At 41.7% G+C, this 72,089-nt stretch overlaps 2 protein-coding genes and 1 long non-coding RNA gene across 4 annotated transcripts in view; 2 read left to right on the top strand and 1 right to left on the bottom strand.

The window, feature by feature from the left end:
* Positions 1-27,045, bottom strand: part of nipal2 (NIPA like domain containing 2) — a 30,255-nt gene extending 3,210 nt beyond the window's left edge. Inside the window, exons 1-8 of the mRNA XM_086219130.1 lie at positions 26,837-27,045; positions 11,744-11,812; positions 10,237-10,405; positions 5,192-5,251; positions 3,147-3,268; positions 678-774; positions 298-433; positions 17-105 (exon numbers count right to left, since the gene is read on the bottom strand). Coding sequence (XP_086075256.1) covers positions 17-105; positions 298-433; positions 678-774; positions 3,147-3,268; positions 5,192-5,251; positions 10,237-10,405; positions 11,744-11,812; positions 26,837-26,923 — 829 coding nt within the window. The 5' untranslated portion in view covers positions 26,924-27,045. The remainder of the gene's footprint in view (positions 1-16; positions 106-297; positions 434-677; positions 775-3,146; positions 3,269-5,191; positions 5,252-10,236; positions 10,406-11,743; positions 11,813-26,836) is intronic.
* Positions 27,046-34,047: 7,002 nt separating this feature from the next.
* kcns2 (potassium voltage-gated channel modifier subfamily S member 2) lies at positions 34,048-36,747 on the top strand. 2 transcript variants are annotated; one of them, XM_086217398.1, is made up of 3 exons: positions 34,048-34,493; positions 34,768-35,934; positions 36,030-36,218. In XM_086217398.1, the coding sequence occupies exons 2-3, from the start codon at positions 34,770-34,772 to the stop codon at positions 36,071-36,073; spliced, it is 1,209 nt and encodes a 402-aa protein (XP_086073524.1). In that variant the 5' UTR covers positions 34,048-34,493; positions 34,768-34,769; the 3' UTR covers positions 36,074-36,218. The 2 variants fall into 2 exon arrangements, with proteins under 2 accessions (XP_086073524.1, XP_086073523.1); XM_086217397.1 differs by having other exon boundaries at positions 34,768-36,747.
* Positions 36,748-38,127: 1,380 nt separating this feature from the next.
* LOC147253820 (uncharacterized) lies at positions 38,128-63,424 on the top strand. The gene is made up of 3 exons (XR_015118442.1): positions 38,128-38,142; positions 45,879-45,919; positions 63,322-63,424. It is a non-coding gene; the product is annotated as an uncharacterized LOC147253820 (long non-coding RNA).
* Positions 63,425-72,089: the final 8,665 nt, after the last annotated feature.

Here is a 72,089-nt window from a genome sequence, read left to right as displayed (position 1 = left end):
TGTATGGTTAGCATACCTGCAAGAATGGCACTTGCAGTGAAAAACACGAAGTTGATAGGGACCACCTCTGTGGCATCAAACATTTTCATTGCTTGATTGAGAAATCTGCGGTGAAAGAAAGAAGATTTGAAGCTTGCAGTGAACACGATGACCTTTGTTACAGTGGCAATGTGTAGTAGACTTTTCATCCATCATAATAACACACTCATTTCTTCAAGACCTGGGAAGGCAAAATTGCATGTAGTCTGCAAATAGATTGAGCATGTGGACAGAGAAGAGATATAAAAAATCACTAACTTGATCTGGAAGGCACAGGAGGCGACCATGATTACAAGCATGACGTAGAAGATGGGGTAGATGAGCTGCAGCTGCCCCTTTATTGACTCCGTGATCATCCCTGAAACAGCTTTGACTGAGATGACTGTCAGAGACGCTGCAGCAACACAGAGGCAACAGATCGTTTCAGCACTGAGTCGTACAACTTCTAGCTTTCCCAGAGGTTCACACTGGTGTGTAGTCTGCTATTGAGTTACAGGCACTTCACAGATCTTTACAGAGATGATAACAGGGCACGGGTCCATTTTTGGTAGCCAGGCAACAAAACAAATCTGGCTACCTAAACTGGTTTAATCCATAACCTGTGTGCCCTTACTCAGACAGCATCTATTTGTTCATACCAAGCAGGGCCACCAGCAGCATCACAACGACAACATGCTTCATGTTCCTCATCTTGTACAGATAGAGCAGGATGAAAAATAGGATGGCCTCTATAAACTGTTGAGAGAGAGAGAGAGAGAGAGAGAGAGAGAGAGAGAGGGAGGACAGGGGAAGGTTAATTCATGCAGGATCCATTTCCTCAAACTTTGCACAGAAAATGAAAATCAGAAGTACCCTGGAACTGTGCTGACCACTTTATCTGTGTAACAGAGTGCTGTTTGTACGCAGTGAGTGTCACATTTTAATTAAAACAAATGACGGCGGCAAAAAAAATGAAATGAATTCCTGGTCTTTAATGAGAAGTGCCCAGGGCTGTCCTTGTGAGTCCAGTAGCATTCAACTGTTCAAGGACCTTTGCTGAAACACCACAGAGCCCTAATGGTTAGAATAAGAAAAAAATACCAAATAGAATTGAGGAAATACAGGCAAGCTGACCTTTAGATGTCTCTGAAAACATACCTGTGCCTCCTTTATTAACAGGCTCTGTCATTAGTCTTCTGGCCATATCAAAATGAATTTAAAAAGGCATTTGTTATTGACTTATTATTACACATTCACATTTGCACATACACACACGCGCGCGCACAATCACACTCACACACACACACACACACACACAATGAATGTGAATGACACAAAGTCGTTTAACAGTCTGAGTCCTTCCAGATGAAATCACTGCTTTACAATATGACCTTAGCAAAAATAATGAGAATACAGTGATGGATATTTCATTTTCCTCTGATTAATGACCATCCACAGTTAATTACTTACTGGAGGTTGTTTCAATGCAGGCTGACGGGTATTCACATCACAATGCATTGGCTCGAATGAAAAACAGCAACCCTTTTATACACCATCAGTCATTGCAGCCAGAGGCAGCTTGACTATCTCAGTTTGAAAACATCTATCCATCCATCTGTATGCCCCTAAATTAAAAAAGGATATCTTATGAAACATGAAAGATAAATGTTTGAGTGTGTGCTTGAATCAGTTTGAAAACTGCTAATTCAGGGGTTTAGTGAGAAATATGATTGAGAAAAATACTGCTTCCTTCCTTCACATTCTGTTTCCATCACTAGCTGACACTTCTGGAAAACTATGAGATGTTTACTGCTTATTTCCACCTGTGCACAAGTAATTAGTTGTCACACAAACTGTGAAGGGATTTAAATTAAATGAAACCTCTTTTCCTAATATTTAGGATTTAGTTTTGGTGTGATTTGATGCATTTATAGGTCGCCACACCAATGATAGCGGTGTGTTTTCAGGTGTCTCGTCCATCCATCTGTCCCACTGCTGTTAACACAATATCTCAGGAAACCCTACAGAGAATTTCGTCAAATTTGCCACAAACGTCCACTGGGATTTGAGGATGACCTGAAAAAAATTGTTGGTGGTCAAAGGTCAAAGGGCATGAGGACAGGCGTACATCATGGTGGTATACAACCATGATGTGGTATTCTTTAAGTGTTTATTACACCCACAGAAAAAACACATTTCTAATTGTCTCAACAAGCTCTCCAAAAATATGACTTTACATGAAGTTATTGGAGGAAATAGTGGATCATATAGTATGTGTGTGTGAGCAGAAATGAAATAGGAGCTGCATGGTCTTCAACTTTTTGTTTCCTGAATAACAGATCACAGGTGTCACACTTTCTAGTACCGAGCAGTGCTTCTCTTCACTCTTCACTCTTGAGTTACACAGAGGGCTGTACTTCTGCTGCTTTTTAGGTTTAACCTAAAAGGTGGAAAACACAGAGCTCCCGCACTGTTGACAGCTTTGGGATCAACTGAAAAACATCAGGATGTGACTTTTGTTGCAGATTTCTTGCTTTAAAAACATCTAAGGTGTGTTTTTCCGCCGCGTTTGGATCAAACATTTACATTTTTGTTGCGAGTTTTGGAGAAAAGCAGTTTTTTTTTTCTCCTCAGTACCGCATCAATCACTATGGTAACGGCTATGTTTATGCCATCCATGCCTAAGGTGAAAATAAAGTAGGAGAGCACACTGATGACTGTAAATGTACCTCCAGATGGTGAGGTGAATATTTTTTGAAAAAGGATTTGTTTACTTCGTCACAGACACGACCCAAGTGTGCAGGGCAGAACTGAGGACTCTCATGGGAACAGAGAGGTTATCTTCATCCTACCAGGTCACATTTTCAGTCCACTTAAACTCTTTTGGGACAAATTCAATTAACCTCGAAGAGAGGTCTTCATCTCTCTTACTCCCCTCTACAAGGAGATTAAAGGTCACCGTAAGAGAAACTCATGTCAGAACGGCAGTAGACAACGATAGGCTTGTCATTGCTGCGATGTCAACACAAATTTAAGAACCAATTTGGAAATAAAAACAGCAGGAACAGGTGTACAGACTCACACAAAAATACATCGGTGAATATGACGTGTTTTAAAGGGTGACATACAATGTATAGCAGGAAGTGCCAGCTGACAGTATAGTACTGGACCAGATGAGCTGTGATATGTGTGGAAGTGTGAGGGGCAAAGGTCACCAGGAGATATGTTCCCGTTATTGCCAGGGTGCCTCCTGAGGAGAGAGAGGGAGAGAGAGAGAGAGAGAGAGAGAGAGAGAGAGAGAGAGAGAGAGATGAAAATATTTTCACACTGGCTGCGCGCTTCTAGTGTGATTCTTGAAGAAGTAATGCAAACGGTAACCTTAGATGATTTTCTAGTTTGCAAAATTGTTGAATCTGTAATATCTGTAATACATGGACACATAAAAGTGTTTTTAATTGAGGGATGTTTTACAGCAAGATTCATTCAGAAATATGACATTGTTCTAGCAGGAGGGTTTTATTTTTGTAATTACAAATCTTCAGTTTTGATTGTTCTCTTGCTCTGTCTATGGTTGTAAGTCAGAAAGAGCTCCAAACTGAAGCAGCTATACGTAGGGCCAATAACAAATACGATTATTCTACGTAATTATCAGTAGTAATGCTGACGTGATGGCACCATTAATTGCAGAGAATTCCCTTAAATTTTATGATTGTCCATGTAGAGGAGACTGACGCTGGAACAAACCTAACGCCAGTAGGGCTCATGCTTAGATTCAAGGGTCAAAGGACAGAGGGCCCCTGAGGCAAATAAGGGTTTTTGATTTTTGACTTGATACATAAAATTTGACTTGATTTGATAAATGCATTTGAGCATGAGCTTGTTATTCTGTGGCCTTGATCTGATTGAGGATCAGTCTTAAAACTCAGTCCATATTCAAAAGAGTTGTGTATTACCCAAAACTGTAGACGTTTTTTTTTTACATTCATCTTTCTGAAATGTATACAACAATTTATTTCTTAAAGTCGGGAATCGTTTTTCATAAACTGAAACTTAATCTCAAACTTGAAAACAACGAAAACGCAGAAACCAATTAGTGTAGCCCATCTTTTCTGCCTGTCTTTTGGCCCTTTTAACAGCAGCCGTTTTAGGATGTCATGGCGGGGGTAACACAGGCGTAATCAATCAAATGAATTATGTTTCTTTTCATTTTACATCAAAATGGTGGTTGTTTAAAGGTTCTGTGGTTATTTATCTAATCCCTTAGATTGGTGCAGACCCTGTATCACAGTGACATTTGTGTTTTAATTGCTTAGAAATACACAACAATCAGTGCATGTTAAAGAAAAAGATCATCCTTCTCTTAAAAATGTAGAAATATGGAAACAGTCTCCTTTTGTTCAAGGTTTCTTTCAGTCTAAAGTACAAGCCTCTTCTGTATGCACAGGGTGTCTGTTGTGATTTGGAACCATATGAATAAAATGTGCCGTGACTTGGATGCAGCATATTATTGAAATTATAATTCAGAAATCAAACATTCATTAGAGGAGCAATTTCAGAAGGCTCCTCAGTTGCTTCCTTCATGCCCACATGTTGCAATTTTTTCTTGGTTGTCATCTATTTATCTTCTTACACTGTTTCTCATGAAGTAGTCATGTTTTATCATGAACATCCATTGCATCCAGCTTTGTTTTGCAATAGTGAAATGCAGAGTTTACTTCTTTGTATGAATTAACTATTTTAGATTATTTCCAAAATGTGGCTGACAATGTCACTGAACAATTAGGAGAAAAGAAAGTAAACTGGAATGAATGGTAAATTTAAATTATATTAAAACCTGCAGAGCCCCGTGGCATTGATATGAACTCTCTCCCAAGCAGGTGTAATAATCATTATTGTCACAATCACATTGTTATGTCACCCTGCAGCAGAAATTGCTCCGACAAACAATAGCTTTGCAAAAAACAACATGATAGAATAGGCCTGTTGTTGGACTACATCTTTTCTTTCCACTGACAAAATCAGCCAGGTGGAAAATGGGTTTTAATTCACTCTTATAAAATCTGTAGTATGTTTCTGTCTTTGGGTGTTTTCACACTGACATATAGGATGATTTCACACTGACACGTATCCAGGAAGTCAGTTCGATGTAGCTGATCTCTGAGTGTTTGTTTACCAACGACGTCAGAAGCACGCATCGTCTCCTTGAGGAAGATCACAGATATGATGGCGCTGGCTAGAAAGTGAAAAAAATATTCCCGTTAGTCCATCCATTAAAATCATCCATTAAAACTATGCAATGCTTACCAACTCCTGTAACAGATTATCTGAGCTATAATTCTCCACACTCTTAAAACTAATCATACAATGCAGACACCTCCAACTGCAGACTGAACATCAACACCCTCTCTGTTTATTACAATACATTAATTTATCGATGTTTGCCCCTCGATAAAAAACATCATTAAGAGTTTCCATTTCTCATCACCTCATACTCTGGATTGATTTATTTTCAAATGCAACTAGACAGTTTAATTACACACAAGGTCAGACACAGCCCTGGAGTGGCCTTAGAGACAGAAAAAAAAAAACAGTGATTTGAGGCCACAAGACATAAATCATGCCCTCATTTTAATACGTTTTTTTGTTGCATATAACATTTTCATTCAATTTTATTATTTTGAAGCCACAAGATATAGCTTGTTCTTAAAAAAGGAATCAAAGCATTGGAACTAGTTGTCAAAGCATAACTTTGGCTTCAAAATCTAAAATTGCTGGCCAAAGCAGGTTTTATCTATTTTACGGCCATAAAAAAAAAAAAACACTGAGAATGAATTAAAGTATATCTCCTGTCCTGAAAGTGATGAAATTTAAGGAACACATTGCAGCTTGTGGCCTCAAAGTAACACAATTGCAGTCATAAATTAAATAATGAGGGGTTACAGGTTGCCTGAAAATATAATTTTTGTCTGTATGACCATGCTAGGGTTAGACTACATTGATGTGGAGCATGGAAATGAATTGAATGAGAAGTGATCGGGTTTTCTGAGGTAGTTTACAAAGGAAGAATGAGCTGTATCATATTCAGTCATATTCACAAAAGCACTTAGGGTTAGCTTCTATACGAATGCACTATAATACATAAATGCATGTCCAAATAAATATAAATACCTGTTATACAATGCTTGACAGTTTGACTCATATGATCAGGTCTATCAGTATGCTTCAATAAATGGAACTCATTAGCACTTCATAACAGCAGCGTCATATTACAGCAAGTTGCAATTCCATTCCCCACATGTAATGAACCCATTCATCAATATTAGAGTCAAAAACTGCGACACTGAGAAGCAATCAGTTTCACATGAGCTCAGCCTCAACTTTTCTTAATATTTCCCGGGGATATGCGCTGAACCGAGAGCAACAAATAAACACACAACACTGGGCTTTGACAGAGATGGATAGCAAGACAGGCAACGCAGACACACACCTGTCGATAAACAGGCAGGTACACAGATGAATGACCTCACAGGCACGCAGACAGATCTGCAAGCGAAACCGACCTTAGTATAACACACAGTGGCGGCTATGCTTGGGGTCCTCAATGCTTAATAGCGCTACTAAGTCGATAATTTTACATTCATTTCAAGAGTAACATTGTTAAGGATGCCTCCCACTGATATTTCAGCAGAGCCAGGTGTGCGCTGGGAGATTTTTGACACAGCTGCCGTGAGATGTTGCCAACCAAACAGATGGGTGAGCAGGTGACGGTGCACAGACAGAGACCAACTGATTGGGAAAATTGCTTCAAAATGTCATTAAAAGAGACAGGCATGCATTTTATATACAGACTGTGCCACCTTCATAAGGGGATTAGACACAGGGAATAGACAGCTCTCTATGACAGCGATACAGCGTGTCACATGTGGGATTAGCTGTGGTTCCACAGCATGACGGGTCCTTGACATGCATGTTGAACCTTGACTGCACAGCACATTAGTGGTTATTTTTGCAAATGTCACCACCAGAGTGTACATGTTCGATGGGACTACTACTCAATCCATTAACTTCTTCATTATAAGCACAAAATTGAAACATTACAGATGAATTAAAGCAAAGTGGTGGAGACATTACAGTCCAATTGGAAGTATATAAAGACTTTCCTTGGGACTGGGATGAAACTTTTAATTGTTTAATATTTCATGAAACGACTGTGTTTGCATACACATTTAGGATGCCTCCTTTGCCTCTGGGACCAGCTGGATTTAACACGTAACCATAGCAACACCATACAAAGTGAGATTCAGACGGCCTGATAAAATGAGAAATGTGGCATCAGTAGCCTCTGGGGTACACAGTCCTGACACGGTTCCTGTGTGTTTATGGAGGTGTGTGTGTGTGTGTGTGTGTGTGTGTGTGTGTGTGTGTGTGTGTGTGTGCGCGTGCATCAGATCAGTACTGCCCCACTACATGCACCCTCTCAGGAGTAATTGTTACAGTGTGGCACAGTGTATGTTTATGTCACTAAAGATAGTGAGAACACGCAAGAGTGTCAGACTACACAAAAGTGTTGGTTCAATATACTGTAGATACTATACACCAAACACACACCTTAGTCACTACAGCGCAGCAGGTCAGATGTCTCTGAGCAATGCTGATGAGGTTTGTGTTTATTTTCATTTTCCTTTGTGTATAACATGCTTTCTAACTGGGAGAGCTGAAGCTTGACTCCATTCAAGAGTATCTGGAATTATTGTTGTCATTCCTAATAAATCCCCTGGGCACTGTGGATGGGAACAGTAACTGCTTTCCATGTTGTGTCAAGACTGTCAATGCAGACGAATGACAACAGCCTTGTCTCATTCCCAGCCCCTTCCTCCTCTATTTCCAGTGTTCCACTCTGTATGTAAATCTGTCTGCTGTCTTGTTTCATTCTTACCCTCTTAGCAACCAAACCTAATTTCTTCACTTGCCATTCTGTTGTTTACTCACCCAAGGCTTCCCGTTGTCACCCCCCCCCCCCCCCCACTCTAACCCCCATCGCCCTCTGAGCTTGGAAAACTGGCAAAACAACATCACAGGTGGGACGTGAGTTAGCCTAGGGAGCATATCTGGATGACAAAATCCACAAGACCTGGCTATTCACACATGAGTGCAGCTATGCACACATGCCCGTGTGTGTGTGTGTGTTAGTGTGTGTGTGTGTGTGTGTGTGTGTGTGTGTGTGTGTGTGTGTGTGTGTGTGTGTGTGTGTGTGTGTGGGCATCTTTGCTCATTTGTGTGCAGTGTGAGTGAGTATGAGGCGACAGGTAGAGTCACGATGACTGACAGTGGCCTGTAGGTTTCCTCCTGAGCTCCACTTGTTAGTTCCAAAGCTGCAGACACACTTTTCTCTCCTTTCCCGCCTTTGTTTTCACTTTCACCTCATCACCTCTGACTTCATTAATTCCTCAAGATGCTGTTTCACGATGCACATTATCCATCCATACTCTAGCATTTAGCAATCAGTGGTCTTTCATCACATAATGATGATAGTAAAATAGTCACAGAATGTCACAGTAATGTTGCCTTTACACATAGTTAAATAATGACTTAAAGCATTTTAAAAAGTGTTTGCACTCAGAGGCAAGTGCAACAGCATTCCATGCAAAGCTAAAATGAATATTGGGCACAGACTTTTTAACAAGATTTGTGGTTTGTCTCAGTGCTTCAATCCATTCATCCTCTTGTGAGACATGGCTATATAGGAAAATCGTTTGAAGTGTCGGGGTAATAGCTGTCATTAATATCTATGAGTCACCACTATCACCTCCTGCGCTGTGAGTGATGAGTGGCAGGAGGTAAGAAGTGAACCTGTTCAATAATTAACCTGTGTTTGGAGTGTCTGCACTCAGCAGCTGCCAGCTGTAGCAACCTAGCAGGCTATGTTTTGATTGGCTAATGAAACCACCTTAGTTCATAACAGCTTGGTTCACACTCGCTGTACAAATTTGCATTTCTGGAGCTGACTGTTGGATTTATAATGTCAGAAATAATTGGAGTTCCCGAGTCAACAATAAATTTTAAGTAATGGAAATGCGTTCATCTCCTGTGTTGAAGGGTTGATGTAAGCTGGAAATGGAAATTTCTTTAACTGTTGGAGAATTATTGGAACGAGGTGCAGGTGGATGTGTAGTCATAACATCCAGAAGAGTGTACACACTGTCACCACTCAAGAGGTACAGATACTGGTGCATAAAAAAGACTTTAGTAAGAGTACTCAATCAAGCTTCTTATTCAAGTGAAAATAAAAGAAGTACTGGATTTTGAATTACAAGTACAGTACAGAGTACTGAGTCTTTTTCTGCTTTGCCTGCAGGTTTGGATGGTTTATTTTCATTTATGCCATCATTCATGTTGCCACTTCTTCTCCTCTCCTGGCATACTACAGCTGTCACCATCTTCCTACACTAGACTCAGTGTCTCTGTCGTCAACTGCCCCTAATTTGTCTGTGTTATTTTGAACAAGTGAACATGGAAGGTGTGTTCTTCAAGCTTCTTAACCTTTACTTCTTCTATGTTCTGGCATATGGCAACCATCATTTACAAACATGAACATGAAACACATCTGTTTCCCTTATTACATGTTTTATGTCATTTTTTTCTGTTGTGAATCAAAATTAACTAAAAAATTCTGTTTATGCAACCAGAAATTAAAAATATTTGTGCTAAAATGTAGGGATCTGATGGATGGCTGTCATGGTTAAATATACTGTACACTCTGGCTGCCAGACCAATGGGACTGACAGTTTGGTGTTGTTCTAAGTGGACATGGGTTAAAAACCAGGGTAGGGTGATCCCCCTACCACTGCTACAAGGGAGTCAAAATAAAAAAGTTGTTTAAAAAATTTGTGCACAGAAACCTGAAAATGTATTTAAGTACAGTTGACAAATTATTGTACTTTTTTGTCTTCCCATCTCAGGAAGTGGCACAGATACAGCACTATCAAAGCCATCTTGAGCCCCACTATCTTCATAAATCAATATTTTCTTATGCTACTGTTCCAGGAACAGCTAAACATTTTTCTCTTTTCAAAAGTTCAGCCTGAAGAGATCTGTTGATGACAGGATCAAAAGAAAAGACTTCAAGTGGCATCACATACTGTTCTTCTCTGAGGAAACAACATTTCCTCCTGGCTTTCATGCATGGATAATGTATGAGGAGAAAAAGGTTACATTTACCTATGACAGACACAGAGCCTAGTGGTGCTATGAGTGACGCTGGGGCAAAGCCATAGGCAGCAAAGTTCCCCAGTTCCCCGACCCCCATGAGAACCACACCGCACCACCAAAGCAGGGAAGTGTAGTAGGGCTTGGAGCCAAACTGAGACTGACGGATGTGGGCATATTTCTGTTAGGGAGAGAGGGAAGAACAGACTGAGGCCATTGTCATATCAAGTGGATCCAATAACAGGATAGCTGCACCAGATAAACACAGCACACAGATAAATCACAGCCAAATATGTTTACCACCTGAAAAGTAAGGTCAAATTTGAGAGATAATGCACCATTACAAAGGCTGTTACACACCGTAAAAACATTAGCACGATTAGCATTTCATCTCTGAAGATGCTTGACACCAATTAAGCAAATCAATGAGGTAGTAAGTTGTACAAGCAAATGCATAGTTTGCAGTCATTAATAATTTCTTTGTTGACAAGTGTACAGTGCTGAAACAAAAGCGAACTACTAAGCAGCTGGTTTTCAAACTAAGCTGATCATGTAACTGCAATAGACATTATTTTACAGTTATTTGAATCCCCATGTGAAAAAGATGTAAGGTGTAGATTATAGATCTCAGTCACTGACACCTCTCAGTCTGTTAAATGTTGATTGATCTATAAGTGATGAATTTATATATTATCATTTGCTAATGTATTTGCTTAAGTGACCTATGAAGCGCATGCAGAGGTCAAACAAGGTTTCTAAAATGACTTTATGTGCTGTGCCACCCTATTATAATCATGTCCACAAGCAAAGTGAAAAAAAAAATTACTCAGTTTGTATTGATGTGGCACGGTGGTGCAGTGGTCAGCACTGTCGCGTCACAGCAAGAAGGTTCTAGGTCTGAGCCCCAGCTCGAGCACGGGATCTTTCTGTGTGAGTCTCCATGTTCTCCCTGTGCCTGCGTGGGTTCTCTCTGGTACTCCAGCTTCCTCCCACAGTCCAAAGACATCAAGAGGCTGATTGATACTCTAAATTGACCGTAGGTGTGGCTGAGTGTGAATGGTTGTCTGTCTATGTGTTGGCCCTGCGATGGACTGGCGACCTGTCCAGGGTGAACCCCACCTCTCGCCCGTAGCTGCTGGGATAGGCTCCAGCCCCCATGACCCTTAACATGATAAGTGGAAGAAAATGGATGGATGGATGGAATTTGTATTGCTATCACAAAAAAAAAATAATTAGGGTGTTTATACTTCAGCGTGATTAATTTTGGTTCAAATAAACTTTATTGCTATGAAATACAAAGTCATTTCTGATATGAACACATAAGCAGGTTACATATTCTGTGCCTTGTCCATGTAAAGAAAAATCATTTTGAAGAAAACATCCTGGCTGGGAGAGAGAGTGAAAACGCTCACAGGGGAGGCGGTCTTGCAGTACTTAGAAAGAGGAAGAATTAGTCTTCACAAGCACTAAGCATCTGCTGTGTGCTGACAGTAGGGCACAACTGGATTCCAGTTCTTACCTGTATGTTGAGTGAAATGCTGATGAGGACATTCCCACAAATAGAGATGATGATTCCCAGGAGATAGGTCTGTGGAAACAAGCAGTAAACAGTCAGAAGAATAGGTGACGCTCTACTTGTCACACAATAATTCCCATAATAGTTCCTGTAGTCTTCCCTCCAGCTGTCACATCTGTCATTTCCATGACAACAACAGAGAGCCTAGCTCCATTGGTGTTCTGTTCAAAGGCACTTGTTTGTGTGTGTGTGTGTGTGGGCACGTGCGCGTGCGTGTGTGCATGCTCAAATAGATCTGGGTCTCGTTAGGTTTTATAATATCAAACTGTCAGTTCCCACACACTTGCATGCAACATCCCTGACATTAAACACAAGCCCTCATCCCTTTTACTCTCCCATGATACATGACACCTCACAGTTGTGGATGCAGGCTGGTACACACCTTTAGCTATGCAAACACATGGCCATCACATGTGCAAGTCTGCTTGTATATAACTGGATAAACTACAATGGTACAGTAGCGCAGTGATGCATGATACTAACATGCTGATGTTTGAGGTTTGGGGTGATGATGAAGTTTTAGTGTTTGAGTAAAGGTCTATTGTTTGAGGGGCCAGGAGCTATCCAGAATCTTCTGAATCATCTCTGTCCTCCTGTCATTACAAATCCTGCCTGTCAGGCCAGTCTGTAATCCTTCCTGCAATTTACAATCCTGTCATCTGTTGTTCATCCTGACTGCCAATCAGAATCCTGACTATCATCTAAGACAATGATCAAAGAGAAGACAGAGCAACTGACCCATGATGTTCCTGCTGCAGGCTAAGACCCTCTTTGGACACTACAGCCGAAATTGAGAACCACTCACCCAAACGATTTCATGACTCCAAATCCTTTGATAGTAATAAAGGAAGAGCAAACTGACATATAGACAGACATTCCTTGCTTTGATTGATGGATTGATTGCCTGATTGATTTTTTTCATGGAAATGCACAACATGAGTCCAAGGCCTAACGTGTATAAGTGAGAACACTTATTTGCAATAGGGTTCCTTGTGTCATAAATACATGACAGACAATAACACATAATATATGTAACATCCTCAAGACTATATAGTCATAGAAGCCAACAATAATTGAAATGACAATCTTAAAGTGTAAACAGCACACAATAATTCCATCCATGATTTAGTATCTTCCCCTTGCCTATCTTTCCATCCATCCATCCATTTTCTTATTCCTGTTCAGGGTTGCAGGGGGGCTGGAGCCTATCCCAGCAGCCTTCAGGCGAGAGATGAGGTTCACCCTGGACGGGTGGCCAGTCCATCGCAGGGCCAACAAAAATAGACAGACAACCATTCACACTCACAGCCACACCTACGGTCAATTTAGAGTCTGGATTAACCTGGTCCCCTCTTGATGTCTTTGAACTGTGGGAGGAAGCCGGAGTACCAGAGAGAACCCACGCAGGCACAGGGAGAAAAACCAAATTTGCAATATTAAGCTTCTTACTGCCTCACAAAAAACTTGCATTTAAAAAAACTGGCCATAGAAGGCAGTCACTCTGTCAGCTGGAGAAATGAGTGCAGTCAAGGACATCATAGCAATTTATTCAAATTTGCTGTGTGTAATGGGAAATTTCTCACCACTTCATACAATATTTACAAACAATTTTGTACCACTTATAAATGAACAGAAATCATATTACGGGGTGCACATATAACATTTTCTTACTTTTGTATAGGACACACATAGACACAAAAACAAAACAAAAATCCACAGATTACTTCATCCTTCATAGTAAAACAACATCAGATATATGTACCTTGCTGCCTAATGCACATTTCTTTTAAGTTGGGGATGAAATGTCAGATAGTCAAACATGCCTATGTTAATTTTAGCAAGCTAGTAACACTAGAAACATGGGTCTACATGGGGGGCGTGCTGGGGCCTGCCGTGGCAGCTGGGGCATATTTGCCCCCGGACGATGGGAGGAGGGTGGGGAAGGAAGGTTAGGTGGGGTTAGAGAGGGAGGGGGGTCGGGAGGGAGGGAGGGAGGGAGGTAGGGGCTGGAGAGTGAGGTAGAGGTGGACTGCTTGGCGCCTGGGACTTGCTGACCTGGGGCCCTGCTGCTCCCCCGGGGGGGTCGCACCCACATTTGGGAGGGGTTTGCTAGCCTCGGCCCACCCTCGGGCGGGCTGGGCCCTGGCGCGGTGTCCTGGACTGCCGCCACTCCGGACAAAGGGAGGATGCTAGGGGACGTCTGAGGGATGGGGGCTGACCTCCTTCATGCTGATCGAACTGGGGGCCCTGACCACGGGCTGCTGGCTGGGGGTTCCGCTGTGCACTGGGGGCCTGGGCCCTCCCTGCCCTCTGACTGCACGGTGGTGGGCCCTCTGCCCGGATCTCCGGACAGTGCTCCTTGGTGCTCCCATCTGACCCCTGAACCAGGGAGGCTAGACTCCCTGTCAGCTGGTTGCAGTGGTGACGGGGTGGTCAGCGGGGCCAGTCTGGAAGTTGGCCCCCTGCAGGTCTGGCCCATTCCTCAGCCCCTCTCATTGCCTCTCTGTCCCATCACATCACATCTTATGTATCACTAGGCCTTGAGGGGCTGGACCCCCCAATTTTAATCACATCATAGACATTTAGGGCTTGGGGGAGTGCATGAGGATGTACTGGGAGACTCTGCCGTCTGCAACCGGCGGGGCTCCCATGCCCTGGGTGCCTCCGCCAATTTTAACCACATTCGAGTCATCCACATCATCACATCTACATTCCCATGCACAACGCGCACCCTGCACCATGTTGGGATGGGGGGGCAGCTGGGGCAGGGAGTGGGTCCAGTGCTGCCTCCTTTACTAACTGCACCATTGCGGGCCTGGGGGCCTGGCCGGGGCTCTTCGGGGGGGGGGGGGGTGGTCCTCTTCCCGGCAGGGTGGTTGGGCTGGGGTTGGTCACGGGCCCTGCTGTTGTACGGTGGATTGCTCGCTGGTGGTTTCACTAAGTCTGAGGTGCCCTGGACCGTATCAGCATCTATGGTGTTCTCAGCCCCTGTATGGAGGAAGATGAGAGTATGATTGTTTTGTCCGGGGGTGGCGGTCCTGGGCGTGCGTGCCTTCGGCTCACCCCGGCAGGTGGGCTGGACCTTTCCGGGGAGTGGGGGGTCCCGGCTGGCTGGCTGGTGGTGCCCTATAGCCTGAAGCCCTCCTGCTCTGGGGGGAGGGGGAGAACAGGGGATGAGTAGAGGGGATGGGGATCGAGGGTTGGGGGGGGTAGCTCTGTTCGGGGGCGGTGGGCCTGGTTGTTGTGGTGGGCTGTGGCTGCCCCGCCTGGGTGTGGGGTGTGGGTGGGTGTCGGCCTCGCCGCTGGCGGACCCCTTGGGGGGCTCTGGTCGGGGCTCGGGCTGGGGGGGCCCTGTGCCCCTGGGCTCTGCTCATGCTGTGGGGGGGGGGAGTGCCCGGCAGGACCGGGGTCATCTCTGCCCCGTCTCTCTGTGGATTGCTTCCGGGTGGGGGTTGCTGCTCCTATGCTTTCCTATGGGTCCTGGCATGGGTTGGGCCTGTGGCTGTTTCCTGGGGGAGGGTGGCCTGGGGCTCCCCGTGTCCTGGGGGTTTCGGGGTGCTCTGGTGACCTGGTCCTGACCTACCTGCCATCCTGGACTGGGGGTGCGATATCCTGGCCCCCCACATCAGCTACAGCCAGCTACTCACAGCATCCAAGACAAACCGTAGCACACACACATACATGTACACACGTGTATACACACATACACGCATGGAGTGCACAACCGACCCATAAACACACACTCAGACATTTATCTTAAAATTATATTAAACCAAATGGTAAGCCTGCACCGGAAATTCTGCAACCATTGTTTTTTTTTTTCTTTCTTTTTCTTTTGTTGTTGTTACTTTTTCTTTGTTTGTTTATTTGTTTTTTGTTTATTTTTTGTTTGTTTTTCTGTTGTTGTTGTTTTCTGCTATTGCTGTTGTTGTTTTTTTGTCTCCCTCCTCCCCCTTGTCTTCACTGTCCTGTCCCTGTTCTCTCTTCCTGTCCACTCCTGAGCCTCAGTCCAGTAGCTTCATCAATGAACCAACTCCATTCCTAATAAAGTTAAACATAAATGGCAATAGGAGGAGTTTATCAGATTCCTCCTATGTAGAATAAAACTGCTTCAGTACAACAAGGCACCAGGAACACTGATGCTGCTTGCCTCAGCTACTGAACAGGACAGGTAAAAAAAAAAAGAAAAAAAAGAAACATGGGTCTACTGACTGAAACACAAAACAACACTGTAAATTGTCATGTCTACAAATACACAACTGACTTTTCTGCTGCCTCTTTAAGTCCCTTGTTTATAATAGGGATTTTTTGGGGGGGGGATAAGTCTGGATACTGAAAATGCAACATTTGCAGATGGGAATCTGCGCAAAACATGACTGCCACCCATCCCAAATATTGTTGCTATTTTTCAGTTTGGACCAAAGGCAACAAAGATCCTTTCTTTAACCATTAGCATGGCTTAAAATAAGTGAAGCTCTTTGGTCAATCAAAATACAGTATATAGGCATGATAATTTCTATTTCTACACATCATGAATTCCTTAAACTGCAGAAAGATAACAAAGAAATTTCTGAAATCCAACTTTAAAATGCAGAATTGATGTATGAGTGATTGAGGGAGAAACTGGCTCTATTCATTCAGAACATTTCAAGGAGAAACTGGGCCACTTTCCTTTAAACTTGGAAGAGTATTGCTGAGAGAAAATTTAATTTCAAGACAAAAATATACATATGGCTGTGGGCAAACATAGTTTACAAAGGAATGAAAACTTGCAGTGGGGGTGGAAAGTGAGTGATACAGACCCGAAGAAAGCAACTAAATCACTGTTAAGGAAGTAATAGAAGCCAAGCACATCCACGTTTGTATCCCTGCAAGATCTTTGAGAGAGACAGTGATGGAAGAAAGGATATGCTCAGGACAAGGTAAGGAATCGATAGAAGAAAGAGCTGCAAAATGAATGGGAAGCAGAAAAGCATTGTACAGAAACAGTAGAAACTGAAAGAGAGCACCAGTGCTCAGCTGTCCATCCTGTGAGAGGAGAAAGGCACTGGCTTACTGTCAGTAATATCCATCTGAAATTGTTGATAAAGAGATAACACTGCTGTAGTCAAATGATCTCACAGTGAGTGGAGTGCAAATCAATTTCTATGGTCTTCAGTCACAACAGCTGATCACCATCACACGACCTGGAGGTGGTCTATCACTCTGCGAGAGCACATTATTGAACTGTGCAAATGTTAAACAGTCACAACACTGAGGAGGAAGAGTTGTCATCAAAGCTTTCTCTTAAAGGTCTGAGTATGGCAGCAAAACCCTGGGAATATACAGTTGTAAAATTTCCATGGCAATTCCTGAAAATATTTGGGGAGTAAAGTTTGTACCGATTCACACAATTCCCTTTAATTCCCAAGGTAAGTTTCCAACTCATTGCAAAAGAAAAAAAAAGTAAAAATCCCCCAAATTCACAAGTTTAACATACCATGAAAAAAATACTGTTATTATTTTCTGTAAATTTAAAGCTATCTTTACATGCCTTTACATAGCAATAAATGAGACCGTTGCGGAGGGAGTCTGCCTCTGGGACTCAGTTGGTTCATCCTAAATGTAAACTGGCGATGTCCTCACCTCAACTATAAATGGGCCATACAAAGTGTGGTACATATAAAGTACAACTAGGAAAATATTCTTGACCTAATGAAGCAGTGCATTAGTTCATGCAGGACCCAGTGGCCATATGCTCCAGCTGAAATCCGCTGATTAACATTTTTAATCAGTCACACTTCAATCGCAGCCACTTCCTGCTTCACTGATCTCTGCTACGCCTTGGCTGGCACACAATGCTCTAGTAAAGCTTGGCTCCACCTTCCCAACCTCCATCTTCTAGGTTCAGTGTCATATGGCTCAATGGTAATCTGGAATTCGGTGGTGGGTGGAGTGGAGCCATCAGTGCTAAACTAAACGTTTTTTTTTTTCCCATTAGCTGCAATAAGTGCTTTGATCTACCCTCTGACAAGAGTGTTCCTGACTGAAATGAGCAGAACTTGAAGTGTTTTTTAAATGTGGCAACCCCCCCCCCAAAAAAAAACATCGAAAATCTAAGGGGTTGTTACAAAATGTAATTAAATGAATAAGGTGGTGAGAGCAATTTTTTCTCCAGTCTTACCATCAAAGCCTTTGCAGCAGATTTTCATCTTCACTGACAAAAACAAGACGTAGACTGATGAAGGGGTATTTCTTTGAACAGCCAGATTGATAACTACACAGAACAGCCCATTTTGAAGTAGAACTGCCCGATAATTGCAAAAAAAAAACCCCAACAAAACACTACTCTTCTTCTTACAGGCCTGATAAAGAGTCAAGGTGGAGAATTTATGCGTCATTTCAAATTCAAAACCCCCACCTACAGTCCAGTCTCCTATCCACTGCACAGATTGCTTCTATTCTCACTCTGCTGCACATCCACCTTGACACCAAGTCTGATGAGTCCACTGACCTGTACCATTTCTACAGAAAGAGATGAAAAACCCATGGTAAAGTGTGTTTGTGTGTACATGCGAATGTGCGAGGAGGCTGGAGTTTATCAGTGGTGAAACAAGATTTAGGAGGAGGTGAGAGGCAGAAGGGCAGCTAGATAATGAGATAGGGGACTGATATCATATTGAGGTGTTTTTGTGTGTACATGTGCAATGATGAACTCCATTTTCAAATGTCATAACAGGCAGACAGATTGTATGGTGGTGGGCCCACTGTAACCATGAGTGTGGTAATTCATGACCAGGGAGAGAGAGTCATTTATCAGGCTAGCAGCTCTGTTCACTAAACCAGGATCAATAACTCTGTCAACCTTTACAGGACTGTGTATAAGTGGCCCGCTGCTCTGCTGCTACTGACTCACGAGGACAGGGCTGGTTAATAGTCAGAAGGACCAGGGGGCAGATCAAGGAGTGTGTTTGTGTGTGTGTGAGAAAGATAGTACAAGGTGGTGGATTCACAGACTGATGATTTATTCCAGGGAATCATCTCCTTCTTAATAGATTCATTCTTGTCCTCAGAATAAGTTTTTCATGAAGATTGTGGAGGGATGGAGCAGAGTCCAAGGAAGCACACACCAAATTAGATGGGAAATCCTGAATAGCAGTCAGATCAAGTGAATGGCTATACTTTGTAAAAATTCATTTTTGCATCGTGTAAAATTGTCAAAATGTCACGCAGACGATTTGGGCACCTTCACAGAAAATTCTTCAGATTTGCCATAAACATCCAATGGGACTCAAGGAGGAAGCCTGGAGGAAATGTTATATCACAAACATCTACTGGGACTCAGAGAGAGAACACAAGTGCATCTCTCTTTGACGTGGTCAGGAGCTGAGCCCCTTACTCAGGCAGTATGGCCTTCATGCTACAAACCCAGAGAAAGAGAGAAAGAGAGAAAGACAGATAGACAGAGATAAGGAGAGAGTCTGAGAGAGTTTTCCTATCATAGGAAAAACAAATAAAACAGTTAAAGCAGGTGAGGCCATTACACTGGGAGTGCCTTTGACTTGCGGTGTACAAAGTAAACATTACACACTACATCTAGTAGCAGACACCCGATAACACAAAGCTCCCCATGCTCTGCTGTGCCTGTGTTTTTCACCATCTTGTATGCAGGAGTATATTTTTCTGCTGACAAGACTTATTCGCATTTTTCTGACATCAGCAAATCATGAGAACTAAGTTAGTGATGGTAGTTTCAACAAATCGGACACAAAAAACTGGAGACAAAACATCATAAGGAGTTGTTTTAGGCAAAAAAAGGTCATAAAATGACTCAGGCAATCGTTTTAAGAAGGTGGCTATATGAAAAATGTTAATCTGTCTTTTAGACTTGACCATAGCATTTACAGCAAATATTGTCAAATAGGGCCTCATAATCCACTTAGCTGTGAAAACTGTGTTTTGTATAACATTTCACTGCAACACAGTAGTCCTCAATTTCACCAGCTATCACTTTTAATGCAATAACACATCAGTGCTTATTAGCTCTGTAATAAAGACTTTTAATTGTCCGCTTGAATTTTCCTTTACCACTCAGTGCATGTATTAAATCGGCAAAGCAGAAGAGTTTCAATGCCATTAAATGTCAAAAGAGAATAATTTTTACCCTTAGGATACAAACCTAACTAGTAAATGACTGTGGACTCAATGACACAGACTAAGAATAGAATAGATAGTAAACTCAAACTGCCTCTGCTACGGACTGTAAATGACTGTGAGCATCAAAGCTGAGAACTGGATTCTTTCACCTTCACCACACTGACACAGATTGTAAGACAACTAAACATTAGTGTTCTTTCACTCTCTACTTAGAATGATGACACAAACTCCAAAAGGAGTCAGATCACTAAAGTATGAATACCAATTTTAATTAAAATTAACACTTTGATGCATATAGTCACCTAAAGGAGCCCAATTATCATTGAGACACCATGCCTTTGAAAGTAAATTTTAGATGTGAAATGCATAACGGGTGGCACGGTGGTGCAGTGGTTAGCACTGTCGCGTCACAGCAAGAAGTGACCAGCCCCGGCGCGAGCACGGGGTCTTTCTGTGTGGCGTCTGCATGTTCTCCCTGTGTCTGTGTGGGTTCTCTCCGGGTACTCCTGGGTATTCCTTCCACTGTCCAAAGACATCAAGAGCGGACAAGGTTAATCGGATACTCTAAATGAACTGTAGGTGTGGCTGTGAGTGTGAATGGTTGTCTGTCTATACGTGTTGGCCCTGTGGCGGACTGGCGCATGTCGAGGGTGAACCCTGCCTCTCACCCGAAGGCTGCTGGGATAGGCTCCAGTACTGCCACAACCCTTAACAGGATAAGCGAAAGAAAATGGATGTATGTATGTATGGATGGAATGCATTAACTGTACTAAATAAATTGTCAGGTACAGTCAAGATTATATGGTTCTGCTGATGTGCCCCCACATTAATTATACAATACTGAACTGGATAGAGAAAAAACAGAAAAGTGCATGTTTGCGTGTTTGTGTGTGTGCTTCATCTTTTACCTTAAATATCATCAACAACATGTTTTACCCTTATAATGGCCTGAGGCATCCTACATCTAGAATGATAGAGTCTAGAATAGCCAGGCAGACATAGCGCAACAGCAAACTGATGATATGCAATTGTTCATACACGTGTCTTTGCAAAAAGCAAAATGTAATGTCACAAGTTGAGAGGTAAATACTGCATGAAATCACTGACGCAGGCCATGGCAAGAGCTGACTGAGGGCGGACGGAGGGAGTGACAGCACTGATCCTCCTCCTCCTCGCTAGGACACTGACCAACAAACACACAGCACAACCCTTTGTGTCCACTGACAATAGGGATGTGTGCGTGCCCAGGATGGGCTGACCTCTGATTCTGCTAAGAGGTGGCGGGTACAGAAGAAGCATGGGCGAGAGGAGTGTCAGCATGGACACAAAAATGAGGGCAAAAAATGTGATGACTGATAACATCTCAAGTTCATCTTCTTATATGGACAACAAACTGAAATTATTTCCTGTTAGTGACCTGTTAGCCATGAAATAAACTTTGATTTGACTTCTGCAGTATTAAAGTTCAGAATATTGTCTGACTGCCAGGAAAAAGATGCAAAAATGAATGTAGCCTACATTCATTTATACAAATTACATGAGAGGATGAACAGCATCCTCACATGTTCAAAATAGCCAGTGAGCATCTTAGAAATCTTCCATAAATTTATTCAGCTGAATTTTAGGCCAAAATTTCATTCTTATGCAAAGTACAAATTGTAAAAGGCAGATTTCATGCAAATCTGAGTGTTTGTTGTTCTAAAAAAAAAACTGCACGCAGTGATCATATAAATTTAAACTTTAGGATGGCTTCTCCTGCATATCATCTGAACCAGTTAGATCCTGGGAGACTGTCGTTCTCTCAAATGTCCAATCAATTAAAAAAAAAGCAGACGAGTTGCAGACAACTTGGCTAAATGATACCGTGCCAGACTAAAGTTTCTGCTGATGGATTTAGTATTGGTCTGATGTAGCAAGGCTACAGGCAAGGAACATGGAGGGAGCATGTGCATCATGATAAATGACAGATGGTGCAAAACAATTGTGGTTAAAAAAAAAAGATCTGCACTCCTGATATTCAGCTTTTATCAGTTTCTTTGCGATCCTTCTGCCTTCCCTGTGAATTCCCACAAGTACCTCTGACTGTTGTCTAAATACATCCAAGACCAGACCTAAACAAGGCAGCAGACATTATTTTTAATATCACCCAAGAGTTTGATGAAATCTCACTAGATGTGCCTAAGTTTGTAATGGTGGACTTTAATAACTGCACCCTCAAAGTGCTACGGCTCAATCCCCGAGGCATACTCGTCTAGTGCCCGGCCTCCCCTGGGTGGCTCAGGTTACAACACAGTCCTTCTAAGACCCATCTATAAACAGGTTTTGAAAAGGGTTAAGCCTGTGGAAAAGCAGATACACGTGTGGGATGAGGACAGTGTAGACACGTTGAAAGGGTGCCTGGAGTGTACATCACGGACCATCTTCGAGGACACTTCAGCTGACTTGCATGAACAGACAGAGGCAATCATGGGTTAAATAAACTTTTGTGTGAGTCATTCCAACTAAGACAATCAAGGTGTACTCAAACAAAGAAACTTAAGGACATACTAAACAAGAAAAAGAGAGTCTTTGCTTCAGGTAGCTTACAGATAAGAAAATCAATGCAAAGGAAGGTCAATAAGGAGATCTATTAGGCCAAGTGTCAGTACGGGGACAAGGTACAGAGAAGCATCCAAGGGCTGCATGGACTGGTATGAAGCTGATGGCCAAGACGGGAAAAAAAACTGACCTCATGGACAACAAAGCATTCAATTGCGCTGGCCAACAACTTAAATGAACATTTTACCCGCTTTGAAATTAACGACAGTAGCGACGTCTCTGCTCTGCAACATATTGTGATGGATGATGCAGGGATGGAGAGCACTCTGACCATCAAGGACGAGATGGTACGATGAGTGTTTGAGAGGACCAAAACACGGAAGAGCCCAGGGCCAGAAAGCTAAACCACTGTGCGGTCGAATTAAGTGGAATTTTCTGTTCTCTCTTCCAGCACTCAATGGACACCCAGGTGGTTCCACTGCTTTGGAAAACAACAGTTGTGACCCCCCTTCCCAAAGTCCCCAATCCATCCTCACCCACATAGGCCAATTGCCCTCACCTCTCTAGTAGTTACATCACTTAAGCGGATCATGAAAGCACACATCATCAACTCCTGTGGACCTGCCCTTGACCCTAAAAACAATTTGCCAACAGATTTTGGAGGGGGACAGACGATGCCATTGCTGTGCTTTTAAATGATCTGTACACACATCTGGAAGGTTGTAGAACACATGCTCCAGTTTTACTTGCAGACATTTCATCAGCATTTAACACTATCCACCCACAAATTTTAGCAAATAGACTTAGAGACAACTTTCAGCTAAGCTCAACACCAATTAATTGGATCTTGGATTTCCTGAGTGGGTGGCCACAAAGAGTAAGGGCGGGGAACACATTATCTGGGGTCGAAGCGAAGTAAAATCTGGTCAACTGGACGTAAGTTTATCTTGAAGACGTTTCACCTCTCATCTGAGAGGCTTCTTCAGTTCTAGTGAAGAGTGTGGAAACTCCAGCTTATAAACCTTTGTGGGAGTGGTCAGTGCTATTGTGGTGGAAACGACCCTCCCGAGACTCACCTGGCCTCCCCAAACGACAGTCGTTGTGAGGTGTCAGGGAGTTTCAGGGGTGGTCGTTAGGGAGTTTCACCGACCACTCAGATGCTAATGGGCTGTGCTGGCAGCAGCCGTTCCACATGGGTCTTTCAGCTGAGCTCTTTGGGGAAGCTTTGAAAGGACTTGGTTGTAAATAGGTGAAAGGAAATGTCGCAGTCCACCTCCTCTGTTCAAAGATGGTTTCTCTATCTTGACGTGGATGGCTTCTTTAACTCCTCTTTCAAACCATCTGTCCTCTCTGTCGAGGATTTGGACATGGTCGTCCTGGAAGGCCAGAGTTGGCTCTTCTATGTTGGGCCATGCGCTTGTTGAGGGGCTGTGACTCTGAGACAAAGACTGGTTCACCCCAAAGATCCCACCCCTCACAGCCAGAAAAGCAATCTGGTATATGCTGTCAGATGCAGTGAGGCCTGCACGGATCTCTACATAGGGGAAACCAAACAGCCCCTCAACAAGCGCATGGCCCAACATAGAAGAGCCAACTCTGGAGGACAGGACTCAGCGGTTTTCCTCCACCTCAAGGAGGAAAGCCACTCCTTCCAGGACGACCATGTCCAAATCCTCGACAGAGAGGACAGATGGTTTGAAAGAGGAGTTAAAGAAGCCATCCACGTCAGAATAGAGAAACCATCTTTGAACAGAGGAGGTGGACTGCGACATTTCCTTTCACCTATTTACAACCAAGTCCTTTCAAAGCTTCCCCAAAGAGCTCAGCCGAAAGACCCATGTGGAACGGCTGATGCCAGCACAGCCCATTAGCATCTGAGTGGTCGGTGAAACTCCCTAACGACCACCCCTGAAACTCCCTGACACCTCACAACGACTGTCGTTTGGGGAGGCCAGGTGAGTCTCGGGAGGGTCGTTTCCACCACAATAGCACTGACCACTCCCACAAAGGTTTATAAGCTGGAGTTTCCACACTCTTCACTAGAACTGAAGAAGCCTCTCGGATGAGAGGTGAAACGTCTTCAAGATAAACTTACGTCCAGTTGACCAGATTTTACTTCGCTTCGATCTAGGATGACCTGGATGAATGAGAACCTACACAGACATTATCTGGGGTGCGCTTCACTTCCATTGGGACACCACAAGGTAGTGTCTTGTCACCATTGCTACGTATATATATATATAGTATACTGACTGTTGTTGCAGTAGTTATCCAGGATGTCATATAATTAAATTTCCAGACACAGCTGTGATTAGCCCAGTGTTGCAAGAATTTGTTGACTGGTGTGAAGCCTCCCAGTTGTATTTGAACACATCCAGGACCAAAGAGCTGGTCTTCGATTTTAGACATGTTTAGACATCTCTGATTAAAGGAGAGGAGATAGAGATGGAGACAGAGTACAAATATCTTGGTGTTATTACTGACCATAAATTATCTTGGGACCAGTGCGCGGATGCTGTTTTTAAAAAGGGCCAACAACGCTTTTACTTTCTTAGGAAACTTGATTATTACATTATTTTAATGTTGATAACAAAATTCTGACCATTTTTACACATCCTTTATTGAGAGTATTCTCTCCTATTGTATTGTATACTGGTATGGACATTCTAAAGTCACCCATAGCAACAAACTGGGGAAGATTGTTAAAACCTGTGGAAAAATCATTGGTAAAGAACAGGCAGACATGTACCAACTATACCTAAACAGATTAGCACAGACGGCAGACAAAGTTTGCATGGACACAATTCATCCACTTTCAGTGGCGTTCAAGTCGCTTCCCTCTGGTCGCAGATACAGATGCCCTGACGTGAGGACCAACTGAGCAAATAACTCATTCATTCCCATGGCAATAATAAGATGTGAGGAGGGGTACGACTGGAGGAATATTTGTAGTACCTTGCCATAGTTCTATTTATTTATGATATTGGGCCCTTCAGGGAAGTGCAATACACTCCTCCGTACTGTATTTAATTTACTGATTGTGTATGTTATGTGTTATATAAATAGTGCAGGAGATTTATTTATGTTATTAGGCCTTGTAGGAAGTGCAATATATTTCATTTTACTGTATTATATTTCTTGATGTGTGTCAGATAAATAGTACTGCAGATGTCTGGGTCATTGTCCGTGTTGTGGATTAGGTAGCAATATGCCTGTCCTATACAACAAATTGCCTCTCGGGGACAAGAAGGTTTTCTAAGTCTAAGACTTTATCAGGGTTGTTGTCCTTTCTTGAAAGTTTGTTAATCAGCTGAACAATCTCTAAAATTGTTGTGTACTTCCATGTTATATTCAAGTCTGTAAGACAGACAGATATTGTCTTGTGGATGCTGGGATGTTCACTGGGATGGTGGGTAGCATGGGACATGGGGGGGGGGGGGGTGTGTACCATTAGCCTGCTGTTCAGGACTCTTACAGTACATCTATTCTCTCACACCCACCCATGGGCCATTTCTCACAGCGATCATGCCTCCTCTGTTACTCTCCTCTCTGCGCCCCCCCATTGGTAATTTCACAGACACACACACACACACACACACACACACACACACACACACACACACACACACAGGCACCCGCACACACGCATGCACACTTGCACACACACACACACACACTATGGAAAGAGAGACAGACAATGACAAAGGAGGATGAGCATGAGGAGAATGTATGTGTGCACCCATAAGTAGGAGGAAACAGGCGTGCACATAAACATACACACACACACACGTACACACGCAAACACACAATACATTTTAATTGGAGGCCACTTCCAGAATTAAATTTTGATAAGACAGTAGAGGGAAAATTTTTGTGGTGACCAACAGTAGTGTCACCATAGATCCCTCAGCCATTTTTCATTACCCAAAGAGCTTTGCAGGCTCTACTACCTTGATTTTTGTGTGTGCTTAATCTCATCCTGCGCATTAGTGTTTAACTTCCTATTCCACAGGGAGTGTGGAGAGGCAAGTTCCTGGAACTTGAACAATGGTTTCGCGAGAGGAATCGAAACTACTCTTAATATCCACATTCTCCAATGTTGCGGTGATGTTTAGTCGCTGAAATAATCCATATTTATACCACCGACAGCCCGGGAAAATGCCTGAACATTTAAGCCACAAAAGGGATACCGTACTACTCAAAAAAAAAAAAAAAAAAGTGTGAACGCAATATCTTGTAGCTCTTGAGACGTAGCTGAGGACTGAATGATAATTATTCCTTTTTTTAAATTTATAATGGGAAAGACTCATCAAATGAAAAAGATCAAATAAATAAATAACCTGCGGGGTCAAACACTCTCACCTGCAGTGGGTTCTCTAGGATCTCAGCGCGGTGAGCCTGAGCCGAACTCATCTCAGCTGCCTCCGTGGGCGAACTTGAATTGGCCATATTTTCCTCTACATTAAGTTCTATATTCCTCCCGATCAAAACTACATCGTTACATGTTGGTCAACTCATCCCATCCCAAACACCCACGTCCCCACCGCCTCAGACAGAAGGGAAGTTGTCATTGCGAATCGCATTAGGAGTTTGTGAATACTTTAAATGCTGTCGGGAATATGAATGTAACACGTTGAGCATATCTCGTTTATATGTACGTTTATTAATTTTCGCAGGAATAGGTGAGTAACAGACTACTAAAAGAGATGAAAAGGACAGTGGCCCCAGAATTGATAAATCAAGTGCTTTGATTTGAGTCCTTCGCTGTTACAGCCATCGGGCTCAGATGGTCGTCTGACTTACCAGGTGCATTTGAATGTAGCATACGCGATCGAGAGTTGCGCATCGGAAGAACGCCAAGTTTGTGCAATAGGCGCAGGTAAGAGGAAGTTGTGATATAATACCTTACTTCCAAGAGGTATTTCAAAGGTTTGGAGGCGCATGGTGTACAATACAGGACTGAACGCGCTTGATAAATCGTGCCTCTATGTCCAGACCGCGGGCTCCCTGCTTTTATATTCCGCTTCAAGGTCGAAAGAAACAACCGCTGACCAGAAGATTTACTGGGTTTGTGTAAAGATATATATCCTTATTCACCTTTGTTGCAGAGGTTTAAGTTTCATTGAATGTGACAGAAAGCAAACGATTCGGCCACACTGCACCAACGACTTTTTACCCATCTATGTTTTAAGATTTCATGAGCTTGTGGGCTCTGGAGACTGCGCGCGCCAGCGGTGTGCATTAAAATTGAAGTGACTTTGGAGAATTAAATGTCATCTGGGCGACAAGAAGTCCTCCCAATCTCAGGCTTTCCCAGATGTCAGCAGCTATGATCAAAGCCGCAGTTGGTGGACATATTGTCTGCTGCTAGTCTCACGCAGGATGGCACGGAAATCTGAGTGGGAGTTTGCCAGATGGTTTTGTTGGAATGTAAAGACGCGGATTCACCAAAAAAAAGTTTTAAAAAAGCTAGTTTACACACACACACACACACACACACACACACACACACACACACACACACACACACACACACACACACACACACAAACTAACAATACCTATACATACACACAGATATACAAATATATGTCAATGTGTGTATCTATATGTATCTGTATATGTATTATATGATGTCAAACATTTTTCAGTTGTGCCTTTTTAATTACTTCCAAATCTTGTAATTAAGGCAATAATTGAACACTTTACTTTAAAATACTTGTGGTGTGTTTTTGTATTCTGCAACCTAACATTCCCCTTCCATTACATTTCACGGGTAATTTTCACTCCACAGCATTTATTTCCCAGCTGCAGTTTGACACTCTAAATTTGGCTGTTTTGCATAATGAGTATTTTACACGTGCTATAAATTCTGCTGGCAGTATTTGTATACTTTTACTATCTTGAATCTTGAATCTTAATACTTTCACTTGAACATTTTTTCCCATTTTATTTTTGCTTTTGTGATGCAAGTAAAAGATCTGAGTGCTTTGCTCACCACTGCCGATTTAAAACAGGCCCATTAATCCCTCTTGTTATTGTGCTGGTTGTGTTTTCATCTACAGACAAGGTGTTTCATTATGTCCCAATCCTCATCACTACATCTGCATCTGAAAGAGAGACAGAAAATAGATCATCCTAGCAAGTGGTGATGCAAATGTGATCAGAACACCAGGAGGACAATATCTGATCTCCAGTCAGAGTGGGTCCAGCTGTGGGTGTATGCCCTGGTTAAAGGGATGCTCTGGCAAATTATTGCTGTATTTTTCACTGATCTGGCATTTATTCTGTGAAAAGGTGAATGATGAATGCTTGTTTGTTCTGGTCTGTTCAACATAAACACAATTATCCTGTGCAGATGAGGCTGCTGCTTTCTTTCAGATATGAGCAGCCTTTCCCGACACACGCACATGAGCGCGCATGCACGCACGCACACACACACAAACACTGATATGATGGCTGTGTTTACATTATAGTTAACATCAATGATCTTAGACAGACTTCACTTGAAGGCAACCATAAAATAGCAGGTTAACTACAGTTTGACACATAATCAATACGGATTCATTTTTAGTGCCTGAAGTTGTTCTATCATCTGAGGACAGTCAGTTGAAGCCCAAGGCTAATTATATAAACCTCTGAATCTGAAAGACACACAAGAACCACACTTTAACTCTCAACAGAAAGCTTTGATGCTAAAAAAAAAAAATGCAAGTATTGATGCAGTACGATACCTTCTTCTGTGAGGGCAGACCCTTTGCATTGTCCACAAAATCGTATTGTTCCAACTATTGCAATAGAGCTGCATTTACGCATTATATAGTTCATCCTGTTGCTGTTATAGGTTAGCTTCACATCTGCACTAAAAAAACCTCTCATTGTATTTGGCATGCATGCATAGAGACAGACAGTATAAAATTGGTTTAAATATCATATGTATAGGGCAGCACAGTGGTGCAGTGGTCAGCACTGTCACCTCACAGCAAGAAGTTTCAGGTTGGAGCCCTGGCTCAAGCACGGGATCATTCTGTGTGGAGTCCCCATGTTCTCCCTGTTCCTGCGTGGGTTCTCTCCAGTACTTCGGCTTCCTCCCACAGTCCAAAGACATGCAAATGGGGACTAGGCTAATTGGATACTCTAAATTGACTGTAGACGTGTCTGTGAGTGTGAATGGTTGTCTGTCTATATGTGCTGGCCTTGAAATGGACTGGCGAGGGGAACCCCGCCTCTCGCCTGAATGCTGCTGCTATAGGCTCCAGCCCCCCTGCAATCCTTAACAAGATAAGCGGAAGAAAATGGATGGATTTGATGTATAATTAGTGTGTAAGAACCTGATGGTAGAGTAGCAGCATTTCCAGCTTACATCTGTATTCATTCTTCCCTCCTTCTTTGTGTATGTGCTCTGTCCTGAGTAAGCCAGACTTCTAGGCCATAATAATCAAGGCCCATTTGATGGGATTACTGTGGCATGAAAGGCAAGATAAATGAGAGCACATTTTTTTAATTTCTTTTATTATGTATCAAAATAATATGACTAAACAGAATCCCCTCTTTATTTACTATCTCTCCATATCTATAAAGAGACTACGGGCTCATCCATCAGTGCTGGATTCCGGATAAGCTTGATTGACAGCTTTTGTTATGTATAGTGGTCCGTGACATTTTCTCAGTGGTTGTGGAGGCACTCTGCATGACTTCAGATGACACCCTGATGTTTTCAGTCAAAGATGAGGTCAAAATATTTCTGAACCCTGACCACTGAGAGAGAACAATGTTAGAAGGAAAGGAAATATGAGTGAAGAATAAAAGAGGGGGGGGGGTGATAGGGTGTGGGTAAAATGTTAGACACTTAAAGGCTGTGAAGTAGCAGCAAAGAAAGCTAAAGGAGAGAGAGAGAGGGAGAAAGGTAAAGGTCGCTGAGCTGAAGAAAGGGAGCAGCAGATTTAGTGGACACAAAAAACTCCTACACACTCTCACTCAAGCCTGTGCCTCTGGCTTTGAAGGAGAGAAGAGTTTAGAGATAACCACATCCTCTCCTAACTGTCTCCCTTGTCCTCCGTCTCCTCGTTCTGTCACGTAATATAAATCTCTCTCTCTTCACCTTCCTCTCTATCGCTCACATAATAATCCGAAAGAGTTGTTATCTTTCCTCTGACAGGGATAAATGTGCTGATTTATAGTTTTGTCTTGACCATTTTGGTAGAACCTCAGAATATGATAATTCAGTATGACTCAAAACTGTATGCGATTAGTCACTTTCAGGCTCACAGCAGTTCGCCAGTGTTCCACCTTTACTCCCTATCGCGGTCTCACACACCCTCGATAAATTCTCAAAATCTTCCACAAGACATCCAAGTACCAGATATTTATTGGCTCTAAAGGATGAATGGACCATTTTTGACCCAACTCATACATCTTCCAATTGGAAAGTTCCATTGTTTGGTTTGAAATTAATCATATCTTGAGAGCAAATTTAATAGATTGTTTGTTTCATGATTTAAGATCAGCACTTGAAATTCAAGCCATGGATGATTTTGAAACTGTGGGCATTCTTTTTATTTTATCCACTGCTCAGCTGTCGGGACTGAGACACCACAATAAAGTTGTCTATTATCTCATGGTTGAATTTATACCAGGCCACTGCAAAAGTCTCTATCAAAAGATATGATATGTGAAGGAAAGCCTGCCAAAAATGCATAGTGAGATGGTGATGATTTAGAACACAGGATTATTTCATTGTAATAAAAAGGTTCTGAATACACTCTGAAGGTCCATTGTTTCATCAAAGTTAGTAAAACATTCAAAATTAGTTCCACAAATGAAGCACAAGTCTGCGTAAACAACTCTGGTGTTCAAGAATCCATCAAACTTAACAATGCATCACCAACCCCCCCCCCCCCCCCCCCAAAAAAAAACCCTGAAAAAGTACCAACAGTTTTTTAGATAATACATCTGTGCTTTGACATATTGCAAGTACCTATGAATAAAAATCAGATCCAAGGGAGAGTCTGAAGACTAAGCTATGGAGAGTTCCTCCTCTGTAAAGCAGCACATTAAACTCAATCATGTGGGAGAGGAATGAATCAACGGCAGCCCGGTTCACTCAAACTCAGAAAGTGGTCATAGTCAGGTTAATTGAGAATGAAACACATCAGGAATCCTGACAAAAGCTGTGATATTGCCAGCACTATTTTTTTTATTTCACTCACGCCCGTGCTGATGAAATCTGAGAAGGCGTCTGTGTGCTGCCAGAGATACCATTCAGAAGTGATGTTGCTTGCAGAGAGATCATTATTTTGAACTAAATCAGATTCTCTGCACAGAAAATCCCAGCAGCAGGTATAAGATAAAGACCAGCTGTCAGTTAATAATAATATCCTTACTACTGTTACATCTGAGCACCATCGAAAATGGTGGCAGTAGAGGCATGTCATTGCCTACATGGGATTACAAGACATCCTTACACAGTGAGCGGAAATGTGATGTGGATTAATCAGAATCACACAGATCATAAACATCAAGGCAACACAGTGAGCAGAGGATGATACCCAGGCACTCAATAAGACCCTGCTGGACTAGGATAATAATTGGTTTAATAGGATTAGAATCGCAGAGCAACATTCACATCCATCCACAGATGGATCGCACAAGTGAGCTGAATTAATAGGAGAATGTCTGCTAATTCACAATAATGTCCTCAACATAGTGACTGGCTGTGCATGCTTCAAGGCTGATGTTAAGCTTTGAAAATCCTCCAAAGCATCTGCATAAAGATGTAGAGGACGTGTGAGAGATTCTGTAATATTGCCTGACTGGACAATATGACCTGACGTGCAAATATTTTTCACCTTAGATGCAGACAAAAACTGTAAAAACCTTATCCCCACAGGAGATCTCGTGGGTTCACATGCTGAAGCTCCAATTGCTGAAGAAAAAAAAAAAGTCATGAAATATTAATGTGCCTGTTTGTAATAAAACTGAGAGAGTCCTATTTAGCTCTGAATGGCTCCAGTGTTGCCTGCAGCTTGTGGTCACAACTCCAAACAAGTGTTGCAATGCAATTTAGCAAAACAACTTGCTGAATGTGTTTTTAAGTGCAGCAAATATCTGGTGTCCTGAATAGTGGCGTTAGTAAATGATGCAGTGAGGAAATGAGCGCCGTTGAACAGCCCTAGGGAACAATGAAGCCTTCGCGTGTGGTCGTGTCATTCAAATGAATGAACCGACCCTCATCAGTCAAGCGCTCAAATATCTCCAAACAAGATCAAAAGAAGCCATGACCTTCCTTGTCTTTTTGTGTTGAAGCCCATGAGGAACATAATTCTTAAAAGGCCATTTTTTGTCTGCAGATTTCTTCCTTCATTAACATGTTCAAACATGTGGAACATAACCTTCAGCGCCCAATCAATAAAAATAAGGTGTTTTTTCTTTAACACTGGATTCCTGCTTTGACAGGGATTAAAGATGACGCACTCACATGAAAAACGAGATTGGGGCAGTGGGAGTGAATGTCTAAGTTGAACACTTCCTTTTCTCTTGGATCAAACATGTTCAACACTCTGTGGTGACGGTAATAAACAGCATGTTATGTCTCGAAGGTCAGATTCTGTTGATCCACACTTCACGACAGTAAGCATGTTTGATAAATGTGTAATCAATCAGTTGTAACATGAAACGTGACAAATATTTACGAGACAACTGCTGCAGCATTTGTCATTGGTGTAAAAAAAACAAAACAACCCAGAATGCAGTTGGGACATGAAATTCAGTCTAACAGTGATGAAGATTACTGATCAGCCCTAAATGGCTCTAAAGGAGGTTTGTCAAGTCTGACAATGAACACCTGATGATGTCACCTGGGTCATCCTGGGTTTAGATGCTACACATCTTTGAGCAAATCCCTGGTCTCAAACCAAAGGTTTTTGTTTATAGTGGAAATTGTACAGGACCCAACATTTTTGGAACACGACCCATATAAGACTAATAGTCCATACCTTCTGCCCACCTCCATCAGTACAGTCCAATCTGTGTAATTCTATTCTTTCCTGATATAGTTGGTGATCTTATCATATATGGTTGTCTGTCTAGGGCAGCACGGTGGTGCAGTGGTTAGCGATGTCGCCTCACAGCAAGAAGGTTCCAACCTGGAGTCCCAGCTGGAGCACGGGGTCTTTCTGTGTGGAGTTTCTGTTCCTGTGTGGGTTCTCTCTGGTACTCTGGCTTCTTCCCACAGTCCGAAGACATCAAGAGGGGATGAGGTTAATCCAGACTCTAAATTGACTGTAGGTGTGACTGTGAGTGTGAATGGTTGTCTGTCTCTATGTGTTGGCCTTGTGAGGGCCTGGTGATCCGTACAAGGTGTACCCCACTTCTTGCCCGAAAGCTGCTGGGATAGGCTCCAGCCCCCCCCCCCACCCCCCACCCCACCCCAGCGACCCCCAACAGGATAAGCGGTGGAAAATGAATGGATTGGATGGTTGTCTCTTTAATCCGCACTGTTGTCCCTTGACTGTCAAAGCATTTTAGTTTGGCTCAGTGTCTGGATGGATGCTTCCTTCTCTGGAGCTGCGCTGTCCCCTCAGCGCGGTGATGCTGAGATCAGTCCTAGTGGGCGGTGCAGAGGAAGAGCTACGTGTTGCTGCTCAGCAACAGATAGAGGAGAGAGAGAGGAATTCCCCTGCTCAAACAAAAGCTGCTGCCAGGGCGTGTAGCAGTTCCTTTGGCTCCCACAATTTACTGCGATAAATATAGCCGAGGTCTATAGCTGGAGGAGGTTTAAACCCAGGTTGATGCGCGGGATGCAAGAATAGAAAATTACCTCGCTCAAGGAGGGAGCGTCAGTTTCTGGAGGTAACATCGTATTTTACATCGCGCCGATTCTCACCGACCCAAGCTGTGAGAGTCCACTTGGCAAAGACTCCAGAAAACAGAGATCTCTGCGATCGTTTTAGGGTCACAACTTGCCCACGAACCTGACCATGGACTTCTTTTGTAGGAGGATTTGGTGACCTGGTTTAAAGTAAGTTCTTTGTTTTATCTGAGGGTTAGTAACAGGAGATGGGGTACAGAAACACGTGGTTGTTGCGAAGGTCTGAATTATTTCTACTGAAAAGCAAACCGTTAATTCAAATGATTAAAGTGTCTTCTGTTTTCAGTTTTACAAATCTCCCGTCTTTTCTCCTCTTCTTGAATGTGCTTGCGTCTTGGTGCGTGCCCGTGTCTGTCCGTCGGTGTGGGTCTCTCTGTCAAACCTTTCTCTCTGTCTGGCTGTGTGTGCGTGTCCTTTTACCCAGACATGACAGGTCAGGTCCTGGGGGAACCGGGCGGGAGGGCTCACATGGATGACAACTCTGCCATCCGCATCAACGTGGGCGGCTTCAAGAAGCGACTCCAGTCCGATACGCTCTCCCGGTTCCCAGAGACAAGGCTTGCGCGTCTGCTCCACTGCCAAACCAAAGAATCCATATTGGAGCTGTGCGATGACTACGACGACACTGAGAAAGAGTTTTACTTCGACAGGAACCCCGCACTCTTTCCCTACGTGTTGAATTTTTACAACACGGGGCGGCTGCATGTCATGGCCGAGCTGTGCATCTTCTCCTTCAGCCAGGAGATCGAGTACTGGGGCATCAATGAGTTCTTCATCGACTCCTGCTGTAGCAGCGCCTATCACTGTAGAAAAATGGACCAGGACCGGGAAGACTGGGATGAGCGGAGTGACGAGGGGAGCACCACCTCATCATTTGACGAGCTGTTGGAGTTTTACAACGACGCCACCAAGTTTGACAAGCAGATGCTCGGGAGCGCACGCAGGCGCATCTGGTTAATGTTGGATAACCCGGGCTACTCCGTGGCCAGCCGCATCATCAGCATCCTCTCCATTCTGGTGGTGCTTGGATCCATCGCCACCATGTGCATGAACAGCATGAGCGAGTTCAGCCTGATGGACAGTGAGGGGCAACCCATGGAAGACCCCCGTTTCGAGACTGTGGAGCACTTTGGCATCGGCTGGTTCACTCTGGAGCTGGTCGCCAGGTTCATTGTGGCGCCGGACCTTCTGCACTTCTTCGAGCACCCACTCAACTTGATAGACCTAGTATCCATACTTCCCTTTTACCTGACCCTTCTAATTAATCTGGTGGTGGAGAGCACCCCGGGACTGGCCAACCTGGGACGCGTAGCGCAAGTGCTGAGGCTGATGAGGATTTTTCGCATCCTGAAACTGGCCCGCCACTCCACGGGGCTGCGCTCACTGGGGGCCACGCTCAGGAACAGCTACAAAGAAGTGGGCCTGCTACTTCTCTACCTGGCCGTGGGGGTGTCATTTTTCTCTGTCATGGCCTACACAGTGGAGAAGGAGGACAGCGAGGATCTGTCCACCATTCCAGCGTGCTGGTGGTGGGCCACCGTGAGCATGACCACCGTGGGATATGGAGACGTGGTCCCTCTATCTATAGCGGGTAAGCTAACCGCCTCGGCCTGCATCCTCGCAGGAATCTTAGTAGTTGTGCTTCCGATTACTTTAATTTTCAATAAATTCTCCCTCTTCTACAAGAGACAAAAGCAGCTCGAAATCGCAATGAGAAGCTGCGATTTTGACGAGGGGATAAAAGAGGTGCCGTCGGTCAACCTGAGGAACTATTACGCACACAAAGTCAAGTCACTCATGGCGAGCTTGTCAAACATGAGTCGGAGTTCACCCAGTGAACACAGTCTGAATGAATCAATACACTGAAACAGGTGTGTCGGGGTGGGCGACGCTGCTCATTCAATGTGGTTGCATGAGGAGCTGTCCCAGGTGCTGAAACCTCTGGCTTCAGACGCTCCCTTCCCTCCCACTGATGTTTGACCGTTTGCCTCAATGTAGCTCAGTGCAATGCTGTGTTGATTAATCTGTGTGTCAGTCACGATGGAAAGCAGGAAACGTAATGGGCATCCTAGATGTATGTCACTGTGCATTGTTACGGCCCTCTCAGAACCAGGCCAAAGAATAAATGGCGAAATAAGATGAAAAAAAAGAAAGAAAGAGAATGCTGTTGTTGTTTAGGGTCCTTGATGGTGTCACACTGTATTCTGCCCTTCAGCTCTACTTGTTGTGATCAAATGTGTCTGAAGTAATTTCAGCTGTATCTCTTTGGGAAGAGTGTTACTGTGTAATTGTGGTGTTGCAACAAGACTGTGTACAAAACAAACTGTATTAAACAAGAAATACTTAACACAGTTTTTTTTTCTTTATTCATGTGTGGAGGCAGGGTCTTACTCTCCTCACAAGTCTGGAGGGGACCAGGGGTTTAGAGTCTTGACTGACACGGTATCTGAAACAGTCTGACAGGCATTACAACAACCATTCAGATCTGACATGGTGAATAAATTTAATGTGAGTGGATTTACTCCCCTTGTGTTTTTATCACAAGATAATGGAGAAGAAAATATTTGAAATACAGATGTAAGATATGGTTGCCACTGTCAAAAGCCTTTGCTATATTATTTCTTGGTCTGATAAAGCGTCACATGTTTGACAAAATAAGTTACCTTAAACGCAGGGTTCCCCAAATTGGGGGTGTGGGCATAATTTCCGTGAATAAAAGAGAGATTTAAAAGAAAGATTCAAACATAAAGCTATAATTGTTTCTAGTCTACTGTAACTCCAATACAATGTGATTTATCCCAATAACTCAATTCCACTTTGGTTGTGTGTGGAGCCGTTTATTCGTGCATGTGTGTGCAATATTTTTAACCCTCAAACACCTCTGGGGACAGTGGTTGTCACAAGCCTCTGGCGCCCCTATTTTGGGATCCTGAGCTGAAAAGTTTGGGAGCCTCTGCTTTAAACTAAATCAGTAATTTGATAAAATGATAGTGGTAAATAAATGCATTAATATACAGAGACAGACAGGGATATTGCACACAGTGATATTTCTTTTGGTCTGAGACAAAATTCCTGAGTCCTGAGGACAAAAAACCCCACAATTCCTTACTTATTCAGTTTCACAACATTCAAGTACAAGAAAATATAATACCTCAGCATCAAATAAAAATAGATTTTATATGAATGTTTCCAAATATTGGATCATAACAGAAAGAGCAAAATTTTGATTAATTCAAAGGTTCATAAGAGCATTAAAATCATAGTGAAGAACTAATTTTGAGGCATTATGGTAACAAGGTCGCATTCCTCACTTTTAGTAAGAAATCCAAATGTGGTCTGATGGTTTGGGTGCGAACTTTAGTTTACGCCTAAATCTTTTTCTGTGGGAGTAAATCCAAAACACCGCAGCAAACTAGCAAGGAATACCAGCAAATTACTTTACAGTGACAGCTGGCGACTAAACAGCTCACTGAAAAATGTACAAAAATTTAATTTTAAAAGTCAGTCTTTTCTTCTAGGGAAAGGAAATTTATTAGAATGAGGAAGATAATGGAAATTTAGTTTAGAAATTTTGTTGCCAGTGTGTGTGTGTGTGTGTGTGTGTGTGTGTGTGTGTGTGTGTGTGTGTGTGTGTAGGTCAGTGGAACTCCTGAGAAGGAAGATGGAGATGTCTGGCTCCTCTGCTGCTTCCCCAAGCTCATCATTACTCTCAGACTGTGGTGATGGATGTAAGGGAAGCCCGCGTCCCTGCCTGGCACACAGCAGAGCATAAAAGTCTCTTTTTACCTCCTTCACACTGGTAAAGCAGCGGTCCAACTTCTTCTTTCTGTCCTCACATTTGTGACTCATAATGCTGAATAAAGAGGGACAAAAAAGAGGTTTTGAAAAGTCACATGGCGTCAATGAAGATTTTTACATGTGTTCTTGGTAAACACGTTGAGATGATCACTTTATTTGAATGATTAACTTCCTATTTAAAGATTCTTTTTATTTCATGATAAAATTGATTTCCTGTAAAAGTAAATGAGCCTGAGGTTTATTTGTTTGTTTGATTGCATACATTCATGAATTCCAGGGGTAGAAGTGGCTTAAAAGTCTTGCCGGAACCGCCCAAAAGGCGTGCGTTTAAAAAAAGAGTGCACACCCAAAGGATGCACGCCTGCGCCACTGCCTAAGTTTTAAGTTTTTAATCGATTTTGGGTGATTTTTATTACAGTTTTTTGGGTGTCTATTCCCCACACAACTGCAGCCCCCATAGCCCCACCCTTCCCGCTACCCCTGGAAATGCTTTGAAAACTGCTTTTTACAGTAATTGCCCACTACAGCGCTAACAACAGGCAACAGGCAGACATGCATACATGAAAAACAGATCATCAATATCACTCAATGATTTATTCTTCCTGTAGGTTCTCACTGGCAGACTCCTCAGAGACAGTCTCTCCCTGTAACTCACTCTCATCAATGAGTGGCTCTGAGTCTGAATCTTCCCTGGGTCTAACTTTGCTAACTTTTTCTCTTGCTTCTTCAACTCTGTCACATTTTCGCTAAACATGTCACTTATTTTACATTGCAATGTGCCAAAGCAGGTAGCCAGCAGCCTGGTTCTTTGATTTTGCCCTCTGTTTTGTTTTCTTTTTCTTTTTTCGTTCTGTGTAAGCAGAACATGTGTGGTTTTAACCAATCAAAACTAACAATGCTGGTAATGTGACCCACGTGTCCGTCTGTCAGCCAACCAGAATCGCCTCACATGCGGACATGCACTCATGGGCACGACTCTGTGTCAAGGCGGTTTCACAATGAATGCGCAAGGCGCAGGCTGCGCGGGGGAAGTCCAGTCATTGTGTATGTGGGCACGCTGTGACGTCACATGAGCGCAAACCAAGCCCAGCAACTTGGTAGCGCTGCGCGTTCAGTGTTCAGTGTTGTTTTCTTTATTTAATATGGGATTTTGACAGCTCCCTTCTCCTCCTTTTTTTAACGGAACTCCGTTCCAGCCATGAATATATATATATATATATATATATGAATATATATATGAATATATATATATGAATATATATATATATATATATATATATATATATATATATACTGTATGTACTGGGGCTGCACGGTGGTGCAGTGGTTAGCACTGTGGCCTCACAGCAAAAAGGTTCCGGGTTCGAGTCCCGGCTCCATGAGTCGAGTCTCCATGTTCTCCCCGTGCCTGCCTGGGTTCTCTCTGGTACTCCAGATTCCTCCCACTGTCCAAAGACATACAATTTGGGGACTAGGCTGATTGAATTCTCTAAATTGACCGTAGGTATGAATGTGAGTGTGAATGGTTGTTTGTCTCTGTATGTTGGCCCTGTGATGGACTGGCGACCTGTCCAGGGTGAACCCCGCCTCTCGCCCGTAGATGCTGGGATAGGCTCCAGCCCCCCGTGACCCTTACTAGTAAGGAATAAGCGGTAGACGACGATGGATGTATGCTGTCCGTTCCGGCTCACTTTCACCCCTGATGAATTCACTCATTCATAAAAAGTCATTATCGGACCGAGATGAAAAGATACTGAAATTGTGATGTTGAATGAGAATAGTGTGTGCGTGTGCGTGTTTGTGTGTGTGTGTGTGTGTGTGTGTACTGCACACAATCATACCAGACAGTGCATCGAATGACAAACTTACAGGACCTGGCAGCAAAGGCATCATCCCCAGTCTGCTGTGTACTGGAGATAGAAAACTCTGCTACTAAACAGGCGTTCGTGTTGTTGCACATAACCATCTGCTACTAAGCCTTTTCTTTAAACAGAGTGGGAAGATTGGATCTATTCAGTGTGCTTGTTTCTTTCTCTCCCCCATTTCTGCCTCTTCCTACGAATGGATCTGTGAACATTTCCAAAAATAATCTCTCATTACATGGATCATGGCATAGCTAATTATCACCTAGAGATCTGACGCTAATTCAGAATGCAGGTAACACCAAATACAGCTGCTCCATCAGATTCCTTTATGCTGCCTCGAGAAAGTCTGGCACAAAAGAAAACCAAACCACTCACCCAGTACAGGACTTGGTTACAGGTGCTAGAGCGAAACAATATAAAGAAAAATGCATCTGGATAGTCAGGTCTGTGCAAAAAAAGTGTTTGATACAAGCTTTCAGTCTATAAATTTCTCCAAGGTATATCCTCTACAAATTCAAGAATACATCGGTTTTACCATTGCAATAGTCTCAACTGGTAGTTAAGACTTCTGCTCCAGCTAGAATCGCTATCTTTCTATCTGCCTTTTTTATTCAGATAGAATAGTCTTTTGTAATGACTTGCTGTCTGATTCTATCCATGCTGTTTATTCTGTGCTAAAGTCTAACTCAAGCTGGCATTCACATTTTCTTATTTTATTGCAATAGCAACTCATCACCCAACACTAAAGGGTTACCCCAGCAGGTAAAGCTTTTGGCTGTTCTTCAGAAAATCTCAAAATACATAACATCAGAGAAGCTCAGACGGACAGTCATTCCTGCTGACGGAAACATCAATGTGATTTCTTTGTAAAGCAGCTCTCAGTACGCAATCATTAAATGACTCATCCGAAGAGTTTTAGAGGGATTTTGTTTTTGGATCCTGTTTAATGGATGGCATGAAGTGTTCCATTACAACAGTGAGCGAGGGATTTCTTTTAAACACTGACTTCTTAAAATAATTTTCCGGCTTTTATGTGAAAAGTCCACATTGAGTTCTGTTTAAACAGCCTAAAGGGCTGGAAATGCATTTTTGCTCTCAACAGCCAAGAATAGGTAACAGTGTTTTTTGGCAGTTTGGTGTGGATGGCAGCAGGGCTACAGTGAAGGCAAACACTAACTCAAGTCTTTCCAAGTGCAAGCAGAGGAACTTAGCCAAGGTAATATGAGTAAGTTGGACGCCTTTGTGACTTTTCTCAACTTTACATCCAGAGAGTCTTAATTCTTCCCTCTTAGAAACTTGAACTGTGGGATCTGGACCAGAGAGAAAATATGGTCATGCAGTGTGGGCAAAAGTTTCAATATTACTTCTCAGGTTTTGATGCAGTATGCAAGGATACTTTTAGGTTATGGCAGCATTCAAAAATCATTAATTGACAATGATCTTCTTTTCTCATCTTGGAAATAATCAGTCAAACCTGAGATTGAAATCATCTCACAATCACAACCATCATTTACCACTAAACAACCTACAATACTCAAAGAATGTCATGTCACACACACCTGACTCTCACTCATCAATCTCAGGAAACGAGGTCCCATGAGGGGTACCTGGGTCATTAGCAGTGGGACAAGACCTAATGATCAGGCTCATTTTGGTAGAGGAGGTATAGATCACCCGAAATGAAATGTGTGTATCATTTACCCAAAGGCCTTTGTGAAACAGCACTACTCTGCAACAAGATTTCTTATTTTGTCATCAGTGGTAGACAGTTATGGTGTAAAAGTACTTGTGTACTGTACCAAATTACCATTGTCAGAATCTGTATTTAACTTCAGTTTTCGTAGAATGTAGATCCCCCCCCCCACTACAATTTTAATACAAATATTATAGTTTGGACACCAGTAAATTTCTATGAAAGTTGTTATTTTTATGCATGAAGCTTGAAAGTCAACTGAATTGTCAAAACTGTGCAGCATTGCATTTACATAAAAAAGAACTGTACTTATGAATACTTAATGGTTTTAGAGTACTTAAACTCCTGTAAAATCTTGACTGGGAAACTGTCATTGCGAGTGGAGTAATATTGATCAAGGAGTATCTATATGTTTACCATTCTTCTTCCTCTTCTTCTTCTATTTTTTGGATTATTACAGTTCTTGGTTCATAGTGAGCTGGCCAGCACAGGACATCTGTCTGTCTCTGTCATAAGACTGAAATATCAAAGTGTCTTTGTTGATGATGGTATCATCACGTTACAATCACAGATAGAAAAGCACCTGTGCATGGAAAGCCTGGATTATCTTGTCCTGAGCTCACTCCTCTAATCACTCTGCACTGTTTTTTTCCAAACGTAATCACACCCCTGCATATAAAAGAGGTGCGAACAAAGTGAACAACCACTAAAAGATATTTCTCAACCAGTGGGAACAGTAGGGAGTTAATCTTTTCTATTGGCAAAGGACATTAATATTTGATTCAAAGGAATATGATATTTATTTCAAATTAACTGTGGGAACAATTTTAAGTTATAAGAAAGACATATCTGCACTGTCCCCGCCATGGACATAATGAGTTCCATCTTAATCTAACCCGAACCTTCTCAAATAAGTGTCTAACCCAACTTTTAGATTAATTTCAGCCCTGAACTGAAAGTTGCATTGAAATGTAAGGTCTGAAAAAAAAAGTTAGATCTTTCTCACAATATCATCACTATGATGGTTTCACAAAAAAAAGGGAAACAAAATCATTCCTCCAAAATTCAAGATGAGACAAGGTGTTCAGTTGAGTTTAGTTTATATTTAGTTGTACTTTAGTTTGTAAGATTGTGTATTATTAACTCATGTCCATCTGCAGTCTCCCTAACAGATGGACATTAAAACAGGACAAAACAAAATTAGCTTGAACATAGAAAAATAAGATAAAAAAACCCTAAATCTACAGTCATATATTTCAACAATCCCATCCTCATACCCTCAACACTCACACACAAACACAGAGAATTAAAGACACACACTCACACAGAAAGAATAATCTGCTACAGTATGACGACTTGTGTAAATTTACACACTGATGCCAAATTAAACCAGACATGATTGGTTACCCAGAATCCACTTTATGACTTCACTGGAGGCGGTTTTGAAACTCTGAAGATATATTTATACCCGAGGGAGTTTACAACTACATTTACGGCTTTACATGAAAAGCAGAGTGTGCAAAGGCAGCCTCTTGCCTGTTCAGACAAAACCAAATGTGTGTTTGTGTGGCCATTTCTCTTACATGTACTACATATGCAGTTTGTGTGTACTTGTGCATTTGTGTGTCTGTCATTGCATGCCTCCAGAATCAATTTCCTCTGGGATGTGCCAAGGACAGCAGTGGAGACACTTTAATTTGTAAAGCTTCAACAAGAGTGTGTCTGAGAGTGTATGGGAGCCTTTGTGGCAGTCTACCTGAACCCGATGGGATGACGTCAGTAAAATCCCTGATATTTCACAGAGTGTGTTATTTTTTGTTGTTGAAAAAATAGTGATGAGGAAGGTTCTGCAATGATAAAGTAAAGAAATTTGAGTGCAGGTGGAGGACAAATGAGCTGAGAACAACCACAAGGTGAAAAAGTTAAATGATACACCAAGTCAGGGCCATAGACTAGTAAGAAAGACACGATTGGATCCCATTCAAGTGGAGACAAAACAGGAATAAGATTACAGACCTTTTTAGTTGTCAGGAAATAAGACACACAGCATAAGATACATTGAAATCAATTGAGACATACAGAATGGCTTTCCTTAAAATAGATGGAGCTGTGAAACTGTGAGACTTAATTCCATTATGAACGTCAACTCCACTAGTTTCTCTCCCACTCTCTGTGTTTACTCCATCTATCATCCTGGATCATCAATTTGCTAAGCATTGAAGGAAACATACATCTTATACATGAATCCCTATAGATTATACTGGTGATAATTGCCCAATTTGTTATAATTGCTGGGCTGTTCCTGTTCCAGTGTGGTTAACTGCCTTTGAAACCCAACTGCTGTTTGAATGATACAGTGCAAAGTGCTGTAGCCACTCCAGGGGGACAACACTGACTAAATGAAGCTGAATGTGGAAGCAAACGGGGGGGAGACTGTCTCTCTGGTGTGGCCCTGTGTTTTTCATTTGAGCTATTTCTAGTTATCACATGGTGGAGGTATTACATGTGCAGAAATACATGTGTCTGGTGATTTTCCTGATGCCTGCCTTTACATACAGATGTTTAAGGCCTGTAAATCTATTAAAAAATTTAAAGTCAATTCATTTCCAATAGAATCCTCCACTGTGATCTCTGATGCCTCAAGTGCACACAAATAATAACACTTGTCACAGAGTTTGGATAGACCCATGACAGTGTGCTAACTGAAACTAGCTAAAGAGCAGGCTTTTGCTTTCTCTGCAGCTATCTTTAGAATTCCATATAGATATTCTACACATACAAGTGTTGATCTGACAAAAATGAATCTCAGCAGATGTTTGATATACTCCGTATATTGTACAAAACTATCCACACCAGACATTTATATGTGGGAATGAGGATGAGCGTCTGTAAAAGAGTCTGTTGATTAAAAAGCTACTGTTTGAAGAAAAATCTTCACATACTGAAGTAACTCAGGTGCAGGTGTGTTTGAAAGTATCATTTCAGTCTTAAGAGAAGAAGCTCCTGCGCACTGCTTTTGATCAGCATCATAATTTATTGAACATCATGACAATTCAGTCACTCTGGAACTTCCTCAAGAGAGTTGAGTGGCCCAGAAATGTCTTAAAACCCAGAAGTAATTTGGGATTGTGGAACATCCTCTCCCCTTGTCTCAAAGTTGATTCGATTTTTGAATGGGTTTGGCCTGAAATAAGTCTGTGGTTAACACAAGCTTAATATAATCTAACATGAGTGAATACCACGTGTATTTTGAAGCTAGTGTATTAAAGTCTGTGGTTGCTAAAAACTACAGAATTTGGTGACAAGATTAAACATCACCATGCTGAACATATGTTGTAAATTGCAGTCAGTCAAGCAAAAGTGAATAGTTTGTTTGAATGTAAGCAGATCTTGATTCAATGGAGCTGAGAGATCAGGGTAGAGCAGAAGGGAGTGTAGATGGCTGTCTGATACAGACTACAGATGAATTGTTGACCCTAAAATTAGATTTGTGAAAGACTTGTCAAAAAATAAACTGGGAAAAATGCCGAGCTGAAGTACTGGCTTGGTATGAATCTTACCACAAAGGTAAACTGACTAACAAGACAGCAGGGAGGACCCAGAATAGAGTTACTGTTGAGGTCCAGGTGTGCAGGAGCATCAATAGAGAAACACAAACACAGAGGGAGAAGCTAAACACAAACAATATACTAATAGGTACCAGAAGGAGGGGAAACAATGTGAATCAAAAAAGAGAAGGGATAGAAAGTCCAACTACGATCATAAAAATGATATAATGATAAAAGTGGTGTTCATTTATTAGTTTATCTAAACAAAATTTGAACGTTTTGAAAATTTCCTTGCCACAGATCATGTTCTGCAAAAATAATCCAGAGTCAAAATTCTGCTGACTTTTGGCTGGGGAATCCATGGCAATGCCAGCTTCAGCACGAATAGGCTGGAAAAATTCACAATTCCTGTGAGAATCTTTTTTGAAGGGTTCTGACAAAAATGATCATGAATGCTCCATCCATTCTGAACACACAGGTGTGGGATGATAAGTCTCCTGAGTGAGTGTCTTCATACCACCCACCCTGTGCACGCATAGTTAAAAAAATCTTCCCTTCCCTTCCCTCTCAACAATAATTAATAATGATTATATGTTCTGCTTCTGACTATGTTAATGCTTTGTATTTACAGGCAACTGAAGAGCCACTGTGGGATGTCTTGGTTGCTAGCAGGTTAGTAGGCGTTCACAAGGCAATCTGAAAAATTCTAAAATCTGTATCAATCAAGTAGGCAATCTGCATCACAATTCAGTATCAAACGTAATAAAACTACAGCACGGTGGTGCAGTGGTTAGCACTGTCGCCCCACGAAGGTTCCAGACTCGAGTCCCGGCTCGGGCATGGGATCTTTCTGTTTGGAGTCTGCATGTTCTCCCCGTGCCTGCGTGGGTTCTCTCCAGTACTCTCGTTTCCTCCCATCGTCCAAAGACATGCAACTAGGGACTATGCTGATTGATACTCTAAATTGACCGTAGGTGTGGCTGTGAGTGTGAATGGTTGTCTGTCTATATGTGTTGGCCCTGAGATGGACTGGCAAACTGTCCAGGGTGAACCCGGCCTCTCGCCCGAAAGCCGCTGGGATAGCCATGCTGCCCTCTTTTGTATATCAGTCCTTTGAATTAACCAGCATTCTCGATTTTCTTCATTTCCCACAAAATGGATGGGCAAAGGACAAATTGAACGTTTTGCATTGCTGCTGCTCTGAGATGGATAAAAGTAGAAAAAACTTAACTAGCAAAGAGACAAAACTGGAGGAATGCCAGGGATATGTGTGCTACATAGGAAAGTAATTACCGTAAATTCCGGACGATAGAGCGCACCGCTATATAAGCTGCAGATGCTTATTTTAGGGAAAAAAATCAACTTTGTACACGTATAAGCCGCACCGGTAAATAAGCCGCGGTGCACGGCGGAAACACCTCGGCCGCCCGTTCTCTGAGTGTTGACCCAGTCTTCCAGAGCGTTTTCAAGTTCGGGCCATCTGCTATTATGACCTCTGAAAGCCTTTGTCGTCTTTTTGTATTGGGTCAGTTCATCATGTTGCCGCCTCCAGCGTCTCACCATCGATTCGTTTATGCCAAACTTACGTGCTGCAGCTCTATTTCCATCTTTAACCGCCAGATTGATTGCCTTTAACTTGAAAGCTACATCATAAGCATTCCTTCTTCTGCTCTCCATCTTGCGGGTGAGTACAAATGACTGAAAATATCGTGTGATGCTCTTTTTACACTGCACCGCGGCATGGACTGGACACTCCAAGTACAGTACTTAGAGAAATTACCATAACATTTGGCTAGGAATTTCCCTAAGTACGGTACTTGGAGCTACCATCAGGAACAATAGGGAATTACTGCCCACTGCCGCTGCCCGCCACACCCCAGGGTGAAGGTAAAATCCTTGTATAAGACGCACTGGAGTATAAGCCGCGGGGCACGAAGCGTCAAAAAAGTCGCGGCTTATAGTCCAGAATTTACAGTATATATTTGATAGCTGTTGAAGGTGAAAAGACATTCTCAATTCAAGTAACAGGATACACCTCTGAGTGATTCAGCAACCTGAGATGAAAGACAGACCAGCTGGGAAATGTTGCCTCTTGTTCATCATTATCCCACTGACAGGAGGCACCAGGGGTGTGAATGTGGGAAAACAACTGACGAATCAAGACGGATGATTTCCCATTATGTATCATTATTGCTTCCCATGAGCGCGAGATCCGCTAATGTGAGAGTAGATCAGTGCTGTGAGTCGTTATTGAGCTCATTCAAATCTTTATGGGGTTTTAGCAGTTTCAGTGTTGGAAAATAGCTCCATGTGGTTGCTGCTCCTCTGTGTGTTTGATATCAAGATGAACCTACAGTGGGTTCGGAAAGTATTCAGACCCCTTCACTTTTTTCACATTTTGTTATGTTGCAGCTTTATGCTAAAATCATTTAAATTAATTTTTTTCCTCATCAATCTGCACTCAATACCCCATAACGACAAAGTGAAACCAGAATTTTGGAAATTTTTGCAAATTTATTAAAAATGAGAAACTGAAATATCACATTTTCATAGGTATTCAGACCCTTTGCTATGACACATTAAATTTACATCAGATGCCTTCCATTTCTCTTGATCATCTTTGAGATGTTTCTGCACCTTAATTGGGGTCCACCTGTGGTAAATTCAAGTGATTGGACATGATTTGGAAAGGCACACACCTGTCTATATAAGGTCTCACAGCTAACAATGCAGATCAGAGCAAAAACCAAGTCTTGAGGTCAAAGGAACTGCCTGCAGAGCTCAGAGACAGGATTGTGTTGAGGCACAGATGTGGGGAAGGCTACAAAAAAAATTCTGCTGCATTGAAGGTTCCCAAGAGCACAGTGGCCTCCATAATTCTTAAATGAAAGAAGTTTGGAACAACCAGGACTCTTCCTAGAGCTGGCTGCCCAGCCTCACTGAGCAATCAGGGAGAAGGGCCTTGTTAAGAGAGGTGACCAAGAACCCAATGGTCACTCTGGCTGAGCTCCAGAGATCCTGCATGGAGATGGGAGAAACTTCCAGAAGGACAACCATCAATGTATCACTCCACCAATTTGGACTTAATGGTAGAGTGGCCAGACAGAAGCCTCTACTCAGTAAAAGACACAGGCAAGCCTGCTTGGAGTTTACAAGAAAGCACCTAAAGGACTCTGAGACCATGAGAAACAAGATTCTCTTGTCTGATGAAACCAAGCTTGAACAGTTTGGCCTTAATTCTAAGTGTCATGTCTGGAGGAAACCAGGCACAGCTCATCACCTGTCACATACCATCCCAACGGTGAAGCATGGTGGTGGCAGCATCATGCTGTGGGGGTGTTTTTCTGCAGCAGGGACTGGGAGACTGGTCAGAAAATCCCCAAATCCAGGTGTGCAAGTCTTGTCATCTCATACCAAAGAAGACTGGAGGCTGTAATCGCTGCCAAAGCTGCTTCAACTCAGTACTGAGTAAAGGGTCTGAATACTTATGACAATGTGATATTTCAGTTTTTCATTTTTTATAAACTTGCAAACATTTCTAAAATTCTGGTTTCACTTTGTCATTATGGGGTATTGAGTGCAGATTGATGGGGAAAAAAATAAATTTAAATGACTTTAGCATAAAGCTGCAACATTACAAAATGTGAAAAAAGTGACGAGGTCTGAATACTTTCCGAACCCACTTATGTCACAAATCATGATGATCCACTGTGTCACTGTGAATGCGCAGCAACGCTCATCACTACAGTCTGGAAAAAAAAAGTGAAGACCTGGCCACATCTAGGTTTGGAATTACATTTCCCAAAGTTGTGTCAGGTCATATAGAATCACTGGTGAGGGAGCACACAGGGCAATGGGGTGGGGGAGTGAAAGATTTGCCCATCCCACACACTCCTGATCATTTAGTCTGGGCTGCATGTGAACACCATTCAAGCAAAAACATAAAAAAAAAAAACTGTCTCCTTTTGTGTCCTGTAGAGACCATGACTCAAAAGGGATATGCACACATCTGAGTATGTTTGCTCAGCTTCTCAATGACGCCTCTTCCTTCCTGCTTGTCTGAATTCTAGTCACATCTTTTAGTTCACTGATGCACCAAATGCCTTTGCTCAGGTTTGTGGAGAGTGCAGTAGAGTGAGGATACAACAGGACCTTTGAGGTGCTTGAAGCCACCCACTTTCAAGGGGACTCCCATGATGCTCTTGCCTCCGCTCATGAGATCACAGGAGGAAGCATCACTGCCTCTGTGAAGCAGATGGTGGGGATTGCTTTCTAGTGAAATGTCACACCAATATTCCTTGTGTGAAAGTCTGGATTCCCCTGTTGACTCTTGAGCCACGTGGGACAGATACATCACTTAGAGGACCTAAGAACTCCTTCATGGATGGTTTCCAGATCTCAAAATATATGTGCGCACACACACACACACTGCTGCAAAAGAAGACCCTCATACATTCACACATAAGGTCACCATTAATTAAGCCTCTCAGAGTAATGGAGATTGTGATGGATGGATGGTATTTCCTCAGAAAGCCGACTCTCTTGTAAATGCCTGGAAAAGTCTTTGGTCCATCAATCAGGCACAATCGGATTTCCTTTTATCCAGAGGCATGAATCTATTTGCTCCTGTCTGGCGGTGGCACCGGGCTCTAAACTCACAAAGAGAATGGTGTGTGAGCTGGGGACGGTAATAACATTCTGCCAGTCCTGATATGCTGAACACACACACTCATCTTTCCCTTTATACATGATAGGTAAAGGATATGTTTTTTTTTATTGCTCTATCACTGTTTTCCTGTCTCACTCATTTTTTTTCTCACAAAACACATACATTTATTTTGTTTTGTCCCTTTATCCCATTCCCTTGATCACAAGTATTGCTTTTTGTTTCCAACAGGGAAATAGTCATAAATTAGAAGATTCTAAAACTTTGAATTTACCGCAAAACAATTGTTATCAATTATATTCTGTTTTCAGCATCGGAAAAACTGTCAACAGCACTGTGCTGCCCTATTTTTAAGAGCTTGTAATGCAAAGAATTAATTTTAGTTCAAGTTAACATCCATTTTATTGATAATAGATAGCAAAAATCAAACAACTTTCATTACAGTCTATTAGGAGACAGTGATCCACATTCATTTCTGTCAGAATGCCACTCATTTAGTGAAGCAACTGCAACAATAAAGGTGTTATATGATGAACACTGAAAACAAGAAAATATGTGTAATTTGAAAATAATTGTAATTGAAAGGGATTACAGTAAGTATGTAGCATTCAGTATTGCTATGAGGAGAAACATCTCTAATTCTGAGGATATATTTATCTTGCTTTTGGGTAAATGTAGAGCCAGATTGTTCTGTGCGTGAAGCAATGTTTCGTTCATCCTGTATATCACAGTGAACATGTGGAGCTTAGGGAGGTGGAATATTTGCCAATGTTTACATCCTCATTATGCTTCAGCACCATCCAAGACAGCATACCTTCCCCCTATAGGTATGCAGTTGAGATCAGAATGGAGGCAGAGCTTTAAGGTATGTGTCATCTAATCCATAGTACTTGTGTAATAAGGTTGTAAAGACGAATGAATAATTTGTAATGACCACAGAGTACACATGGTTGGGAATGTCACTGTGTTGGCAGACTTTGATAGGGAATGAGTCAGAACCAAGTTTACACAGAAAATGGATCTGTATTTGAGATAAAGTAACAGAGATAATGTAGCTATGGCTCTGAGTGGCAAAAAAACAAAAACGAAAACAAAGGGAAAGGATTGAACTCTGATCAGTTTGTGCACAGTTACACAAAAACAGAAAAGAAACTCCGAAGCTGCTTAGTTTGATGTTAAAATGGATCTGAAGTTTTATTTAATTTAGTAGTCACCTGATACGCTGTATTCAATAATTACATTTGCATCTAATTTAAGAAATATTGAAAAACAACTTGATATTATTTAATTTGTATAAGTGAAAAAACAATGTATGAGCCATAAAGATTTATTGCATTGAAGAAAACCATTCATGGCATTATTTATTACATCTTTGAAATGCTGAATGTTGTTGATTCCATCCATCCATTGTCTTCTGCTTATTCCTGTTAAGGGTCCGGGGGGGCTAGACCCTATCCCAGCGTCTACGGGCGAGAGGCAGGGTTCACCCTGGACAGGTCGCCAGTCCGTTGCAGGGCCAACACATAGAGACAGACAACCATTCATACCTACCGTCAATTTAGAGTATCCAATTAGCATAGTCCCCAATTGCATGTCTTTGGACTGTGGGAAGAAGCAGTACCCCGAGAGAACCCACAGGCACGGGGAGAACATGCAGACTCCACACAGAAAGATCCTGTGCCCGAGCCGGGACTCGAACCCAGAACCTTCTTGCTGTGAGGCCACAGTGCTAACCACTGCACCACCATGCAGCCTGTTGGTGATTCATTGTTATTAATTTTGTCTTTTGTGTGTTTAAGGTTATCAACCTACTTCTACACTTTTAAACGTAATTTTGTGAAATAAAAGAACAGAATTAAAGAAGAATAGAGTTGTCCAATGCATCCCTGAACACACGTCCAGGCCTTTTCAAGTTTTGGTAGATACCAGTGCAAACCCATACAACTTTTATATTAATCCTGAAGAAAATGTTGTCTGCAGGTATAACGCAAAAAGGTCACAAGGAAATGTGGAGCAACAATCACTGTGATTTCAAGAACACAAAAATATACTTATATTATGATATAGAAGATGAAATTAAAATCATGCTGTACAAGAAAAATGAAAGGTAGGAATAAGAACAGTGGACAATATACATGACATAAATGATTATGGACTACCTGTTAGGTTTGCCTTTAACTTGCAATGTTAAATAAAACAGCCATCATCTATTGCATGCTCAAGAACTGCTCATGAAAGCTTGATGTAAGCACTTAAAATGAGATTTTTTTTCTCCCTCCAAATCTGTGATTTCCAAATCAGACAGGAAAAAGTGAAAGTCTGGTCAAGACAAATAAGTCACCCATGAATAGTGAGAACAAATAACCACTGGCAATGATTTAACTGTGTGCAACTATTATTACAAAGTTACAGTCAATAACAGAGGACCTGGCAACTTAAGAGGCTGAATGCAGAACATCCAAACATACTGTATATTATTGTTAATATGAGGCCTTTGCTGAATAATTACAACCCCCTGATGAGATATGATGATGGGAAAAGCCAGTCTCCTTCATACCCGTGCGATGGTTAGTGCTGATGTTTCTCTGCATTACCTGAGGGTCATGTTTCCCTTTCATCCTTTGCCATCCCCGTCATGGAGAAGATGTTACCATGGGATTTGAAAAAGGCTAATTGCACTGCAGGTGATCATGCTGGCAGCTACATTTGCACTAAAAGGAGAACACATTATAACTATATTTATGTGAATGTCTGTGTATGTGTGTGTGTGTGTGTGTGCGCGCGCATTTGTTCACACATATATATATATATATATATATATTGTGTGTGTATATATATATATATATATATATATATATATATATACTGTGTATATGTATATATATATATATACACACACACACACACACACACACACACATATATATATATATATACACACATATATATACACACACACACACACATATATATATATATATATTTAAAAGTTTGGACACAATTTCTTTTTAAGTTTTTCTTTATTTCCCTGACTATTTACATTGTAGATTTTCACTGAAGGCATCAAAACTATGAATGAACATGAATGGAATTATGTAGTAAACAAGAAGTGTGAAATAATTCAAAACATGTTTTCTATTTTAGATTCTTCAGAATAGCCACCCTTTGCTTTGATGACTGCTTTCCACACTCAAGGCATTCTCTCAATGAGCTTCATGAGGCCGTCACCTGAAATGGTTTCCACCAATCTTGAAGGAGTCCCCAGAGGTGCTGAGCCCTTGTCGGCCCTTTTGCCTTCACTCTGTAGTCCATCTCATCCCAAACCATCGGGTTTAGGTCAGGTAACAGGTGGAGGCGCAGCACTCCATCACTTTCCTTCTTGGTCAAATAGCCCTTACACAGCCTGGAGGTGTGTTTGGGGTCGTAGTCCTGTTGAAAAATCAATGATGGTCCAACTAAACTCAAACTGGATGGGATGGCATATCTCTGCAGGACGCTGTGGTAGCCATGCTGGTTCAGTGTGCCTTCCATTTTGAATAAACCCCCAATAGTGTAGCCAGCAAACCATCCCCGCACCATCTATTCACCTTTTCTGCATTGCACAAAGACACGGTGGGTGGAACCTATGATCTCAGATTGGGACTCATCAGACCAAAGCATGGATCTCCACTGGTCTGATGTCCATTCCTTGTGTTTCTTGGCCCAAACAAATCTCTTCTGCTTGTTGCTTTTCCTGAGTGGTGGTTTCTTAGCAGCTATTTGACCATAAAGGCCTGATTGGCGCAGTCTCCTCTGAACAGTTGATGTAGAGACGTGTCTGCAGCTACAACTCTGTGTGGTATTTATCTGGGCACTAATCTGAGGTGTGTTACGCCCCAGTCTAGGGCTTCTGGAGCGTAACGTGAATTGGACCCATCTTCCCCATGTCCCAAGTCGCCATAACTAATGATTTTTTTGGTGAACACAATTAACGAAGGTGATTTATTCACGAATTGTCTATTTACAATATATACAAGGGTAATAATGAAAAGCGAGCACTAGGGCTTCGGGGTGGACCTAGGCTGAAAACAACAAAAAAAAGGAGTCTTATCTATAAACAAAATACCTTACCTACCCGTGAACTCAAACAAAATACAATCTTCTTACCTCTCTCTAACTAACCAAACAACAGGAGAAAACTGGTTAAAACAAAAAGGCAGTCCACCCTTACTGCTCATACACCCACAAGAGGTCAACCTAATAATATTTTGTGACTTATCACGTAAAACGTGGCCAGTTGGAAGATGAGGAGGATAGGTGAAGTGTCTGCCTGCTGTCTCTCTCTCCCTGCCGTATGAGCCATCTTGCGCCGCTTATACTTGGCTGTCCATGATTGGCTCTGACCTCCAGCCTATCATGGCCCAGGCTTGGCACTTGTCCACCAATCTTGTTTCTGGGATGGCACATCTTCATCTGCATACAGAGACACACGCACACATACACACCCACTCCACATTCATAACAGGTGCCGTTATCTTGATTTCTGAGGCTGGTGACTCAGATGAACTTGTCCTCAGCAGCAGAGGAGACTCTTGGTCTTCCTTTCCTCCAACGTCGAAGTTACCAATGACCTCCTACTGGCATCAGATGAAGGACTCGTCCCTGTGCTGGTCTCTTTAGATCTTAGAGCAGCTTTGATACCACTGACCATACAGTCCTATTACAGAGACTAGAACATGTCATTGGCATTAAAGGAACTGCACTAAACTGGTTTAGGTCATATTTACTTACTTTAATTTACTTTCAGGGTTTGAATGTCTTTGTTCTGTTTCCTGTTTATTTTGAAAGTCTGTTAGTGTGTTTCACCATGTCCTGTCAAGCTTCCTGTCTTTCTGATTGTTTGCCCCTCCCTAATGCATTTCATCTGTTTCTCATTTGCTCCCCTGTCCATGTCTATATTGGTGCATCCGAAATGCCATACTAAACACTATATACTCAAAAAGTATACTTAAGTTTGGCACAATTATTAGTAAATATCAATAGTAAACATCAATTCGGATGTACTACTCGGACTGGACACAGCACTTCCTGCTTCCTGCTGCTGTGTTGTTACCATGGTGACCCATCCTCCTGTCACCGCAGCAGCAGCACAGCTCTGTACCCTCTCTGTGTAAATGGTGAAAAAAATGGCATTTCTCCTGTACTGTCATTTTCTTGTTGCTCGTTCAACTTCTCACAATAACAAGAAACAGAGGAAGAAGACTTAAAAGATGTCGGGACTCGGACAGGGAACTACATCAGCAGATACTCCTCTATTTAGAGGAAAAGGCAATACTCATAATATATATATATATATATATATATATATATATATATATCTCATTGGAAATGTTATTATTTTATGACATTACCATATTGCAGTATTTGTACATTGTAACATTGTAGTCATTATAAGATGCTGACTGAATTCCTAATGTGTTTGTCTCACTTGAATAAATTTGAATAAATATGTAATTCAGCTTTGCTGGGGAAGAACAAAAAGCTAACAAATTGGCTCTTTTTTTTCTTTTCTTTTTTCTACAGCCTATCATTATTGTTTTCCTCATTAGAACCAGCAATTAAAATGTTATCAACTTGATTTATGATAATTAAAGACAAAACACTTTTGGAAGCTTAACTTCTTCTTTCGTTGGAAATTAATACTTTCGCTTGCTGCCTTGTCAGGCAGTTGTTCTGTTATCTGTAATCTCAGTCTGGCTGAATGGCCAGAGCCAATACAATCCTAGATACCACTGGAGTCATTAATAGAGGTTGTAGTAAGTCACACTGCAATGTTAATTTTCAGCTGAGGGGCATTGGGAATGATTGGACTACTGTCATGCAAGACAGAAACAATATCCATACTCCGTAATCAATACAGACAATTACAAACTCTTCTGCATGCGCTTTAAATGGTGGGATAAGATTAGAGCTCAGAATAGATCTAGGTCAACAAGTTTCAATGAGGTCAAACTAGGAAAGCATAGCCATCTAGAGAACATCTCCATCGGTGAAACTGAGTGCACTGATGCAGTCACAAGTTCATTTTCTGGAGAAGAAAATTGCCAGCCAACCGTGTCACATTTGCTGTCTGAGCTCAGCATTCACATCCTGAGTTAAACCCTGAAATCTGTATATTATCTTATGCTGACACATTATTGCCTGTGGCCATTGCTGAGAATTTTGGCACCGTGCACAAAAATCATTTGACAATGAGGACAAATTCTGGGAGATTCCTTTGTCTTTAATGGCTGAATACTGAAATCCATTTCAAACCTGCCTGTCTTTTAAATATCCCTCATACCTCAAACAATAACTGACATCATACTCATCAAACTTTCTTTGAAAACTAACAAAGAAATTGGGAGATGTTTCTTTAAATTCAAAGTTCCATCCAACATGAACAATCCACCCATTAGTGTAAGAAATATATACTCATTCCCTATCTTGGGAATTCATCATTATCCTGACATAAGATATAATGTTGCTGCCTCTGGTGTCTTCATGTCTTTTCAATACTGCATCGTCTTTGATCTGTGTTATTTTCATTTCAATTATTTCCACAGTTTTTTTTGTGGTTCTTGGCTTTTACTCCTTTTGCAGGGAGTCTGTGGGTTTATGGGGATGATGTGAGGGCAGGTTGCTTCATTAGAGCTTTTATGATGGACTGTATGTTGTATGTGAATTGTATTTGCTGTCAGGTACCGGTCAAAGCAGATGGCCACCCCACTGATCCTGGATCTGCTCCATGTCTCTGCCTGTTAAAAGGAAGGTTTTCATTGCCGCTGTTGCAGGATGTGCTTGATCTTGGAGAATTGCTGGGTATAAATTCATTGAAGGAGTGTGGTGCTGGACCTTCTCTACTTGCAATGTGTCACGAGATAACTTTTTAAGAAAATTTAAGAAAAACCCACAAATGATATCTGTACAGTTGGGAGCAATTTCTTCAGTCCTCTGGAATTAAATGTGCTGTCTTGCTAATAGAGAAAATGTGTGTCATCTATAAGAAATCAATGTGTGCTGTGGAGAAGTGTTTTATAACTTTGATGTTCGACTCTTACATAAAAAATTAGGTCATGACATAATTTTGCAAACTGAAACATTATATTTGATTAGATATTTTAATGGGACATTCCGTTTTCAAACAGCCATGACAACTTGGTATTAATTCTGGATGTTATGATGATTTTTTAACTTTGGGAAGGGCTCCAAATAACCATTACCTAAAGCCTCCAGAGTGTTGACTTAAATTGGGTCTGTACAGTGCACGAGACTGAAAACAAGCGTTAGGACACAAACAGACAGACTTTATAGACAAACAAGTCACAGACAGTGAAGCAGACAGAGTCCCCCACCCTACACACACTCATTAAGGGAGAAATGTAGAGCAGTTGATTGCCAAGAGTCCAATAAGATCTGAAGAATTATCGACATAAAAATGGCTCAGTCTGTCACTACTTTGCCCCGGCCATCGACACGCTGTCTGGAGCTGGATGGATGTACGCCTCCTGACTTTAATGGGCTGCTCGGATATCAACAGAAAAGCCTTTTGGAGATTGATTGGTGGTTTCAGGCATCTGCCCGGTCAGCCATTAACAGCTTACAGATGAACAACACAGGGAGTCACAGGATCAGCTGCTTGTTGTCCCACAACTTCTCTACAAACTCAGATCCCAGGTAGTCATGCTGGGGAAATATTTCCACAATTCTCACAGTGACTTTACTTTCCAAACAACCAGCAACATTTTTTTGCTCTTTATCCTATGAAAAATAATGAGAAAAACATATATACACTTAAACTCTCTCTCTCTCTATCACTTCTGTTGTTCTGTGTGGAGTCTCCATGTTCTCCCTGTGTCTGCGTGGGCTCTCTCCGGTACCTCGGCTTCCTCTCACAGTCCAAAGACATGCAAGAGGGGACGAGGTTAATCACATATTCTAAATTGACCGTAGGTGTGGCTGTGAGAGTGAATGGTTGTCTGTCTGATGGACTGGTGACCTGTCCAGGGTGAACCCCGCCTCTCGCCCAAAGGCAGCCTGGATAGGCTCCAGCCCCCCTGCTAGAAAATGAAAAGATGGATGGATGGATAGAGTCACTGCTGAGAACTCTCTGAAATTAGTTTTTTCTACTTTCAAAACCAAATTGAAACGAGACTTGCAAGTGAGTATGAACAGCTTCCAAGTCCAACACAACTCAAACACGTTGGACATTGCACGGAATTTCGCATAATGACTTTTGTAAATGGCATCAATGGCATGGAAACAATATTGTTTAATATTAATAGGACCAACTGATGCCAAGATACTCAACAGCTTTTGTTTGAAATACAATATATTGTTTTGTTAATAACTTGTCCTTCCATCATCCATCCATCCATTTTCTTACGCTTATCCTGTTAAAGGTCACGGGGGGGTGGAGCCTATCCCAGCAGCCTTCAGGTGAGAGGCGGGGTTCACCCTGGACAGGTCACCAGTCCATGGCAGGGCCAACACATAGAGACAGACACCCATTGGCTCTCACAGCCACAAATACGGTCAATTTAGAGTCTGGATTAACCTGGTCCCCTCTTGATGTCTTTGGACTGTGTGAGGAAGCTGGAGTACCAGAGAGAACCCAGCAGGAACTGGGAGAACATGCAGACTCCACACAGAAAGACCCTGTGCTGCAGCCGAACCTGGAACCTTCTTGCTGTGAGGCGAGTGTGCACCATCGTGCCTCAATAACTTTTACAATTTTTAACTTTCAGCTCTATTACTGCATTTTTTTAAGTTAAAAAAACTTTTGATATTTTTTCTAGTACAGTTTATATACATTGTGTGAAAGGTTTTTTCCAAAATGATAAAATGGCCAAGGAGATGTTTGAAAGTCTGAAAAAGTATTTATTTCATATTGATTGATTTACTGAACAGGTGCAGCTGTTGACAGGTTTGCAATCAATTCGGCAAAGCGATTCAGGGGGGATGTGAGTAAATGTTTCGTCAAGTTCGGTATTAAATGTGATCAAAATCTGCAAAGACAAGGCACATCCTGTTTTGACTGTAACACTATTTTGTTTGTAACTTTTGCATTTTTTGTTGGTGACTTTTCATTTACAGTTGATATACATTTGTTTGCAAAATTGGTGAAAATGCACAAACAGCCTATGAGGAATTTGAAAAAGTATTTAATTTTGTGTGATTTGGTGCCACAGCACCCCCTATCTTTAGTAGTTCATCTTTAATATCTGGACCAAATTTCATGCTCATCAGACCAACTGTCCTGAAGATAGACTCCACTTCCTTTTTTACTGCAATGTACAGGAGGAAGTTTTGCTATAACTTTTGCAATTCTAAATATATCTAAATTCTCAAGGTAAGGTTGTATACTGTATGATGTTCTTGTGGGAGTTCTGGGCCAAAATGCGATTTTCATAACTTTTGTGTCACCTACTGGTCAAAATGTGTATTTTTTTTGTCACCAATTCTACAGCCCCTTTTCAAGCTTTATTTTCTCTGAGTGAATTTTGTGCCTTTTGGCCAAGACGTGTCATTTTTATTTTCTTAGAATTAGTATGTGGTGGTGAAAAATGGAGGCGGCACGGTGGTGCAGTGGTCAGCACTGTCGCCTCACAGCAAGAATGTTCCGCGTTCGAACCCTGGCTGGGGCATGGGATCTTTCTGTGTGGAGTCCGCATGTTCTCCCTGTGCATGGGTTCTCTCTGGTACTCCAGCTTCTTCCCATCGTCCAAAGATATGCAATTGGGGACTAGGCTGATTGATACTCTAAATTGACCGTAGGTATGAATGTGAGTGTGAATGGTTGGTTGTCTATATGTGTTGGCCCTGCGATCCACTGGCGACCTGTCAAGGGTGAACCCTGCCTCTCACCCGTAGCCGCTGGGATAGGCTCCAGCCCCCACACGACCCTTAACAGGAATAAGTGGAAGAAAATGGATGGATGGATGGAAGATAAGATAACCCTTTATTCGTCCCACAGTGGGGAAATTGGCACTGTTACAGCAGCAGAAAAAGAGAAGTGGCAGTAGAAAAATTACAGAGCAATAAATAGAAGAAACTACAATTAACTGCAGTAAAAAACTATAATACACTATCATAAACTAAAAACAACTACCTCAATAAATATTAGCAGCACAAGTGCTGGGTAGCATAAGTGTTGGCTATTGCTCAGTGCCATGTTAAGTATTGCACAGCAAAGTGTTAAATATTGCACACTAAGATTGTCCAGGGTTTGTTAGGGGTGGTTACTGGTAGCAGTGCTTGTTGTACAGTCTGACACCGTATCATAAAAGGTTCCCAAGAGTGCCCCCTGCACTCCGAAGGACCTCAGCCTCCTGGGCAGGTAGTCTGCTCTGACCCTTCCTGTAGATGGCCGCAGTGCTGTCTGAGCAGTCCAGTTCAGGTGAACACCCAGGTACTTGTAAGATGTCATCATCTCAGTGTCCATTCCCTGGATGTTCACCGGCGTTGGGTGGGACTGCGTCCACCTGCGGAAGTCCACCACCAGCTCCTTGGTCTTCCCCCCATTGACCTGGAGGTGGTTGCTAAGGCACTAGTCTACAAAGTCTTGGGTCAATTCTGGGCGGCATGGCTCAGGGATAGAGTGGTCATCTAGCAACCAAAGGGTCGCTGGTTCGATCCTCGACCCCGGTGACCATGTCAAAGTGTCCCTGAGCAAGATACTGAACCCATAATTGCTCCTGATGAGTAGGTTGGCGCCTTGCATGGCAGCCTCCACCATCAGTGTGTGAGTGTGTGTGTGAATGGGTGAATGAGATGACACTGTAAAGAGCTTTGAGTCCTGCTAAGGTAGAAAAGCGCTCGATAAAATTTAGTCCATTTACTATTTACCATTCTCTGTACTCCCTGTCATCCTCATGTGTGATGATGCCGACAATTATAGAGTCATCAGAGAACTTCTGCAGGTGACAATAATAATAATGCAAATAATGGGACAAGAAAGTGTTGAATTTAAGAAATCAATATAATTATTTATAATAAATGAGGACATATTGACACATCGTAAATCTCTGGCATCCTGTAAATTGTTATTATCTTTGCTAACACCACTCGTAGTAAAAATCATTAAAATTATTTTACATTGCCCAACAAATAAACAAGGAGATAAAGAGAAGAAATGTTCGACGTTTTCTCTGAGAGGTCTGAGTAAAACTCAATGAGCGTGGCCTCATATAAACCTTATCGACTGTAATTTGTCAGGCAGGATTTGATCAGTGGTATAAAATGCTTTGACGAGGTCAATGAAAAGAGCAGCAGAAAATTGTTCCTTTTATCTCTGCCGTCTGTGACATGCTTCAAATCAGGCTGCTGATTCAATAAAGTGAGGGAGTTTAGATATTGAATTGTAATCACTGAGGTCTGAGATGTAACTTACCTTTATATTAGAGTATGACAGCCCATTTCCATACAATTGAAATGATGTCTCTTTAAAGGTATGATTAAACAAGTGGATTATCGGGGCACTTGGATAAAGACAGTATGCACCAAGACAGTCTGCACCAGTGTCTTTGAATGGTCTAGATCCAAGCAGAGCTTTGTAAACATGTTGCCCTTCTTACCAGACTAAAAGAAAATCTGCAGTCAAGAGAAGCTGAGACATGAGGGACTCCCTCTGCTGAACAGACAAGGTCTATACCACTTCTTACCAGACTAATGAGGACACCTACAGCATTTACAGGAGCCAGCTATTTCACTTCTTGAATATCCTATGGGTATCACTGAGGCATACACTTTACCACTACAGATGAGCATTAGACTCATTCAGCGGTAACTGCAAGGTCTCTTTGAGCAGAGAGGCAAAAGTATTAAGCCTTTTTGCCTAATAGAATTTGTGCATTTGGTACTTTCGTACCTTTGTGAGTGTGTTAGGAGTAATAAGCTTTGTCAGTGGAACACCCAAGATTGAAAATGCTTGACAAATTTGGAGATAGGGAAAAGCATAATGCGCTACTGTGGGATGCTTAAATATGCTGCTTTCAGATGACACATTCTCAGTGTAACATTTTTCCAATGCGGCATGATTGGCCTGGAAGTTACACTGTCCTAGAACAGATTCAATCTTCCACATCAACCTTTCAGGGTGAGCAGTGCAAAAAAAACCCCCAAAACCATGAATTTAAATTTGAGGAAAATTAACATCAGATTTAGGTAAAATAGCTGTGTTTTTCTTTGACTGTCTAAAAGAGAAGTCCACGAGGTTACAGATGGTTGCCATTTCAAAACGTCTGAGACGTTGGCAAAAAATGGCCAAAACAACTGAGTAAAAAGGGGTGATAGTCTTAAATATAATTAGTGCAAATATTACAAAGCCTCTGTCAAGCACGCCAGAGAAACTGTGGCTAATATATCAAATGAGATTTCAAAACTTCACACTCACCAGACCATCCACATAGTATGCTGTAAGCAGCATGAGCTGGGGTTCACCCTGGACAGGTCGCCAGTCCATTGCAGGGCCAACACATATAGACAAACAACCATTCACACTCACAGACACGCCTACAGTCAATTTAGAGTATCAATCCCTCTTGTCCTCTCGTCCCCTCTTGATGTCTTTGGACTGTGGGAGGAAGCCGGAGTACCGGAGAGAACCCACGCAGGCACAGGGAGAACATGGAGACTCCACACAGAAAGATCCCGTGCCTGAGCCAGGGTTTGAACCCGGAACATTCTTGCTGTGAGGCGACAGTGCTGACCACTGCACCACCGTGCCTTCCTGCTACAACCCCTTGTGAGTATTGACCCTGCCATTACTTCTGACCTTTGGAGACCAGCCAGCAGCTTTGAATTAGCAGATCTTTGGAAGAAGGACAAATGGAAGCTTGCAATTCATCAACAGCAACAACATCAACAACCATAAACTTCTCCAGAACATCCTACGGCAAAGCTATACACACACAAAGCTTAACTTGAAGCGACAAGTAGACAAATTACTCAGTTAACAACACCCTCAGTGGTTTTATTTTCCTGGAAAAGGCTTTTCTATAGCAAAACTCTTTGATTCATAAAGTACTGTGGTAGTAGATACACAAAGTACATTTTCCCAAGCAGTTTTGAAGCTTAAGAACAGTGGAGTTATCTGCTGTTCTCTGAAATGAAAGTGGCTATGCATCAGGAAGTGATCCTGCTGCCATACACAGACCTGGATGTGTTATCAATTGCCAAGCTTAATTGAAAAAATAGCAGAGGCTCTAGACAGCAAGGAAAAGGGATTGCTATCAGTGACTTGGATTATGAATGTGGCATAATTAATAAATATGTGTAAACTAAGAGTACAGATTCCACCTATCCATGGGTGTACCCTGCCTCTTGCCCAATGACAGCTGGGATGGCTTCAGACAAGTTGAAGACTTTCTTTGTCTTTGTTTTTAATCAGAGAAAATTCACTGGGAAATGTCCACATCCAGCCTACACCCAGTAGCAACCAGACCAGAAGCCTGCCTGGAACATACCCCAGTGTCTCACACGTCTTTATTGACCTGGTAAATCTACAATTGATAACTTTAATTGTTTATTCACAGATACATTTTTGTAAATTTGTTTGGAGGTGCTCTCCCCCTCCTCTTTGCAACCTTTGCCTCCAGCAACACTTTTTCTTGAACAATCATTTTATTTGTGAATGCGGCGGAAATGACAGCACAGCCATGGTTTGGTGATGTTGGAATGCAACGTAGTGCCACGTCAAGAGTTTTAGCAGCTCTGAGTGTTTAGCAAAGATAAAAAGTAAAAGCATGAGCTAATGAGTGCTCAATTAGCTTGGCCATATTGATAGCGATATTGATCGTTTCCTTTGAGACGAACTCTGTCATGTCTCATCTGTCACCCAATAAATGCATCAGCTTCCAAGTGGACAAACACAGCAAAACTGAAAAAAATAGTCACATCATTTTTCAATATTGTAATATTTGGGGAATATTCAAAAATCATGAGCTATTACACCTAACTTCTTAAGTGGATATATTGTTCCTCTGATCTCCAGTTTGCTTCCGTAAATTGTTCCATTCTGATGTGATCATGTCTAAGGGCATGTTGTCTTGATGACAGCTCAACTTGTAGGGAATCAGTCTAACCAATGATGGTGTCATTTCAACAAAATTTATATTGTGGAATCAACATATTTGTCCATGAATAATTGAACGAGGCCCTACCCAGGAATATGTGCATCACAACTAAATGCAGAGTTGAGGAAAAGTGCTTGTTGTGACTTTGCAGACCACAGACCTATACCTAGGAATAGACTTGCAAAAACGCAAACAGTGGGCTTCCTAAAGACTAGGAAGCGCTGGAGTATTTGAAGCCTTTGCAAAGTCTTGACTGTTTTAAGCTATGTATGTTTTTTGAAATAAAAGAGTTAACATGTATTACATCCAAATAAATTCTTGCACATGTGCAAAGACATAGAGGCGTTGAGTGATGACATGAAAGGGAATAGTAGAGGATATAAACGGTTAGCAGTGGGAGTCGGTTAATAAAACATAAAGAAAATGTGCACATGTATCGATGTGTGACTTATTTATGAGTTCTTTTTCCAACAAAGATTTGTGACTGATGTGAAAAAAAATTGAGACATGGTGTTGATGTATAGAAATTCCTCCTTCAACTACAATTTGAGAGTGGCGCTATTGTTGTAACAGAAAAAAAGATGGCAGCCAAGTGTTGTTCTGTATCAAATTACTAAATAAGTCAATAATTTAGATTATCCTGCCACACCACTCTCTATGTTCGGCCATTCTCTGTGGCCATGTGCAATTTCACAAGGATTTGGCGACCTGGTGAGGAGATAAGTAGACTTGGATGGACGGACAGAAGGATGGATAGAGGGAAGGAAGGACAGAGATTTCTTCATTTTACACCTAGATGCAAAAAAAGCTGTCTGTCTGAAGCCACTTCAACATGTAATCAACTGATGTCAGCTTATCAAATGATGTCACCCTCTCAAAATAACTTGTATGCAATAACTGTGTGTATACGCGTGTGCATGTGTGTAGGTTTCGGGCTGTAACAGTGGGACATGAGAGGCAGTTAATCACCTCTCTTCTCTCTCAGTTCCTCCACAGGGATGTGCCAAGAGGCAACCACTGAAATTGAGAGACAGCATCTTGATTACATTTTTAATCAGAAGAATTGGCTCTCTCCAAGACTAGCAGCCGGCAGCAGTCAAACCATGTAACTGAGAGGATTTCATATCGCCAGGCAGAGAAAACTCGTGCAGAAGGACTATAAGCATGAAAGTACAATTTCAAGGCACATACAACATGCACCTAATTATTCTCCCAAAAGAATTGTTTCTTTTTTGTTTGTGGTCTCTCTCTCTCTCTCTCTCTCTCTCACACACACACACATGAAATGAATAGGCAAAAGAGCACAAAACAATAAATACACAGCTCTAACGCACATCCTCTCTTCATTTCACAAAATTTTCTTGACAAAATACATGATTTTGTGTTTTCTATTTTGTGCCTGAAAGTGAGGGAAATGTTATTTCTTCATTTTTGGGCTCAAAATGCAAAATTTTACATTTTTGGGTAAAAGGGACACTATGGAACACTCTTTAAAATTTTCAGTCCCATTTACTTGTAGGTCTATGGACAGGAATCAATTCTATGTTTGCAGGGGTCAAAGGGAAGTTATAAGATTTTAATGTAGTAGAAGGGTATAGCAGGTTAAATCACTGACTGGCGATTCTGTGTATTCTGAGTGGCTGGCAGACACACTGGCTGCTGGGTTAACAGCAGCAGGATTAGACATGCACATTTTATCAGACTGTGACAGAGCTTTCCTGACAGACTCCAGTTCTCCCTCACCGTCACTCTCTCTCTCTGCTTCTCCCTCTCACAGAGGCACACACAAAGGAAATCTGTTCCGCAAACCCTAAAAACTACACCAATCAATCTGTCGGTGGCACTGCAGTGATTAAGTTTTGGTTGATAACATCAGGCAAACAGCTCAAGAAACCTATTGAATTTGCTAGGTTTTTTTTTTTTTTCCAATTCTTTGCTAAAGTGTCAGGAGTCAAGTAATAATATGAACAGTAGGGCCTGGAAAAAACGATCCATCAATAAATTGCAGTTTTTTTTTTCTCAATTCAATATTGATTTGGATATTCCTGAGATCAAATATTTGCATGGTCATGATGCTCCACTCCTGTGGGGGCACTGTGGGCACCATGGTACAATAGCAGCAACAGTGCATTAAAGTCAGAATCTATGACGCTAAAAACCAGGGTTTGTAAACATTTTGGATTCAAAGGCAGAACTGGAAAAGATGGCATTGGTAGAAGTCATGTTGAGTGTAAACTTTGCAAGTCTGTAACTATGCAACCATTTGACCGGACACCACAAGGATGTTTTGCAAACTGTGGCAAATGTTAGTGCCAAAGCATTGGATCGCAAGCAAATGAAAGCAGACAAATCTTAAGATGAAATATTCCCTGAAATACCGCGCACAGGTGAACTTTCCACTGTGCCTGAAAATGAGAAATTTTGATTTATGATGACAGCTGTCTTATCTGAAACACTGCCACCTCGGACGTTTTAATTACACAAAACCTTGACATAGAATTTGCTGTCCATGCTTTTACAGTGACGTAGACATGAAGCCCTTCAACAAAGCTAAAATTAGTTCAAGAGAGGAAAAATAAGACTATGAGGGCACATTTTTCAAATTGGTTCCCCAGGAACTTTTGTCACCTACATGAGATTGTGATCACATTATTATTATTTTCAATAGTATCAAGAGGATATATGCTGTAGTGAAAACATTACAAAAAATGTTATCAGATGGACCCCTTTTAACATATAGAAAACCAATCTTTCAGTGCAGGTGCTTTGGCTATGTACCGCACATTCAGCCATCCTACAATATGCAGGAAAAGAAGTCACCACGTTCCCTTGGAAACAGCTTCCCACTCTGCAACAGGATGGGCTGACTTTTTTTTTTTTTTTTAGCTTTATCGCATCTTTCCTTCTATAAATTATATAAAGTCTGTCCATCATCCTGTATTGTACTATATGTCTCAAAACAAAATATACCTTTTAACAGTTAGGGGAGACAGGAAGGGAGAAGTAGAGACGAGCAGAAAATGTGAGATTTTTTCTGTGCTCCAAGAGCAAGCAGACCATATCCAAAATGATTTAAATCAGTTTTCTCTTGAGCATTCATCTCCATTCAGTGATCTCTCGGTTGGTTGACTTCCAATTTAGGATGATTCAACACTCAAATGAAGGATTGCAATTATAGTCTGGAATTCACGCCACCAGAAAGGATGTGAGGAGGTTCAAGAGGGAGGTAGGAGAAGACTGTGGACACAGACGCTCATTAAGTTAATATGTGAAAATATATTTACAGAATAAAAAATATTCAGCTGCCCTTCTTATCTTATTGCTTAGTTCCATATCCTCTCCAGTAACACCTTCAAGTGTAAGGGATGAATAGAATGAACAGATTTGGCCTCATTGTGAGGCAATCGCATGATCTGCAGTGAAAATGATATGACAAATACATTTAGTGGAAACATTCTTCTTAACCCTTACACAACCAGATTGTAGTATCACCATACATTATGATAATGTAACAGATAATGGGTTTTTATAAGTAATGATTAGGAGCTAAAATCCTCTAATTGTATGGTGATCAGCTGTGAGCTTTAATTTCTGTCAAATATAAGAGGTCCTCATACTTTCAGTGGTGCCTCGATACAGGATCAGTTAACTAATGAGCCATGCTTGAGAGCAGAAGGTCTTGTCTAATTAATGAACTGTGAGTTGCATGTTGTTAATGTGGAGCTTCCTCTAAGAGGAGATTCTGAGTACAAAAGGTCCAAACTGTTCTGCAGTGCAAATTCAGTGACAATGAACAAAATGTAATGCTTGGAACTCAGGAGATCGGAACAGGGAAGGACATTACACCCAAATATACTGTGTCCGGTAGAGGAAGTGGAGTAAAGTTAAAAAAAGCCAAAGTCTCAGCTGCTAGCAACAGCAGTTGATTATAACATTGTGTGGTTTCCCTGCATAAACATCATCGCATCATCTACAGATGAAATATGAACAGTGCTTTGTGCATGACCTATGTAATATATAAGATTAGACATAAAAGTGCTAAAAGCTCTGTATTTTTAAGTGTTTGTGCTACTTGTGCAAAGTAAATGTTAAATTGCTTAACAAAAGTGAATATAAAGTTAAAAATTTTAAAAAGGTGTAAAGATACCTACCTGTAGGGCACTCTGTGATTGATTTGAAACCTGTGATTAGTCAAGCCTTCGAGGTTTGGAATGGGGAGCTCTCACTATGACACCTGTTTCATAAAGCTACCAGAGTGGAAACGATGAGTGTGAAAATCATCATGATTATCTCCCCTTTTCAGGTACAAAATGAGTGTTTATCCTCCTGTATGTAAAGATATGTTTGTTAGTTTTTGTTAGTATTCTGTTGGGGCATTCTTTCAAGTTTGAGTGTTTTAAAATAGTTTATATCCTTTGACTGTTAATTTATACCGCAAGCAGCTAGTTAAGCTCAATTTCTGCAGCGGCTACCACAAAATGACATGTAATTAGCAGCACAGCTACAGCAATTATTGTGTGCAGTTTGATTGTGTTTGGCTTAGTGAGACACACATTAAGGTGTTAGTGTTAATGTGTGTGTCCGGTTAATTTTCACTGTTGAAGTGTGTTATAATGATAGTGTGCGCACTGCATAAGTGTGCTCATGAGGTTAGAACACAGAAAAATAAAATAGAGGAGACACACTGCTGCACATGTTTTATAGGATATATTTTAATTTTCAATGTATCAAAGTTTTTTTTCATATAAGCGTGTGTTAATTGATTTATTGACTATTGACAGAAATACTTACCTCATATTGGATTTTTCCAGTGAGAAAAATACAGAGAAACATTGTTAAAACTAATTTATTACTTACTTGTGAAAGGAACCTAGAAGAAGAAAATTTACAACAGTTCAATTTGCCTTTTGCATTTTTGAATGCTAACATGTTAGCAACATATTACTCTGCTGCAATTTATGAATAAAAGCGGTCAGCTAGCTAGCCACACTTGTTAGTATTTTAGGATGCTAAAATTATTAGCATCATGTTACAGCATACCAAAATTTAGAAAGCAGAGCTCTGCAATTCTACAATTCTACAATTTCATTTGGCGCGCTTTTGTCCAAAGCAACATACATCACAAGCAAGAATTTAGACTGGGCTAGAGCTGGCTAACTTCAGGTGTAAGTATGCTAATGGGTGACCCTGTAGTTTTATTCCTGTATTACATTACCTACAGTGTAGTGCCAAAAAAAACAAAAGACAGTGTCAATGGTACTCCCTGTTTATTGGGATGGGGTTTGATTACCGACAGGGTCCTGACTGGTTGCATATACAGGAAAGCCCACAATTAACATTCCAGTTATTGTAACAACTGTTACTCATGTCAAAATACAAACTCCCAGAATACCTTCTACACTTAGCATTATCTACAACTTTAACATGATAACTGAACCTGCTCTTCGAATACAAAAGGTGCCACATCCACTATCACCAATACTAGGAGCCAGCAATCAGTCCACTACCAACAGGCACACATCCCAAACCAGCACTTTACTATCATCTCACATTATTCAACTTTTCAAGTCAGTATTACAGTCTTGTGTAAGCTTTACAAGTTTTCAGCAGTCACACTACTGCATTCTTTCATAAACCAAATCAACAACACTAGGGGTGTCCTGATACCACCCATTTTTAGACCGCGAATGAGTATGAGGTCTTAAGTTCAGGTATTTAGCAATAGCAAGTACTGATACAAATAACTTAAAAAGTGAGTACTTGTGCATTACAGATTCACTTTGAAACATATTTCTTTTATGTAAATGGATGTCCTCCTCCCTTTCTGACTGTAAACACAAATCAAATGTATTGCATGATGTACACTGTTGCTTTCAATTAAAATAAATGTTATTCAAAAATATAAATAAATACAATTTTTAGCATTCAGCTCATGTTTTTTAGTATTCCTGAACATGGCAATGCCAAACATTTCACTTAAAATGAAAACCAACACACTCAGTGGATTTTAGAACCGCATATCTACAACTTTAGCAGAATTTTACCCCGTGTCATTTGTTAAACGTTTTACAAAAACAGTGCAAAATAAAAGCTAGTGTAAATGCTCTACATCCTCATAACAACAAAAATAAAATGGAATTTTTCACATTCTAGCTAATCATATTTGACAGTAAAGTTCAAATGTAATCACAGCCAAAGTTTAAATAAATATTTGTGAAAAGACTTGGGCCGAATGAAATTTCTGACCGTGAGCTTTCATACTCTGTGCATGCCACGTCTTTGTCTGTTTCTCTGGTCAAAATTCTCCGAAGCTCGGTCACAGCAGGAATCTCATCTGAGGCCAAAACTTCAGTGGAGCTCACCTTTCATATTAAATGTAATGGAACCAGGACAGCTTCAGTCATTTCCATGAGGGTCCACTGTTGAACTGCGAGGGAGCTCATACTCTGACCCAAATTTTCCGAGAGCCCTCTGGAGCATGTAATAGGTGTTGTTCCAGCAAGTCAGAACGTCTTGCTGGAGTCTACAAATAAACTGGTTGACCTGCAATTGAATGTATTCTGGACTGGAGGAGGCGAATGCAGAATGTTTATAACATCGAATATCATGCTTAAGCCCCAGTACGTTGAGAAGATGACGAAATCCTACATCATCCTGAAAACAGCTGGTCATCAAGGGCAATGTACTGTGTTAGAGCTTCAGTTATTTTTACCCCCTTTGGTTGTCTCTGGCTATTTTCTCCTGCTTCTCTGGTTGGTTGTGTTACACTGCTACTAGCAGCATTAGTAGGACTAGGTCTGGCCTGTAGACCCATTCACAATTTGGTGCCGGGGGATTTTCTCACTTGAACTGAGGTAGGGGGTCCCTAGACATGAAAAATCATCAAAGTGCTCGTCCACCATAGTGCCACAATTTGGGCAATGGTCAAATCAAATATGGCCACCGTTGGCTATGATGAAAATCTATCTTTTTTATTTCCGAACGTTTATACACATGTAACGCTTTGATTCTGACCGACTATTTTGTAGTTTGGCCTTGGTGTCTCGCAGTCTCTCTGTGTTTCCACAGATCCACCAGAGCCACCAGCCGCCGCCTGCATCGCCCCCCCCCCCTCTTATTCCCTACTGTTACACTGGCCTGCGCTCCCCTTCCATGAACCAGTCTGCCATCCAGTCCCCCATCAAGCTGGCTTGCTCTCCCTGCCTCCCCTACCAGAAGCTTCCTTCTTCAGCTGTTATTAACATTTCCGTGTTTTCCACATTTTGTATTGTAAACTGTTTTCTTGTCTGTAACAACATCTACTGCACGTCTGTCCGTCCTGGGTGAGGGATCCCTCCTCTGTTGCTCACCCTGAGGTTTCTCAGATTTTTCCCTGTTAAAAGGGTTTTCTATGGAGTTTTTCCTCAGTCGATGTGAGGGTCTAAGGGCAGAGGATGTTGTTATGATGCCATGTGAAGCCCTTTGAGACAAACTGTATGTGAAAACGGGCTATACAAATAAAATTGCCTTGCCTTGCCTTGCCTATGGTATGTAGAAATCATTTCTGCCATCGATGTGACCATATTGGGTGATTTTTGACCTTGAAAAGTCATGGTCAAGGTCATTTTCCTATTCTGAAGGATCTCAAAAGACATACACATGCGATCCAGCTCAAATTAACAGTCTGCCCTCACATGGTGTATTTGCACAAAAGTTGACAGTGTTCCCAGAAAAATAAGAGGACAAGTTTAAACTTTTCTTGTTTTTTCACAGGGAGTATCAAAAGATTTCCACGGTTCCTAAAGTTCTCATCTCACTGTTGAGCATTGCACATATTGATCAACAGCGAGCATTACACGACTTGAGAAACAACTCAAATTGTCTGCAATGTAAAAGATTTCCAAGGTTTCGTCTCACTCTTGAGCATTGCACATATTGAGCAGCATGGAGCATTCTTAACTACCTGGCCCCAAAAGCTTGATGGATTGCTTTGATGACGGATCGGGACATTTTAAATACTAGGTTATGCATCATCTGTCAAGACAATAATAAATTGCCTGTAACAAGTGAAAAGATAGGACGTGAGAGAATCAAACAAGCTGCT

Source organism: Aulostomus chinensis, chromosome 11 (genome assembly GCF_037954235.1).
Source record: "Aulostomus chinensis isolate RoL2024-O1b breed Wild chromosome 11, RoL_Achi_v1.0, whole genome shotgun sequence".
NCBI lineage: Eukaryota > Metazoa > Chordata > Actinopteri > Syngnathiformes > Aulostomidae > Aulostomus > Aulostomus chinensis.
Note: the sequence above shows the minus strand (reverse complement) of the source record. Positions and strands in the feature narration are given on the sequence as shown.

Coding starts and splice junctions, on each gene's coding strand:
- kcns2 (XM_086217397.1), top strand. CDS start 34,770: ATGACAGGTCAGGTCCTGGGGGAACCGGGCGGGAGGGCTCACATGGAT.